Raw genomic sequence first — 70,261 nt, forward strand, 5'->3', positions numbered from 1 at the left:
GGCCAGCCGCGCTGCGCTCCGCCCCGGGTTTTCCAGGCCGCTCGAAGCCGCGCCTGCGTCGGGCGACGCGGCTGGGTCGTGCGGCGCTCGGCCGGCGTGCCTCGCCATTGGCTGGCGCGGGTAGCCCCACTGGCGTGCGTCGCCCCCATAGGCGGGCGCGGCCGTCCGTCCGCGGGCCCGGCGCCGCTCGAGCGCGCCGCGCGTGTCCCGCCCCTCGCCGCCGCTCGTCGCTCGCCGGCCGGCGGCCTCGCTGGGCCTCAGCTCCGTGGCGGCGGCGGCGGAAGGCGCCGGGCCGCGCAGGCCCATGGCGGCGGCCGCGGCGCTCCCGGGCGCGGGCGGGCCTCCCGCGGGCGGCGGGGCCGGCGGCGGCGCGGGCGGCGGGTCCCCGCCGGGCGGCTGGGCCGTGGCGCGCCTCGAGGGCCGCGAGTTCGAGTACCTGATGAAGAAGCGCTCGGTGACCATCGGCCGCAACTCGTCGCAGGGCTCGGTGGACGTGAGCATGGGCCACTCGAGCTTCATCTCTCGGCGCCACCTGGAGATTTTCACGCCCCCGGGCGGCGGCCATGGCGGGGCGGCCCCCGAGCCCTCGGCGCAGCCTGGGCCCGACGCCGGCGGCGACTTCTACCTGCGCTGCCTGGGCAAGAACGGCGTGTTCGTGGACGGCGTGTTCCAGAGGCGCGGGGCGCCGCCGCTGCAGCTGCCGCGCGTGTGAGTGGGCCCGCGGCCGGCACCCCGCCCCGCCCCGCGCGCCCCCGGTCCCCGCGCCGCCCCGCCCGCCCCCGACGCCCGGCCCGGGTCTCGCCCTGCGGCGGACACTGATCGGGACCGGCCCCGGCCTCGTGCCGCCGGCCCACGCGCGGGCCCACGCGCGGGCCCCCGCCCTCCCCTCCCGCGGCGGGCGCGCTCGGCTCCTCGGCACGTGGGCCGGCTGTGGGCCCCCGGCGCCCCGCGCGTCCGCACGGTTGTCACGCCAGCGCGCGGGCAGCGGGCAGCGCGGCGCCGGAACTGCCCCAGCGAGCGCCTGTCGTTTGCGGGCGGAGGACGGCCGCGCGCGTCCCTTTGTCCCGCGCGTTTCCGAGAGCCGTGCGGGAGCGCGTCTCCTGAGTCCGGGCGGGCGCCGTTGGCCCGTCCTGCGCTCGGCGGCCGAAAGCAGGGCGGCCCTTCAGTCTCTGCCCGGACCTCAAAGTTGGGGGGAAGCTGGACGCTGCGAACGCGTCCGTAGCTTTAGAGTCGGGGTCGCTTAGAGGTCATCGTGCAGCTTGTGCTGTTAACCGAGCCCCCCTCGCGCGGTGCCCGTCCCGCTCCGGAGCGTTCCGCTGCTGCTTTGGTTTTACGAAGCTGTCGTCGTGCTTAAAAAGCGGCTTGCTCGCCGGGAAACGCTGATGACTCCTCGGGTGCGCCTTTCCCATCGTTGCGAGTCGCGCCTTTGTCGCAAGCTGGGATTTCTACGTGCTTTTGTGGGAAGTGCAGGCTGGAGCTGTTGCTTTTCGTAATTCCCTGATTTCCGTACGTGTGTGTTGCGCCGCCTCCCAGGCGGCTTGGGACGCGTGCTCCCCGAGCCGTGATGGCAGCGTCAGTGCAGAACGCGCTGCGGTGCGTTTGTGCTCCGGGCCGCGTGACACCGACGGGGGCCTGTCAGTACGACAGTTGGTTGTTTGCAAGTAACTGATGTCACAGCGAACGTTGTATCTTACCTCTGAGCATTCGGAGGTTCTTAAAGAAAATTCTCATTGCCATTCAGCCCGAACCATTTGTGTTCACGTGGTAAGCGTGGAAGTAACTTGACCTCCTGGCGAGGAGCGGAATCCAGACTTTGTGCGCGGCGCTGCGGGCCTGGCAGAAGTGATGAGCGAGACAGGCAGTGGGGTGCAGGTGGCCTCTGGCGGGGAAGAGGCCGGGCTCGAGGCCGGGCCTGGAACCTCTGCCCGAACTGGCAGACGGGACTGGTGCTTTCCACAAAGGGAGTTTTACTTTGTTACAGCGTAAAATAAGTGGGACTTTGCAGCGCCTCTGTGTTTGTAAGGCATCATTTCCAAGTTTCTAGTGTAGTGGATACCAGGTACAGGTAAGCAGAATAAACGGTAAAGACAGTTGGTACTAGCGAAATGTAGACGGATTGTTTTCAAAATCTTTTTCTGGAAATTAAATTCAGCTTTATGTTACACGTTCTTTTTAAGTTAAAAAAATCAAACTCTAAGTTTAAAAAAAGCGCATGTAATATAGAGCAATTAGGCAGAGGTTGAAATATTGCTTATTCACATTTGCCTGTTGAATTGAAAATAACTGTAGAGTCAAAAAATGACAACCCATGGTTTGTTATTTGAATGACAATCATTTTATTCCAGTTCCAATTTAAGATGAATGTACGTTTTGTAGTTAATATTAAAATTTTACAATGACTGCAGAGCCTGGAGGGGCCGGCCCGGTGGCTCAGGCGGTTAGAGCTTCGTGCTCCTAACTCCGAAGGCTGCAGGTTCGATTCCTACATGGGCCAGTGGGCTCTCAAAAAAAAACACCAAAAACCTTATATCATACAGAGCCTGGAAAAGCTATGGCTGTTGTTAATGAGTAACATCAGTATGTTGGTCTTTTTATATAAACACACACGCACACACACACACACCGGGAGTGCCAAAAAATGTGTACAAGTGGACACTTTGGCCAATGTTGCTCAAGCAGTAGTTCACCACAATCAGAAGTGTCTGGACGCTGATGGGAACCCCTTTGAGCACCTCTTGTAATTGCAAAAGTCAAACGTGACTTTTATATTCATCTTTTGTTATCGGTATATATTGAGTATTACAATTTTAATACAGTTTTCCTTTCTTAAAATGTATATGCATTTTTTTGACACCCTCTGTGTGTGTGTGAAGATATATATATATATATATATATATATATATAATTATATAATACATAATTGTATATGTATAATTTGAATTTTTGGAAACTAGCTGTGCTGTCAACTTTGGAAAAAGTATCCCAGTTGTACTGTATTGGGTTGGCATTGTACAGAAATAAACACCCATACTGGTCTAGAATCGTTAGACATTTTTTCCATTTGCACAGGGGTAACACTGTATTAAATACGTAAGGTCTTATCTACATGGGTTTGATTACAGAAATTAATAAAGTATTCTCTAAATAATGAAAAAAATTTTCAGAGCATTTGGAAGTGTACATAAGTAGTCCAGGCTTAAAGTACGGTTCATTGTTTTATTAAAATACTAAATAATGTATTAATTAGGGGGAATAGAGATAGACGAGGACTGTGCCCCTGTAGTCATGAGTATTTTATGGTTTGGGTGAGATCTGAATACAGCGCCTTTTGCACAGTGGTTGGAGAGCCATGCCCAGTGTGGACCAGCGTGTGTAGGGTTGGGAGTGCTGAAGTGTGTATGAGGGCCAGGCGTGTGGTTTTCTAGAAAACAAGTGACTTCCACAAATCCTTGGTGTTTGGCCAAGTATGCAGGGCTGTGTGTACAGAAATGCAACTTTCTTCTCTAGAAAGAGCGTCTGACTTGGCTGGAGGTGCCGGTGTTATTGGGACTGGGGGTGGTATGTAGGGTGGGCTGCATGGGAGAGCCCAGAGCCACCTGGGCGGGGCTTCTGGAAGGGGGAGGTTGAGGCGCCTTGCAGGTGTGGCTGGGCTGGCAGCCTGGCGCTAGAGAAGTTGGAATTGGGGCTGGAAGGGACCTTGGGGTGAGCTGTGCGAGTTGCCTGGGCCTGTTAGGGGGAGCGTGTCACAGCCCTCAACGACAGACTGAAGAATGCCCTCTTTGAGGACCTGGTCTGGGGTCTGGGTGAGTAGCCAAGTGTGTTAGCAAGGCTGTTGGGCGAGAATGCCTGGGTGTGTCGCTGCTCTTGTTGCCACGGTAGCAAACAGTATAATTTACAAATAAAAATAAGCAACTCCTTAACAGTTGTTTACACCTTGAGCTATCAAGTGAATTTGACAACATTTTTGATCAATAAGATCCTGTGATATCTAACAGCCAAACAAAAGCAGAACAAGTTGAATTCATTATTGCCCTAAACTAAACGTGCAAAAGTGTAGCTGTGTTGGTTTAGAAAAGTGGCCCGGTTCTGTGCTGAACTAACTGCCTGTCAGTCGGTGACACAGCAACACCTCCTTTCTTTGTGGGATGTTTTAACTTGCAGGTTAAGTTTGGTGATGTCACATTTGAAGACTCATGAAGTTAGATAGCATCCTCTAAGGTGAGGACTGGAGAGCCAGCACACAGTGGCTTCTGGAGCTTTCCAGGTGGAGACTCCCAAGAGACGTGAACTCAGACGTGGGGGTGGGGCAACGCCGAGGTTCCCGGAGAATAGCAGTACCAGAAAGGGAGACAATAAGCTGGGGCTGCCAAGAGAGGAGCTGGCCTGGAGAAGAAGACAGTGACCTGAGGACATTTTGGAGGATGAGAAAGGCTGGGGAGTGGGATGGAGGTGGGGTATGTATGAAGTGTTTGTGGGTGGGGTGGGTGTGGTAAGGAGGGCAGAGGAGGGCAGACCTCAGGATTACCAGGGGAGGTGGGTGTAGGAACCACTGAGTGATGCAGCCGAGGCCAGTCGGCCTGAAGAGTGGGCACACACGAGGTGTGGAGGGGACAGTTCCCAGTAGAAGGTAAAATGGGCTATCTTGTTTGAAGGCCCGAGCAGAGCCACTAGTGAGGCCTTAGCGTGTTTTCTTTTACTTTTTTCATTCACTTTAAACATTTTACCCACCCTCCCACCCCCTCCCTCTCGGCTGCTATCAGCTTGTTCTCTGTGTCTATGGCGTGGTTTCTTGTTCCAGGGCGGTAGGATTGGCTGAAATGCCTTCATTCTTATGACCTGAGACTGGGATGCGCTTGTAAGCAGAGCTGAGGGTCAGGATCCCTGATGGCAGGACCCTAGGACCCAGGAGTGGGCAACGTGCCAGGCAGGTGCTCAAAGCCCAGGGGCAGAGGTGCTTTGTGCTTTGAAAAGTGCTTAGTGTACAAATTAATCGCTTTTCATGACCACTGTGTACTTTTCTTTAAAAGCTACAATATGCATTCATGCAGCAAATTGAGATACATTTTTATCATTGACTTGTAGACATTGGAAACAGTGCAGCTGTTTTAGCATAATCATTACTGTACTGTGTTAAAAATCACCTCGTGTTCAGTAGTTCTTCCAGTGGTAAAACTCAGTTTGCTCCTTGGCTTAGATTTAAAATAAGTTGAACTTCTAACACATTTTGAGAAACAAGTCTACGTGACGGGACTTGTCACCTGTGGGATCACTTGTATGCTTACTAACTGTCACGAGATGGCGAGGAGGGTTCTGGAGTCGAACAGACCGGGGCCAAATGCCAGCTCTGCTGCTTAACCTGCCTGAGTTTTAGTTCCCTCGTTTCTGACACGGGGATAACAACTGACGTCGTGTGACAATTAGCACCACACCTGCCCCTGCTAGACATCTGGGGCCATCTGTGTCCTGGTGGGGAGGGGCCCATAAGGATGTGATGTGACAGTAAATGTGACATGAGGGTAGAAATGTCCCCTTGCTCATAACTCCACGTGCACAGATGCGTGCAGTAAATTGATCGAGGGCCTCTTGGAGTACTGGGCAAAGTCTGAGCTTCCTTCTGCCGGGGAAGGTTGCCCTCCCCCAGCAGGACCTAAGGCTAAAGACTGGCCTTGGGACATGGTCGGTATCGTCCAGCAGGCCGATCCTGGACAGGTCCATCTGGGGGTACCCCTCCCTCCCTTCCAAAGGTTCCTTTCCAACGTGTCAGTTTCACCACATTCTGCTTCAGAGGAAAAGGGAAAGGGCCCCTGCCTTGGGCGATCAGGAAAGGTTCTGATTTGAAGGATACTTGTTCATTGATGCCATCAGTCAAAGAACTGTGCGATTGACCATGTGCTGGTTTTCTTTCCAAACTGCTTTTCACTGAAGTGTAATGAGCCACACCATGAGGTCGGATGATTAAGGTCGCAAACTCACCCTAGAAAAAGTGCTCCACACCTCATTGCTGAGTATCACTCCGGTCACCTTCGAAGGACTCCCCTGGGGAAGCTATGCACTGACGCCAGCGCCTAGTCCACCCTTCAAAGCCATTTTGGAACTCTTTTTCTGGAATGGCCATCAGAGCTGTCGTCATGTTACCGTTGATGTCCTGAATGTCATCAAAATGTCTTCCTTTCAATATTTCCTGTATCTTTGGGTAAAGAAAGATGTCATTGGGGGCCAGATCCGGTGAGTAGGGAAGGTGTTCCAATACAGGTATTTGTTTCCTGGCTAAAAACTCCCTCACAGACAGTGCCGTGTGAGCTGGTGCATTGTCGTGATGCAAGAGCCAGGAATTGTTGGCGAAAAGTTCAGGTCTAACTTTTTCATGCAACCTTTTTACCACTTCCAAATAGTAAACATGTCCAATTGGTACAAATTTGTAATGAATAATCCCTCTGATATCAAAAAAAAGGTCAGCAACATTATTACAATGAGTTTCCGAACTTAATTGTCAGACCTTAATTGAAATGGGTCATGGTTTCCTTCTGAGAGGCAGTGAGGACCTGAAGCTGGGGTCCCCTGCAGGCCTGCAGGTGAGCGTGGGTGCTCAGGGCCCCTAGAGTGGAGGTCACAGCCGTTCTGGGGACCAGTCTGTTCTCAGCCGCTTCTGCTGTCAGGCTCAAGAAGGTAGGTCACTCCCTCTTCCTGGTCTCGTGCAGTAACTCATCTTGTCTCTGCTCCTCCAGGGGGACCAGGTCCTCTGTATATCTGTGCCACCCAGAAATGGCACAGAGACATCATCACTTGGTACATGTCCAGAATGTGTGCGCCAGGTGACTGGTTTACAACGGTACTGGTACCTGGGTGTCTCACGTGCTGAGTCTAGTCAGATGTGGCTCCCCTATTTATGCCCCCCACTTACCAGCAAGTCCCATCTAGTTGCAGAAGCACAGCATAGTTTCATGTGTAATTGGTGGAAATATTCCAGAAGGTGAGGCTGTTATAGTAACAGCATATTTTTCCATTGTGACATTGCAACAATTCTTGCTTTGCTGAGGATAAAGGTGTGGTTTTTTTTATTTTGGAAAATGAAGAAAAGGGTTTCTAAAATAAGGAAGCTTTGAATGAAAGCAGTTATCATTTTGGATAGTATTCTTAATCTGTTTTAACATTTTTGTGTGGCTCCTGTTTTCTTTCATGTCTGGGTTTTGGAGTAGTTTACAATATCTTAATGATAACATAGGAAGCCTACTCCCACACTTCCAGTCCCAGTTCCTAATGAGGATTTTTTGAATTTGTTAATGAAACCTAACACACCAGCATGTTTAATGCACACATTGTCACTTCTGTGATTTGAAGCAGTGTGAGCCCCGCGACAAGGAAGTGGCCGTGGGGACATGAGGCTGGGCTTTCAGAAACTCACACGCATCAGTTTCTAGGGTGTGTGTTTGGTCCTGGGCACCCCACTCCTTGGCTGGGCACCGGGAAGGAGCTCTGCTGAGACTTCCACAAAGAGTTTAGACATTTGGTTTTGCTGCAGTTTGTCATTTGGGACAAAATGCTGTGTGTCTTCTCCAGTGAGAGGTATCAGAGCGTAGCAGGTCCTCAAATGATACCATTTCCATGTAACATTGATGAGTTGCCCTGGGAGCTTAACTCTCACATCACTTAGCCTGGGGTACAGTTGGTTTAGTTATCGTTTCGCTCAAAGTCGCAGAACGTATTCACGACGTTAAGTGAGGACTAACTGCAGAACAGTGGTTCTCACTGGGGCTCCCTCTCCCTTCCAGCGACATTTGGCCATACCTGGAGACACGTTAGGTTGGCTCAACAGGGGGAGGTACTTCTGGCGTCTAGTGGGCCAGGGACGCTGCTAAATACCCTCCAATGCACAGGACAGCCCCCCAAGAGTGAAGGGTCCAGCCCCCAGTTCCGTGGCGGGGTGCTAGAGACCTGTGCAATAGAGTGTGATCTAGCAGTTGGTAACAGTTGGACATCACTCTTAGCCAGATGCTTGGTCCTTGATTAGGACCTTTAAGCGACCAAAGCATTTGCTGCGAAGCCCGTGGTGGGCACCTTTCTGACACGGCCCGAGGTGGAGAGACCTGTTTGGGGGCCACGCCTCTGCATCCTCATGAGACCCAGAATGCGGTCCTAAATCTTCCCTGAGTTGTAAGCTGGTTGGTCTCAGCACTGTAAGGAGTAGCCTATGTTCTCTCCCTTGGAATATGTATGTCCACTGGCTTTAGTGGGCATGTCCACTGGCTTTAGTGAGGCTGGTAAAATTACTCTGAAAACACCTATGATTAATGGGAAAAAGACATTGAGTTGTTCTAGTGGACTTCCAGTTTTTTGTGGTCTTGGTTTCCTTGGAAAATAATTGACGATGTGAGGGAGTGTGACATTACTGTCACCGCAACCACACTGTGAAAGACTGCTGCTGCCAGATGTTGTTTTCTCGCAGTATTTGTCACTAATACAGTCATGCATCACATAGCATTTCAGTCAGTCACAGGCCACATGTGGCATGTACGACAGTGGTCCCGTAGGTTACAATGGAGCTGAAGATTCCTGTGGCCTAGTGACATTGTGGCCGGCATGACATCACAGCGCACTCCCCATGCATTTGTGGGGACGCTGGTGTCAACAGACCCCTGCGCTGCCAGTCATGTAAAAGTCAGCACATAATGATTGTGTGCAGTGCACAATGCTTGATGGTAAACGACCATATCACTGGTTTATGTTTTACTGTACTTTTATCATTATTTGATAGTGTACTCTTTATGCTTGTTAAAAAAATGTTGTAAACCAGTATGTCATCTTAACACTGGCATTACATCTCGTGTTTAATGTGTTTCTCTTGATTGTACCGTGTTCCCTTGTGTTTGATTTAATCTGGTGTTTTGTTCATCACGGCCCCTCAGTGTACAGAACCACTGCTATGTTGCCAGGAAAAGGCCACGTCCAGTGACTGACCTAGAAATGAAATTAACAGTGATTAAGGGCTGTGAAGGTGGGACATCAGTGATGGCTTTACTTGCCAGCCAGGACTGTCCCATCCCATCATGGCTACGATCGTGAAGAATAAGAACAAAGTGACAGCTGTTAAAGGATCTGCTTCCTTGGAGGCAACGAGATGAGTAAAAGTGTGAGAAGGGCCTAAAATCAGACGTGGAGAGACTTCTACTGACCTGAACTGAAGGCCAGGCACAGAGCGTGTCCCTCTTAGCACCATGACCAAAGCAAAAAGTTAGTTTGCAACGTTGAAAGAAAAGGCTGGACCCAACTACAGTGTTGAACTGACTGCCTGCCCTGGGTGGTGTAAACGATTCAGGAATCCTCATTCATTCCATGACGTGGAAGTGAGTGGTCAGACTGTGACTGCTGATGTGAAGGCAGGCGAAGAAGTTTGGGAAACTCTGGATCAGCTGATTGTGGAGGAAAATTACTCGCCAGAGCAAATATTCAATCTGGATGAAAACTCCCTGTTCTGGAAACGGACCCTGAAAAGACATTTCATCCAGAAGGAGGCCAAGTCAGTGCCAGGTTTCGGGGCTTTTATGGACCGGATGACAGTCTTGCTTGGGGGCAGTGTTGCAGGCTGCAAACTGAGACCCTTTGTGGTCTGAGAACCGCAGGGCCTTCAAGCATGTCAGACAGCACCCAGTGCCAGTCAGGAGGCACGGACGGCACACAGCTCCGCTTCCAGGCAGCCCTCCCGAATTGCTGCTACACCAGCGAATGGAGAAGTGCTGTGAGGACAATAACGTGCATTTCAAACATTTGCTTCTTGTTGGTAATGCTCCCGGACACCCTCCTTTTATGGGTGACCTTGTTCCCAATGTCACAGTTGTGTTTCTCCCTCCAGACACCACCTCTGACCAACCAGGGGGTCGGGAATTATAGCAGCTTTTAAGGCCACTGCGCGGCCAGGCTGTTGCTGCCCCTGAGAAGGACACTGAAAGGACACAGATGCAGTTCTGGAAGGACCACAACCTCTCTGACGGCATCGAGAGCCCTGCTCGGGCTCTTGGGGCGACGTCACCAAGGACTGTAGGAGTGGCTTCTGGAAGAAGACATCAAGAGACTCATCCATGATTTCAAAGGGTTTGCCAAGGAGGAGGAGGCTGCAAACGTCCCCAGGGCTGTGGCAGAGATGGCAAACGACTTGACCTGGTGTGGATGAGGGTGGCATCGGGGAGCTCCTAGGGGGGTCCCTGAGGAGACGTCTAACCAGGGGTTGGTGGAACGGGAACAGGGCCGCACACCTGACGGAGGCAGGAGAAGAGGAAACTGCAGGAGAAGAGAAAGAAGACGAACCCCCAAGAACACTCACAGTGAGGGTTTAGTAGACGCTTTGTAGACCTCAACAAGCTCCTTAAAAAGTCCGAAAATGTGGCCCCAACACTGAAAGGTTTTCATCATAGAGAGGACCGTTCATGGTGTGTTATCGCTTACAAGCAAATCTACAATGCCAAAGGAAAATAAAAAGGAGAAAAAGAAAGAGAAGAAACCCAGCAAACCATTCTGGACATATTTCTAAAAAGAGCAACATCTCCTCAAAGAGTCTCAGGCAGGCCCTTCGGGGGTGTTCCCGAAGAAGGCAGTATTGTCACAGGAGACGACAGCTGCATACGTGTCATCGCCCCTGAGACCTTCCAGTGCAACAGGATGTGGGTGTGGGGACAGTGGTACTGATGGCCCGGACCCTGAGGAGGCCTGGGCTAAGGTATTTCTGTGTCGTAGTTTTCAACAACAAAAATTAAAAAGTAAAAAAAAGTAAATTTTAAAGTAGAAAAAAGCTTATAGAATTAGGATATAAAGAAAATATTTTTGTGCAGCTGTACAACGTGTTTTAAGCTAAGTGTTATTACAAAAGAAAGTTTGAAAATTTTTTGAAGTTTATAAAGTAAAAAAGTTACAGTAAGCTAAGGTTAATTTATTGAAGAAAGAAATTTTTTTCATAAATTCGTGGAGGCCGATCGCAGTGTGTAAGGTGCACGCCCGTGGGCAGCCCCTCCGCGCTCCCTGACTCAGAGCGCCGTCCCGTCCTGCAGGCTCCTCGGGAAGTGTCCTGCACACACAGGCGGACCGTTTCTTACCTGTCATCCGTGTTCTCACGCCACCTCTTCTATGTTTAGGTATCTCCAGACGCACAAGCACTCACCACTGTGTGACAGGTGCCGACAGTACTCAGTACAGTGACGTGCTGGACAGGCTGGTAGCCCAGGAGCCTCGGGCTGTGCCTTCCAGCCCAGGGGGGGCAGTGGGCGGCACCGTCCAGGTGTGACGTGCCCCGGATGACGAAATCGCCTAATGCCACATTTCTCAGGGGGAATCCCTGTCGTTGATTGACGCATGACTGTAATCGGCAGTATGAAACTCATCTTTTGACTCTCAAACAGATGGGATACAGAAAACCCTAAACAAGTAAATTGGAGACTTACTGTTGTGTTTTCAGAATATAATAGCGTTTTGAGTGCATACGTGGTGTTTTAAAGAGGCCCATTGCTGTCCCACAGAAGGGTGGCCAGAGGCAGCAGGATCTAAAACTTGCCCACCCTCCATGGCCCCTCTTCCCAATTCAGCACCTGCTGATTGCAGACTTCAGACTGCTTTGCAGAGTTTTCACAAATTGGTTCTGACAGTTTCTGCTTGTTTTCCATGGTTTGGGGTGGGGGTGGTGGGGTGAGGCAATGAGAGGAGCTTGGCGCTTCCTACTGGGCCGCCTGGCTTATGTCACTCCCAATGACCAGTTCTTTTGAGTGAAAATTGTAATTCTTTCAATTCTTATTTTTTCATTGCGTATGAAATAGCAGCAGTTCTTTTTCTTGGATTTAGTGATGTGACAACATTTGAATAAAATCAAATTTATTGTCTCGTTTTTTAAAAAGAGTATGAAAATATTTCTAAATTATCTCGAGTGTAAAATAACATGAAAGTCACACGCTTTCATTCTCAATGAGTCTCTCTTGGCTATTCTTAGTCATGTGTTAGGGTCTATACTTAGAGTCAGGAAATATGAAATTCTTCAGTGGTCTTACACTGTGTGAAGTGTTGATTTCATTTTCTTTAAAATCCCTCAGGAGAAAGCCAGACCATAATAGTGATTTTGTTAAAGAAATGTTTCCTCATACCTGCAGTCTTAGGAAGGATGTTTACTTTACCGTAAAGTAAGAAATAATTTCCTGGTAAGTTATTACAGGGTGTTTTAAAATGTTGCCATGGTCCGGCTCCCCAGCGGGGTGGGTGGACTTCTTCCTGCAGGAGGTGGGGGGACAGCAGCTGTCACGTGAGGGGACGCAGGCCGGCCCAGCTCCTGCTCCTGCTCGCACGTCCCTGTGCATGCCATTGGATTGATTCTGGCCCCTGTTCTAGGGGAGAGTTGAGGCTTGGAGGGTGTTGATCCAAAGGGTCAGAGCCTGGAAACGGTAGGGCTGAGATTTGAGTCCACGCCCAGCTTCCTTGCCAGTGTTTTTAACCACTAAGCTCTATTCAAGGCCAAGAAAAAGCCATCAATTGGAGGTGGGGAAAATCTGCATGTCAAACTAAAACAGGCTTTTTAATTGCACTAATTAGTCTATTTCGGCATTTAGATTATGTAAATTACGCTGTGGTCAAGGACATACCATATAGCCACTCAAGTGTATTTATCCACATAGAATGAAGTTTCCATATTTAGCAGGAAAAGTTAAAAGAACGGTGTGTGCAGCGTGATTTGCTGATTAGAGGTGTGTGTGTGTTGTGCCGGCTGCATGTCTGCATTTCAGACACCACCACGCGGGGAAGAGGCTTCTCTGTCTGTACATGAGCGTTGTGGGCTGACGTTTCTGTTTTCCTTTGTTAAAAAATTTCTGTAATGAGCATATATTTCTGTGTGATGAGAAAACGTTCCATCCTGAAGTTGACGGCTATTCTCTCGGCATATTAGTGACTCATGTTCTGTAGCAAGTGAAGCCACTTCCCCGGCAGCCTTCGTTCGTTACACAGAATGGCTGAAGAGCTATGATGCTATAGGTGGGTGTTTTCTTCGAGTTATGCTTTTGACACCAAAGAACATTTAATCTTGCCTTGAAATGCTGTGTCTTGTTCCTAGAATAGGCAGTGGCCACATGTCGTGGCAACTGTGCCCATCAGTAGATAACGTCACTACTCTCCACTCTCAGGAATGAGTATTAGAAACATAATCTCCAATTCTCAAAAATCTGAGGATTGCTCTTCTGCTCTAAAGGGGGAATAAGAAGTAACATGGAATCAGCTGTTGGTGCAAATGCATCCCGGCCCCCACGTGCGAGATGTCTGTTCTGTCTGAGCTACCCTTACAGGGCAGTCTGAGGGGCACTTGATTCTGTAGTTCTCTGCCTGGGCCTGGCAGTTTGGGACCAGACAGAGAAACCAGCAAGGGCTTAGATGGAAGGAGTGCGCAGACTCCAGAGACAGAGATGTTTTGGCGTCCTGAGTGCTCTGAGATTGTAGGAGGGTGACATCAGCTGAAAGCATAGCATTTCGGGTGTAAACCCCGGCCAGGAGCAGGTGAGGTGCTGGCGGAAGCTGAGCTGGCCTCTCAGGCTGCCGGGGCGTTGTCAGTGTGCCTCTGCCCCGGGGTCGGGGTCGGGGTCGCGTGTGTCAGCGCCCCCTTTGCCAGGAAGAGGGCAAGGCGCAGGATTGCATCTGCCTCGCCCTGCCTTGCTGGCTTCATTACTGTCCCTGTGGTGACATATGGCCCTGCTTCTGGGTGCTCAGACCCCTACTAAGCCCTGCTCTGAGCATGAGGTCTAGTGGGGCCAGGCGGTGTCCTGCTGCGCTCAGCCCCTCACTAGGGTGGGTTCATTCTTTCCAACCCTTGGTTCTTAACTGGGGATGGGCGTCTTTTAAACACAACCTGTGCTTAGACCGCCCTCCCCCTTCAAAGACTGGTGAACTGGAGGAGGGAGCTGGGGGGGACGCGGGTGTGTGTGGGCACACGTGGGTGGCATGTAGGGGTTGTGCTTGGTTTGCTATGTGTGGTTTATTTTTCTTTCTTCCTTTTTCAGCTGTCTTTGGCCACTCTAGGTTTACCTGAGAAGATGAGGGATCTGTTAAACGTGAGCAGTTAAGAGACATAATGTTACCAGTGTGGAAGTGCCCCTGAGCTCTGGGCACCTGGTCTGGCTTCGGGGAGGCCTCCTTGGCTTGTTCTCTGGAGGGGCATTTCCCATGTCGGGGTTCAGTATTTTCTAAATCTACTTCCCTGAACTATTTGGAAATGCTAGCTAAATAAAACAACATGCTATCAGAATAATATTTTGAAATTCATATATATTTTTTGGTAATCGACTTTATTCTTAGAGCAGTTTTAGGTTCACAGCAAAACTGAGGGGAGGTACAGAGAGTTCCCGTACCCTCCCCCACTATCAACACCCCCACCAGATGGCACGTGGACCGACACTGACACGCCATCCCCCAGGGTCTGTAGCTGACATTGGGGTCATTCTCTGTGTTGTACATCCTATGGGTTTGGACAAACGGAGAGTGACACGTACCCCCACTACAGCGTCATGGGGGGTATTTTCACTGCTCTGGAAGTGTACCCCCCTCCATTAATCCCTCCCCCCCAGGCCGACAACCCCTGATCCTTTTACTGTCTCCTTAGTTGTGTCTGTGCTACAATGTCATCGGGTGGAAATCACCCAGTATGCAGCTTCTCAGCTGGGCTTCTTTCACTCAGTCATACGCACCTAAGGTTCCTCCCTGTCTTTTCACGCTTTTCCTTTTAGTGCCAGGTAACGTCCCACTGTCTGGGGGGACCACTCTATATTCATCCGTCACCTACTAAGGGCACCTCAGCTGCTTCCACGTTTGGGCAGTTATTGAATAAAGCTGCTATAAACGTCCACGTGCAGGTTTTCTGTGGATATAAGTTTTCAACTCCTTTGGATAAATACCAAGGAGCGTGGTTATTGGATCATTTGGTAAGACTGTGTTTTTCATTCTGTAAGAAACTGACAACTGTCTTTTGAAGTGGCTGCGCCATCTGCATCCCACCAGGAATGAGTGAGCTCCTGTGGCTCCACGTCCTCAGCAGCATTTGGTGATGTCAGTGCCACAAATTGTGGCCCGTTCTAGCAGGCGTGTAGTAGTACCTCATTGTCTTCATTGGCATTTTCCCGATGACAGATGATGTGAGCCTCTTTTCATAGGCTTGTTTGGTGAGATGTGTGTTCAGAACTTTGGCTCATTTTTAAATCGTTGTTTTCTTCTTGAGCTTTAAGAGTTCTTAGGTACATTCTTTATTGAGTGTGTCTTTTGCAAGTGTTTCCTCTCAGTCTGACTTTTCTTCTCATTCTCTTGATGAAATGTCTTTAAACAAAAAAGCTAACATTTAGTGTTTGCTATGTGCCAGACATAATTGTAAGTGCTGGTTAGATTTTTTGTTATTGTGGTAAAATACACGTAGCATTTACCATGTGAACCATTTTTAAGAGCACAGTCCAGTGGCATTAAGCACTCCTGTGTTGTCAGCTGTCACCACCATCATCTCCAGAACTTTCCATGTTTCCAAACTGAAACTGCATGCCTATTAAACAACTCCCCACCTCCCTCCCCCAGCCCCTGGCAGCCGCCATCTACTGTCTGTCTCTCTGGATTTGATTCCTCTAGGCACCATGTGGAATCATACAGGATCTGTCCTTTTGTGTGTGGCTTACTTCACTTTGCATTATGTCCTCCAGATTCATCCATGTTGTGGCCTGTGCCACAATTTCCTGATGAAATGTATTAGGAAAAAAACAAACCACATTGTGGGGCTGGCCCGGTGGCTCAGGTGTTTGGAGCGCCGTGCTCCCAAAGCCGAGGTCGCTGGTTCGATTCCCACAGGGGCCAGTGAGCTGTGCCCTCTACAGCTAAGATTGTGAACAACGGCTCTCCCTGGAGCTGGGCTGCCGTGGGCTACAGTGTGCTACCGTGAGTGGCCGGCAGCCATCGTGAGCGCCTGGCAGCTGGTGAGAGCTGCCGTGAGCTGCCGTGAGCTGCTGTGAGCGGCCGAGCGACGACCAGCGACCAACTGCCTCAGCCGGATGGGTGGGGGCAGTGCAAGGCTCCTAATACCAGCCTGGGCCGGGGAGCTGTGTCCTACACAACTAGACTGAGAAACAACGGCTTGAACTGGAGGGGCCGGGGGAGGGAGAGGGAACAAAATAAAAAACACATCGTGGGGTGGCTGGTTAGCTCAGTTGGTTAGTGTGGTGCTGATAACACCAAGGTTGCTGGTTGGATCCCTGCTGGACCACTGAGCTGTGCCCTCCTTTTGAAAGAAAAAAAATTGCAGTTTGGTCGTTAATGGAGTCTGATCAAGTTATTGAGGATCAAACATGATCCACATGTGGGATGTACTTCCCGAGGAGGCAGGTGACATGCAGACATGAATGTTAGTCTTCAGGTCTTTGTGCCTCGCTCCGTGGGGGCGGGGCTTTGGGTGAGTCCGTGAGCGGAGAAATGGCGGGGAGCAGAGGCAGGCACTGCCTGTCTGCCGGGAGCCCAGGGCCTGCCTTTGGAGGCAGGCTCTCTCCTTATTTACTTGTTTACTTGAATAGTTCTGGGGTCCCCTTTGAGACCTGTCATTGGAAACTAGAGCAGTGTGGATGCCAGAGAAGGGAGGAGTTTTGCTGTTTCTGTTCTTTGATGGCTTTGCATTTTAATGCTGCGTGCTTTTATTACTTGTTGAGAACAACAGCACTAATAGATGTCTTCTGGACAGTAGCTGAATGGATTTGTTCTTTTTGAGGGAAGCCATGTAACTTCCCTGAAACAGAATTTCTGGAGAAATTCGTAGGAAGAGGCACCGTGCGTGGCCCAGCAGGTTTCACAGAAACACAAGGAGCGAGAGGTGTTTGAGGACATTGGAAAAGTAGGGCAGTGTGTGCATGTAACTGCACAGTAGCATTTCTGTCGCTGGCCGGCCGCATGCATAGTCTAAGTGGGATAGTTAGGCTATAATTAGCTGCTCCTCAGTTCAGGTCAGAACTGGCTGCCAGCCCATTCCAGGCCAGGCTTTTTGGAGCTGTTTGGAAATTGTGACCAAGGAATTGTGGACCAGTCTGAGGCATAGAGGCTCCTCCGAGGCAAGTCATTGTGGCAGGGAGAGTAGGGTGTGGGCAGGTGGCTGCACTTGGCAGCTTTGAAGCCTCCCGCTCCAAGGCTGCAGTGCCGCTCTGTCTGTCTGTCTGTCTGTCTGTCTGCCATAGCTGTCCCTCCTCCTGTGAGCTGCTGCTCATCGGGACTGGGGGTTCCCTGTCCTGTGTACCCTGCGTCTCTGAATTCGTGGAACTGTGTATGTCCTGTCATTCCCCTTGAACTTTTCTCATGCCTGTCCCTGGCCCTCCTTCTGAGGCATAGCTTGCCAGCTCTTCTGGAGTCATTTCTCAGTTGGTATCTAGCCATGCCACTCTCCATAGTTGTTTTTGTTTTTAGTGTAATCTATACTCAGAAAAACTCCCAGATCCTAAATTTAAAGCTTAATGAGAACCCACGGTATATCCTGCTCCCAGTAAAGAGCCATTGAATTGTCAGCACCCCAGAAGCTGCCATGTGCCCTCCCAGCCCCAGAAACACCGTCCTGAATTCTAGACCATGGGTGGTTTTGTTTGCTTTGAGCTTCGTACACATGGACTCCCACAGAACGTCAGGGGTGGTGTTAGCTTCCCACTGAATATGCCCATGGTTTTGTACCTGCTGTGGGTCATTCATTCTCTCTGCTGTCAAGGACTGATTTCAGTAACACAACTGTCCCACATCTTAATAGTCTGCTGCAGGTGGACATGTGGGTAGTTTTGGGGGCTGTGACAATGGGTAAAGCGAGTATTTGACAGGCATGTTTTCAGCTGGAAGACTTTCCCACTGGAAGCTTCATCGAGGTGCCTGCAGCAGTGCTGTTGTGTATGCGCGTGACTGCCGCTCATGGGACTGGAGCGTCAGCTTCATGGGTGCAGCCCCGTGGGACACACTGCAGAGGGCCCGCCCCGCCGTCTGCACCAAGGCTGTGGCTGTGGTGCTTTGTGATCCAGATGGGGGCGCTGGTGGCATTATTTCTCACAACTAGTGGGTGTCTTCGTTAGTCCAGATGGTTCCTGAATGATTGAAAATTACAGCAGGTGGTACCACGCTTTATAAGTCTTCTGGGAGCACAGCGTGGCCACACTCATGTGCAGTGCTGCCCTCTTCCCCAGCCTGGCATCAGGATCTGAAATGGATGTGCCCTTCTGAGTGGGCCTTGCCCCCAGCAGCAAAAGGCCACATAGAGGGGTAGACGAGGCAGTGCTTTCCAGCACCTTCATTAACGGGACTTGCAGCACAGCAGATGGGGCGGGGGACAACATACAAAATTCTTCTCCAAGCCAAAGAAAAACGCAGAAGCACTGGGCAGCCACTCATGAAGCTGCCGGTCAGGAGGGTTTCTGGAATCGAGGCTTTCTGGTGTGGGGACAGACACATATGGAAGGGCACCGTTTCTTAATATCCAGTATCTTAGGGTGCAGGGCCCGCTCCATCATACGTGGGGGCCAGTGTAAACTGGAAGTGCAGATTAAGAAAGCAGGAGGAGGGTTTTTCATGCCTTCTGTGCCCTCTCAGCCTGCCATGCTGCTTTTGTTACTTGATGTCAAGCTTTCTTAGCTGGAGGCCAGTGCACACCCTCCCACACACCCCAGGGGCCCCTGTCCAGGCCCCAGCGGGACACGGCTTCGGGGGCAAGGTGTGTGAGCCGCGTCCCCAGGCCCTGGGTTAGGCACCATTGTCCCGTTGGACATCACTCACAAAACACAAATTCAGAGGTGAAATTCGGCGGTTTCAAGATGGGGCGATAGAGCGGTGAAGTTCACCGTGGGCCCTTCCGCTTCCTGTGTGTGAGAGCTTCATTTCACCAACTGTCGTTTCTGAGTCCCTTCGAAACAGGACACGCGGTAAAAGTGTCTCCGCACTCAGAGACTAGAGTCCCAGCTGGTGCTGGAGCCCGAGCTGCAGGCATCTTCCCAAGACAGGCTTTCCAGGCTCACCAGAAGGGGGGCGCAAAATCTGAGGAAAACCACAGCCAAGGCGCGCTTCCGTAGCCGCACGGTGCAGCCTGCGTTGGCATAGAAACCCGCCTTCAACGTTGTGCAGGTGGGTAGGAGGTGCAAGCCGAGGCGATCCCTGTGCCTTAATGTCCATTGCTGAGGGTGACAGAAGGAAAGGACGGACTGTTCAGGGTTTCTGACTTCTTTCCCAGTCTGTGTGTCATTGTCCGAAAATGTCTTAAACTCGGTCACGCTCTCTGAACCTCGTGAGCTTAAAGTCACCACTGGTCTCTCTAAGCTGCCACCCCGGAGGGGCAGTGCAGCCCCTCCCTGAGCGGGCACAGCTGTCCCCTTGCTGACTCCCATCGTGAGCGAGGCTGCGCCCGCCAGGCCCTGGGCCAGTTCACACTGATGATGGCGGTAGCTCGCCTTGGTGTGGCATGTCACTCCTGCTTCTAGCACAGCGGAAATGGCACGTGGTGTGGGAGAGTCACTCAGGACTCACTGACACGCTTGGCCAGGTAAGGCCGCTGGTCAGGCCAGGCTGTCTTACGTTTCCGTCTTTCTTTCATAAATTAGAGGACACGAGGAGAGAATGATGCAAGTGCGTGTAGAGGCCCATTTAAAATGCCTCTGGCTTCAGTTCTTCTCAGGGTTTGGAAAGAAGAACAGTTTGGCTCCCATTTTTGCAGAAGATAAAAAGGGAAGCGGGTTCGCCATCGTGACTGAATGGGGCCTGGAGCCCAGTTTGAAGTCACCTGTCATGTTCCTTCATGGGGATGCTGGCTGAGTTTCCCAGGTTCCTCCTCTTCCTTGAGTGGCATGGGACCGTCTCTACGCTGAGGACACCGAGGTGTGTCCCCATCCAGGCTCACTAATGGCCACTTGGTGTCCCCTGGGGTGGTGGGTAACAGGCACCTCATGTGTCACATGTCCCCATAGCCATTGCACCCTGGGCGTGTTCCTCAGCCACCCATTCATCTGCGTCTCCTGTCACATGGGCCAGACCATGGAGCTGGTCATTCTGTGTCTTCCCTCCTGGTCATTCTGTGTCTTCCCTCCGCGCCCACACAGCAGGGCTCAGACCAGCCGAACCCCACCTGTTCTCCGTCCCCCACCCCCATCCCCACACCTGCGCCCTGGGCTCCACTCTCCCAGGTCACTGCACTGAGTTGCCGCCGTACTGCCCTTCCACTTGTGCCATGCCGCGGCCTTCCGTGACGTTGACAGTTTTGAGGAGGACAGGCCAGTGTTTTGTAGAACACCCTCAATTTAATGTGTCTGCCGTTCCTTCTTAGTAAGATCCGGGTTATTTTAGCAGGACACCCAGAAGTGAGCTGTGTTGTCTCTGCGCCCCACGGTGGGGACACGCCTGCAGGGCTCTCCTCTTCCCGTACCGCGGTTACCGGGTTCCTCCTGAGTGGTCTCCTCGGACGCAAGGCACCCAGCCCAGTGGGTGCTGTGTGGGTCACTGAATTAGGTCAAGCAACAAACTGAAGAGTTTGTTCAGTTTTCTGAAATACTCAAACACTGAGCAACTCCAGAATGACCCTGATGACTGGCTGGCATTCCAGTGTGCTTTCTTGAGTAGGTGGAGATGGAGCCCATGCGGGAGAATTTTCCAGCTCGGGGAGTGTGTGTGTCTGAGTACGTGCAGCAGAGGATATGAGGAATCTGGGGCACAGGGCGCCATCCCACCTGGGCCTGTGGTTCCTGTGGCTGCCAGGGCGCTCACCTTGCAGAGTGGCACTGTGGGGCCACACCTGCCATCGCTGCCATATTAGCTCCTGACCCGGGAGCCGACCAAACCTCTGAGGAGGCCCGATGGGACAGCGGGTGGCTTGTCACCCAGGTTCCCAGTAGACATTCCTTGATGCCTCGGGATCTGTGTCCCTGTTGATGGAACGAGGGGTCTGCATTCCTGAGGCCGGGGTGGCGAGGCTCAGACTCGCCTCTGGGCCTCAGGGAAGGGCACCCCCCTGGGAAGGGCTCCCCGGAGCTCGTGCAGTCTGTCCCCGGAGAGGGCCCTCGTCCCGTCCTGTCGTCCTGTCGTCCTGTCGTCGGGTTGTGTGCAGGTTGTGGTTGGCACGGGGAGCGTGCTGGGCGGTCGGGCGGCCGTTGTGTGGCTGGGGACGGGTGGGGGGCCCGTGCGGGGGGTGAGCGGACGTGACGCCGGAGGAAAGATGGCGCCCGGGGAGCCCGTGGGGGCCGGGGTTGGGCGCGCGGGCGGGAGGCGCGGGCTGACCTCGCCCTGAGCCGAGCTGTGTCTTCCGGCGCCGGTGCGACTCGTGCGGTTTCAGACCCACTCGGGCTCCTGGGGGAGGGCGGGGCGTCTCCCGTGGGTGGTCCGCGCGCAGGCGGGGACGTCGTCCGGCCTGGCCTCTGCCCACGCGCGGGGGGCGCGCCGCTGTGGTCCGGCCGCCTGTCTCTAGACCCTGCAGGGGCAGATGCAGGTGGCCGTGTGGGAACCAGTGGTGGGGGCTGCGGACAGCGCGGTTTCCGCGCTACCTTCTTCGTGCACTGCTTTCCTGCGTGGGTCTCCGTGATCTTGGGACATGTCACTTGTACAGGTTCCAGGATCCCCGGGGACGGCCGCTGGGGCCACATTCCCCTCCCTCCCCCAGCCCCTGGCCACCACTTGTCTGTGGTTTTGTTTTTTCGGGAATGGTGCATAAATGAGATCACATGTAACTTTGGGGACCGGCCCTGCACGGTGGCTGCTCCTTTTACGACCGGGTTGTATCTGAGGCGAGTGAGTCAGTCTGACGCAGCACTGCCCACCCAGGGGTGGGGGACAGGGGCGTCCTTTCCGGGTGGGCGACGAACAGCTGCTGTGGACACTCATGTGTGGCCACTGGGTGACCGCGAGTGTTCACTTCTCCTGGGAAACACCCAGAGTGTAATTGCTTGGTTGTTTGCTATGTGTGTTTCACTTCACGAGAAACTGCAGACTGCTTTCCTGGGGGCCGCACCTTTTCCCTCACCACCAGCAGCGTGGGGGTCTGTCCCATCCTCACCGCACTTTACCCGTTCTCGTAGGTATTTAGTGGCATCTCATGGTGCTTTGCTTTGCATTGCCCGAGTGGCAGGTGATATTGGACATCTTTTCTCGTGTTTATTTGCCATCTGTGTATCTTTGCTGAAGTGTTTTTTCCACATCTTTTGCCCACTTTATTGTTTGTTTTCTTACTGTCATTTCCAGATAGGTCTTCTTTACCATCTGGACCCGAGTCCTCTGTTGGGCATGGGATTTGTAAAGGTTTTCTCTTAGAAGGCGAACACACACGAGATGTGTGTGGCTTGTGTTTTCAGTATCTTAGTAGCGTCTCTGGCAGAGCAGACGTTTTCACTTCTGATGATGGGGTACGTTTTGAAAGTGAGAGCTGACGGATGTGTGACGGAAAGTGAGAGCTTAGCAGCTGAGTTGGATGAAACCTGCGTTTCTGGCCTGAGCAGTGGCTGATGCTGTCCGCCACGTGGGGGGCACGGGAGGAGCCGGTGTGGGACTCGTTAGAGATGCCCATGTGGGTGCATGTGGGAAGGCAGGGCAGACAGGTACAGAGCGCAGGAAATGGGGGGTTTGGAGTCATTTGGATCATGTGGAATTGAAGGTCCCAGGCCTGCCTGCGTGAGATGGAGAAACTCAGAAGCTGGGGTCGTGGTCTGGGTCATTGGTCATTGGGAGTGGAGAAGGAGTGCCTGGTACGGGATTGAGAGCGAACCCTGAGAGGCAGGGATGGGACACCAGGAAGGAGGTGGTCGGCACATCAGGTTCTGCTCTGTCCACCGAGCCTTGGGGGGACTGACCTCACGAGGGAAGTAAAGGGGCAGAGAACCAGATGGCAGTGACTTCAAAGGGGGTCGTGTGCGGGGAGGAAGGCAGGCAGTGAGTCCATCCCTGCCAAGTGACATCCTTTCCTGCCCCCACTAAAGCGTTGGGAAGTATGGACTTGAAATTGTCACTGGAAGTGGGAGGGATGTGAGATCTCCACGTGCTGGCCCCTTCTCTGGCAGGTGCCCAAGTAGGACAGGGTGGTGGGTACAGCTGGCTGAGCACCGTGGGCTGGCCATGTGGCCATTTAGAGGGAGTACCGGAAGCAGATGCCGTGTAACTGGGTGTGAAGGTGGAGCTATTTTTAACTTTTAGTCTGTGAAGTTGTTTGGCTTGCGTTACTTTTTTTAAAAAATTAAACATAGCTTGAGTCACGGCAAGAAAGCTATTTTGAAGGTGACCAGAGTATTCAATTGTAAACCTTTCTCCGTAGTTTAATAGGTCTGACTTGTTATCTCAGTGAAAAAGTTGATGCTTATTTTTTAAAAGGAATGACCGTTCTTTTGAAGGAGAAATAGTTACAAAACTGTCTGTTTCTGCTGCATGACCCTGGTGTACCTTTACATTTATGATGAAAGGACCACGCACGCCAAATGGTGGTTCTTCGCTAAGAGTCTGCTATGGGACCTGAAACACACCAGTGCATTTCTCTCAGAGGCGTAGTCAGATGAGGGGATGTCTGAGTCTTTTTTGAGTCTCTTCTCCTGTGTTTTCCTGTTTGGCGGGTCTAAGTGACCTTTGTGTTCGTTAGTGTTTAAAGTCACGAAATGCCTCGGTTTTGTCCTAAGCTGAGTGAACTCGGAGGTGCGTTGGAAGCGGGCTTCTTGGGGCTCCCGCACGTCAGGCCGCGGCTCCAGGTCCTTCAGCCCAGCAGGACGGATGCTGACGCTGGGTGTTGTTTTTCAGGTGCACGTTCCGCTTCCCGAGCACGAACATCAAGATAACATTCACTGCCCTGTCCAGCGACCAGAGGGAGAAGCAGGAGGCGCCCGAGTCCCCGGAGAAGCCTGTGCAGGCCCACATCTCGCCCCTGACCATCAACATTCCAGACACCATGGCCCACCTCATCAGCCCCCTCCCCTCCCCCACGGGAACCATCAGGTACCACAGCTCCCACGGCGAGCTGGTAGGGAGCCGCCATGTCTGTGACCATGTCTGCATTTCAGTCCTCTTGCTTTGGGACCTTCAGGCGCCGTGTGACTCACGGTGACACATGTGGAAGGAGATGACACACGTGTGGGGGTGACACGTGGGGGAGGTGACACATGGAGAGGGAGGTGTTGGGACGCTGAAAACCCTGGTTCATTTCTGAACGCTTTTTGCTCAGTCCTGTCCTAGATTCCAAATGGTCCTGGTTTACTTAGGAATCCTTTTATTCTAGTGCAAGTTGAAGGGGCGGGTGACCTGTCCTGTTGGTCTGAAGTCTGAGATAGGTTTTCTTTTGTATTTTGAGTTTTTGTAGTTTGTCAGAAGTTCATGTAGATTCTGGTGACTCGCACTTTGGATCGATGACTTTGACACGGTGAAGTGACATTTGTGTTCTTCATGATGTCTGAAGAGAGACTGGGCTCCCTGGGAAGCGGACGACAGCGGCTTCAGGGCACACTGTCCGCGGAGGGCTGAGGGTCAGGACGGCAGCCTGCGGTGGGAGCAGAGCTCCGCGTGGTCAGCGGGGCCCAGGGCAGCTGGGCCTCCTGGCTCCTGCTGTCTTGTAGGTGTGCAGCTATGTACTTGGGCATCCGCTTAGCTGTGGGTGGTGTTGGACTTGGGTGTGAAAGGAACACACGTGCCTCTCTCTGGAGCCAGGCTCCTGCCGTGCAGGACTGCCCCCTGGGGAAGGGCTGTCTGGCCACGTGTGCAGGCCCTGCGTGTGGCAGGGCTCATGAGTGCACAGGGACCTGGCAGCCCCCCGGGTGACACCTGTGGTTGAGGGCCCAGCTCTTCCCACAAACGCAGCGTCAGTGGTCGGCCTCTGGAGCGCGTTTGCTCTGGCGCCTGGTGGGTCGGCTCGGCTGCCCCAGTGCCTCGGCCGCTCCCACCTGCTTGACCTTTGCACATGTCCTCATGTGGCCGAACGGACCGAGCAGTGGGTGTACCGGCGGGCAGGCGGAGAGGAGAGAGCCCGTGGGCACGGGCCGCGCAGGGAAGCCAGGTGGTCGGAGACCTTGACCAGCCTCTCCACACCCCCTGCTCCGTCCCCTCCCCAGGACCTGGGTCACGCCCTCTCCCGCACTGACCAGCCCCCTTTGTGCTGGGTGACACGGCGGGCGGAGCAAACCCGCCTTTTCCAGACCCCTGTCCAGCCCTAGGCCCTTTGTAGCCCCCGGGCCCACACCTCTTAAGAACCCGCTGGTTTGGAGTCACTAGAGCTGTTGGTGGCGCCCAGGAAATGCCCCTGACCGTGGAGGTGCGCCCTGCCTGTGCGCATGCGCCGGCTGGGCGGGCCCGACCCCTCCCCCCTTCCTCCCTCCTTCCCAATTCAGTTTTCTGATGGTAACTTCGTTCATTAAGTACCTTTTACAGAAATTTTCTTTACGTTTGCAGTGCTTGTCTTTCCCACCCTGATACAAATGAGAGCTAACCATACGCTCTTCCGTACCATAATGGATCCCTAAGCCGACCTTCCCTTGGTGTCCTTGTTGCCATAGCGTGTTCTCTATAAAGTGTAGTACTGCGCCAAAAAGCCGGCACAACTCGGTGACTTACACAAACGAACACGGCCTTGAGTCAGCGCAGAGATCGCGAGGCGACACCCCTGTGCCCAGCCCCACCTGTGAAAGAAACGAGCGTTTCACAGCTGGGTTCCTAGTTCTGTTTCCTGGGTGTGCTCCCAGGGCCCGTATTGGCCTGCATGTGTGTCTGTGCCCACAACCTTGTCCCCTTCTGAGCCACTCTGTCCTCAGCCTGGCTGCCCTCCCCCTCCCCTGGCTCCCCAGTGGGGAGGGCCCAGCGGGGCCTGTGCTGTGTCCCTCTGCCAGGCTGGAGTCCCGGAGCTGGCACTTTTGGCTCTGTTTCGGGTAAGTTCCGGAACCATCCTGAGCTTCAGTTTCCTCATGGGTGAGGTGGGCCACCACCTCTTGTGAGCGTTTTATGATGACGTGAGATGTCATGTGTGGAAGCACATACCTGATTTCCACCTGTTTCTTGGGGTGATTGTCAATTTCACTGAGAATTAATGAGTTCATTTTCCCATCAGAAATGCTGATCCTCTCTTGTGCAGTTTGTTTTCCCTGCATTCAGAGGCAGTCACTGGAGCACAGTGCGCTGTCTGCTCTGTAACGCACTCATAGAAACAACCTTCTCTCTTCCGCAGTGCTGCGAACTCTTGCCCATCCAGCCCCCGGGGAGCAGGGTCTTCAGGGTACAAAGTGGGCCGTGTGATACCATCTGACCTCAATTTAATAGCTGACAGCTCACAGCCAGAAAATGAGAAGGAAGCTTCAGGTGGAGACAGCCCAAAGGTAAATGTTTCATAGCCTTGAGATGGAGCCAGGGGTCATCGTGTGGCTAGCTGTCCTCAGCCCGTCACCTGCATGTCTACTGACATCCGCACCGGGGCCGTCAGGAAATGCGTCTGCCGTGTATCGGTGACATGCCCGTCTGAGTGGCTGTGGGGTCCCTGCGATCATCTCGGTAGTTTGGGGACTTACACACGCGTTCGCTCGGGTGCTCAGCAATGGCTTCTCCCCAGGGGCCACTGAGGGCCCAGGTGCTGAGAGCGCAGCAGACAGTGGGGACAGAGAGCCCTTCGGTCCTTGTGGGCTGACGTCCATTGGGCCCCAGGAAACCAGTCCTGGGGTGCAGTCCTGCCCAGACGCTGAAGGTGAGCACGCACAGACTTCTGAACACACATGCACACGTATGCACACACACCTGGGGAGGCTCTATCCGTCCCTTTTGGTCAGTGACTGGATGGTCACTCCGACCCTACGTGCTGTCATTCTGTGACCCAGTAATTCCCCTTTTGGACTTTGTCTAAGAGAAAAGAACCAAAGTCACAAACAGAAGATTCTAAAACAGCACGTGGAAAGCAAGCGATGTGTCCCATAAGGAGAGTGATCGAGTAAGGGACTGTCCTGGGACGTGTTCACTGGTAGGGGAGCGTTCTCTTTATGCTGCTAAGCGGAGGAGAGCACAGATGTCTGCGCAGTGTGGCTGGGATGACCTACTTACGCAGTGTGCGCTTGCGGACCCGCACTAGGGCCTGGCAGGAAGTGTGTTTCTCAGGTTTTTCATTTTTGCCATTTGGACTTATTCCTACAGTGGTTTTAATAGCCTTTTTTACGCTGCTGTACATGTGTTCACTCACTTCCTCCAAATATCACAAATGCTTTCCAAATTACATTACTTTTACAGTAAAGAGAATTAAGTATTGTCACTGAAACGCTGCAAAACACAAGAATCCTGAATTAACTTCAGTACTCTTTTTTTTTTTTTTAACTTCAATGCAGGATGACTCAAAGCCACCTTATTCCTATGCACAGTTAATCGTACAGGCAATTACGATGGCTCCTGATAAACAGCTCACCCTCAATGGGATTTATACGCACATCACTAAAAACTACCCGTACTACAGGACTGCGGACAAGGGCTGGCAGGTAAGGCCATTTCAGTTTGTTACTAAGCATTTCTGTCACATGCCTGTCGATGCTGACTGACAGCTGGCAGGAAAGCTGAGCTGCTGTTCTACTGAACACGGGCACATGTGCAGACGGCAGGATGAGAGGCGTGACATTTTCTTGCTCAGAGGCCCGCTATTGCCACACTCTTTCTGACCTCCTTAGTGCAGAGCAGAAGATTCTAGAAGAAAAATCTTAATCTATGTATTTTACTGCCACGGTCCCCTCAGGTGGGCAGGCATGGTTTGTTGCAGATGTGTGTCCACCAGTGCGGCTCATTTCATGTCTGAGATGAGGCATTATAAACCAGTCTATCCTTCATGCTGGTGTTCTTCTCTCTTTCTTACCTGTGTCGGCTGATGTACACGGCTTTTTAAAGTTTGCCCAGAGGTGGTTCTCAAACTGTTTTACCAAGGAACCCTTTCTTCGGAAGACATTGTCTCCAGTTGGCCAGCACGTAACAGGTGAAGGCCGCGCCTCCCTGTGTAAGGTGGGGGCCCAGCTGCTTGTCCCCTGTGCTTCCGGTCCAGGCCTCGGGTGTTGAACCTGGACCTCGTCAGAGGACACTCTGAGATCAGTGCATGTTTCCATTGCTTAGCTTTTTAATTGAGTTTAATTTTTAAGCCTTTACACTGCATATTTTTTTTCTTGTTCTGTGTATCTATTGTGTGTGGCCATTTACTGGACATACAGTAGGACTTCACTAATTCAGACACTGGGAAAGGGTAAGTTTGACACAGAATATTAAAATCATGCAGAGAAGAAATGTACATTTATAATTTCTTTGTTTTTGTTTTGTTTTTAACAGTAGAACATGAATTTATTATTTCAAATAGGGTATATTAAATTATAAGATATTCAAATAAAATTGATTTAGTACATTTATAATTTTTTTTTAAATTTATTGGGGTGACAATTGCTAGTGAAATTACATAGATTTCAGGTGTACAATTCTGTATTACATCATCTATAAATCCCATTGTGTGTTCACCACCCAGAGTCAGTTCTCCTTCCATCACCGTATATTTGAACATTTATAATTTTTAAGTTTATTAAGTAACCAGGAATGGCTGCAGAATTTCTTTGAGGCTTAATGAGTAAATGATCCTTTGAAAAATGAATGTGTCTATCGGACCGTAACCAAGGGACGTGAGGGGGCGGGGCCCACTGCTTTCCCTTTAGTGGAGGGTACAGACTTGGCTCTTTACCTGTAGAAGTGGAAGCGTGTTTTCATAAAAGTAGTCTACCAACCAAGTCCCAACTCTTTCCTTCCTAAGGGATCTGAGTCCTGTCCTGTGGAGGGAACGGGGTCACCTGGTGTCCCATCTGGGCCTGGGACGCATGGCGCCGTGAGGCACCTGGCACCGTGAAGTGCAGCGCGCTACAGGCCTGATGATCGAACTCCACTTGGCTGGGCCTCGTGGGGAGTGTTTCTCAGAAGCCCGGCCAGCCTTGGACCTGCCCCTGGCTCCCAACACCCCTTTGAGTGACAACTGCTCCCTGTACCGGAGGTACCCTCGCCCCGAGGCTGAGCGGCCCTACTGGCTGCCCCTGGTTCCCAACACCTCTTTGAGTGACCACTGCCCGCTGGCTCCCAGACGGGCCTTCGCAGTCCCCGTGGAGCGGGTCACGATATAATTAATGCGAGTGAGGCCCCTCTACTGAACTGTCGTTGGCGCCTGTTCGTATTGAAACATCGGCTTTTCTGTCCAGGGAGGGTCCCTCAGGGCCCCTGCCCGTGTGTAGGGCTGCTCCTGGGACATGTCACACCTCCTGGCCCCAGCTGTCCTAGGACTGCGTCTCCTTGAATTGATGGACACGCACTGTCAGTTTCTCCTTTCCCCAGCGGTCCTTTTCTATCCGCAAGACTAAGCCACGTGTGCTCTCTTCTGTCCTGAGATCCTTGAGCAGCTCTTCCCAAAGCTTTGACTGCACTTGAAGTCTCTGTGTAAGACCTTATCCCCATTGCCCACCTCCTGTTTCAGAAGAGCCAGATCCTTTTCTTTTGAGAAGAAAACAGCTGTCAACCAAAACAGCCCATTTGTAAAATGTAGATTTCCAGACTGCATCCTGCCCTCCCTGGGGTGGAGTGGCATCACCCTGCAATCAGCAGGGCCCAGGGGGCTTGAGGCCCAGGCTCTGTTGGTCTCTGAGAGGACACGTGTTGACACTTCCCGCGACGCCCACCCGGAGTGCTCAGTGGGCTCCACAGCTGCCTTCAGACTTGCTTTTGGGGTGTAGTTTTGTGTCCCCATGACAGAGGAGAGTCTAGGATCAAACCCCACGTGGGGGACCGTGTGTGTGGAGATGGTGTGTTGCTCTCTTTGCGTATTATGCCTCGGGGTTTTCTCAGGATTTGTGATTATAACTGCACCCAGCACAGACTTGGGGTATTTGTTGTGACTGAAAATTTTGAGAACCCTGGAGCGCGTGTCCTCTGGCAGGACTGGTGCTGCGTCCTTACGGGCAGGCGTTCTGATGATAGACGTCCCTTCTGGAGCGCACGCCGTGCTTCCTGTCTTCGGTTTCTTCGCAGGATACACTGCAGAGTGCTCAGTGCTGAGCGGGACTGGTTGGCAGGCAGTAGCTGCCCGGGAAGTGCCAAGGGGAGGGTGGGGCTGCCCGGGGAGGACAGCCCCAGTAAGCATGCGTGACCCGCTCCGGCCCGCATCTTCTCACAGAGGAGACTGAGCTGCAGTCTTCAGGGCCAGCAGAGGCGGGTCCCTGCAGGCGTCCGCAGTTAGGGGATGGTGGGGGCGCAGTGCCTAGCAGTGCCGACTCTCTCTTCATGTTTAGCCCTGAAGAGTCCCCACCTTTTCTGAGCCCTCATGATAGTCCCGACCCATTGGAGGCAGTCAGTGTGGCTCTGAGTATGTGGCTGGGCTGACCCGGACACAGAGTCCTGCAGGCCCTAGACGTGTGCTGTGTGTCTGCAAGAGCCGTCTCAGTGCCTCCTCATGTTTCCGAGGCTCGTTGGCTGGACAGTCACAGCTGACCGTTTATCAGTGGGGCCTTGTTTGCCCGTAGGGTTGTTGTTAGGGTGGAGGGGGGCTTGTACCCTCTTCTGATGGGGTAGCCTGGGTTCTGTTACGTTTCCACACAGAAAACAGCCGCCCCCTTCCTTCACAGGTGGTCAGGGGTGGAGGGTGATGGAACAGCAGCGTTGCCGAGCCTGGCCTTGCCACCGGTGCTAACCCTGGCGCCCCGTTCCCTGCACGAGCACTTCCGACCCCCGCCCCGACGGCACTCACTTCCCTTGCTCCTGACATGCTCAGTGGCCTGTTCCCATCATCAGTGCATGTCCCGTCTGGTTTGGGGGCTCACCACCTCCCTTTCAGACATCATTCAGCACTGTGGTTTGGCAGTCACGTCTGAGGTCCCGCCCGGGTAGCCAGGCCCTCCCTGTACAGACAGGCAGTCAGGACCCCCCCAACGCAGCTGTGAGGAGGATTGTCTTGCTCACAGTGAAGTGCTGTCGTATGTCACCCTCTGGCTTTGCTTTCCTCAGTCCACAGTCTTAAAATCTGCCTTCTCCTCCAAACTTCACAAGGCCTGAGTGCAGCGGGAGGGCTGTCGTCTGTCTGGTGGCAGCCGATTTGGTTTTCTGGAGGAATTGATAGAAAGCTGTAGGTTGGTTACCAGCTAAACCCTGTGCTAGAACAGCACAGCACATACCTGTGGTCGTGGAAGGTCCTCAGTGGCGTATAGTAGTTTGCTTATAAACAGTTTCATGAGCCCTTCACGTTGCCCAGAGCCGCTGACACCCTCAGGCGGTAGCTGTCCATTGCGGCCTGTGGCTGGCGTGCTGCTTGAACAGTCACTTAGTAGGTGGCCTGTCAGCTTGTGCTTGATGGGTTAGATCCCTGAGGCACTTGAGGCGTGGCTGGCAGTGCTCCGCGAAGGCCACTGCGGGGTTTTTGGTCATTACCAGTTAGAAACTAGCATCGTTCCGCTTGCCAATTTTAAGTGCACACATTTGGGTGAGTGCATGAGACAGCCCGCATGCAGGACTCACCCGGCTTTTCCTGACCTTTCGGAGATTTTAGGGTCAAGTTTGCTGCCAGCAGTTGTCCAGGTTCCGGGGGGGAGCTTTCCTCAAATCCTCTGTAAACTGAGCTTTTTGGAGTAGAAAGAAGGGAGCAGGGGTTGAAAGAGAAATCTTCTCTCCGTGCCCTGCTTCCCAAGACTGCTGAGGGACAAATGAGCTGTGTACGGAAGTGCTTTGCCAGATTGGTGACTAGAAGGTGGTGTCAGCACTCGGCCTCCGGCTCCCTTCTCTCTCTTCCTGATTTGCCGGGTGCTCCATCCTGCATTAATTCACCTTAAATGGCTGTGACAGCTTCTGTAAGGAAACTATTTTAAAGCATTGGCTTCTCTGGGCTCTGCGTCTCCAAACGGAGAGGGTGGCAGGAAAGGTTCAGTGTCAGCAGTGATGGTCCTTGGTTTCCTACCTGGAAAAAAGATGAAAGCTGACGGTTTCCCATTGAAAATGGCCTGTTTCCTTGTGGTGTGGCCTCAGGCACCTCAGCTCCTCTGTCACTTATGGGAGGGGCCAGCTCCTTCCAGCAGCTTCCCACCGTCTCTGCCCTCTGCAGGAGCCCAGCGCCCAGGGGTCTGCTTTGCAGGGCACTAAAATGAAGCACATTTTTATTTCTCGGAAAGGAAGTATATGAATTCTACGTATTTTTTTATGTTTCATAGAATTCAATTCGCCACAATCTCTCTCTGAATCGTTATTTCATCAAAGTACCACGTTCCCAGGAAGAACCAGGCAAAGGCTCATTCTGGAGGATAGACCCTGCCTCTGAAAGCAGATTAATAGAGCAGGCTTTTAGGAAAAGACGGCCTAGGGGCGTGCCTTGCTTTAGAACCCCTGTGGGACCGCTCTCGTCTAGGTAAGGATAAGGCAAGCAGACCTCACCTGTGGTCATACCTTCACCTGCCGTACGTGGGAAAAGGAAGGAACTACCAGATGCATTACGATTCCATTCTGGGGTGGGGGTTGGGGGTGGGGGAGAATTGGGTGCCATGTTTCTGTTTCTCGTGGTCCGAGACAGTTCAGATGGTTTGTATAGTTTTACTTGAGCTCCCTTCCCATGGAGTAGCGGCTGCCTCATTGAACCCATCGCACACTGTAGTGTGGTGACTCAGTGTCATGGTCATGGCAGTGTCCCTCTCCCTTGGCATGTGACGAGCCCTCAGAAAGCTGCCTGGGAGCCGCTTAAATTCAAGGCTGATTTGCACAGCGTTCATTGCCTGATTTTACAGCCACCCATTTTTAGCTTGATTACTGGATACTGTTTTTAAACAAAAACCAAATGACTGTGACCTGAATCTTAAGCCCCCGCTGCCCGCTCGCACATGGCCAGCTCCCGCTGCCTGACTGTGGACAGGCTGTGTAGAGGGCACCAGCCAGCCCGGCCTGCGCTGGGCGTGTGACAGTGGCACCCGGCACACGGTGGCCCCCGCCCGGCCCAGCGAGGCTCGCTGAGTGTCCGTCCATAGCAGCTGTTCATAGAGAAAGTAAGACTTATGCACATGGAGTTGGTTGGCAGAAGACAAATGACACCCCTTTTTGCAAAATACACTTACTAAAACGAAAAGGCTGCGTTACAGCTGCTTTACCTTTAAAAACCCACTGTCTTCTCTTTGGTAACGCAGAAGTGCCCCTGCCTCTCCTAATCACGCCGGAGTGCTGTCCGCTCACTCCAGTGGCGCCCAGACCCCTGAGAGCCTGTCGAGGGAAGGTTCCCCGGCCCCCTTGGAGCCCGATCCTGGCACCTCACAGCCCAAACTCGCTGTCATCCAGGAGGCGCGCTTTGCCCAGAGCGCACCAGGTGAGCCGGGCAGGTGTGTCGGGAGGGCCGCTCACCAGGAGTCCTCGGGTCCTCTGTGCCTCGTATGTGAGACCTGTCCCGCCCCTGACGTTACGTTATAGGCTCTGAAAACTGGTAGCACTGAGAGTTTTAAAACATCACTGAACATTTTCTTGTGTGAACCGTGTGTAGGTGCCTGAAGTCATTTAGAATTAACCTGTTTCTGTTAGTTGCTTCATTGTGCACAAATCTATGAAAAAGATTTACCCCAGGAGGAAGTAACATCAGTCAGACAAACTGGACTCTGATTGGCAGCAAAAGTGTCCTTTAATGAATAGGTGAGCATTTTGCAGTTGGAAGTCGCAGTGCACAATAGAAACGTGGGCCCTGAAACCATGTGCAGTGTGGAACTGCGCACACTGATTCTGTGATGGCTCCCAGGGGGCACATGTCTGCTTCTACACAGTGTCATTCCAGGCCACGCTGCTGACACCCACCTGCCTGTCCAGCTGCTGTCATCCGTGTCGTCTCCTTCCTTTCACTCCCAACCAGGAAGCGCACGGGGGGTCTGTGGGGCTTCTCAGGGCCCCACTCTGTCTGAATATCCCAGTCTCCTCGCCCCCGCTGGACGGTGCAGACGTTATCCCCAGGGCCTCCGTGGTAGTTTCCTCCTAGTGCTGCCGACGTTTCTTTTTCATGAGGAAAAAGCTGTGGGAAGAGCTGTTGTAAGAAACCTGAGTACAGCAGAGCTTGTGCTTTTGGTATTTGTGTAAACAAGTGGGACACCTCCATTAAAATACTGTGTTTCTCTCTTCACGAGCGGATGCACTGCAACAAGCTGAAGGGGCCGCGCCTGTCACTGACCCATCTGCGTCCCTAGGGAGTGGCCGCGGTCAGTGGGTGTGGGGCAGCTGGTGGGAGGCACACGTAAGCCTCACGCCTGCCCCGTGTGCTCTGCAGGCTCACCTCTGTCCAGTCAGCCCGTTTTAATCACTGTGCAGCGGCAGCTGCCCCCGACCATCAAGCCCGTTACTTACACTGTCGCTGCCCCCGTGACCACCTCGACCTCCCAGCAGCCCGTCGTGCAGACGGTTCACGTCGTCCACCAGATCCCAGCAGTGTCCGTTACCAGCGTGGCCGGGCAGGCTGTGGTCACTCAAGCAGCCGTGCTGGCCCCCCCAAAGGCAGAGCCCCAAGAAAATGGAGAGCACCGCGAAGTGAAAGGTAAGCAGTGGAGGCCTCCTGGCTGCACCCGGGGCTCCCCAGGGGCTGCCTGTCCAGCGTTTCTGATGTGCGCTCGCTGTAAACTAGTGAGATTTCCACAGCTTTGCAGTGATATTAGAGGCTGTCATTTCTCTTTTCTTTTCATTTTAGTGAAAGTAGAGCCCATTCCTGCGATTAGCCATGCCACTCTAGGCGCCGCCAGCCGGATCATTCAGACGTCACAGACCACCCCTGTCCAGACGGTCACCATTGTGCAACAGGCACCTCTAGGACAGCACCAGCTGCCAATAAAAACTGTAACACAAAATGGGACGCACGTGGTGCCAGTCCCCACCGCTGCCCACGGCCAGGTGAACAGCGGTAAGCAGCTCGTTCCAACTCTTACAATGTTAACTTTTTCTCCTTGGGGGGGCACCAAACAGCACTGCGGGACACCTGGTCACGATTTCATTGCTTGTTGGTCGTTCTGTACCTTCTTTGGAGAAACGTCTAAGTCTGCCCAGTTTTTCATTGGGTTGTTTATCTTTTTGTTATTGAGTTGTAGGAGCTCTTTATATATTCTGGAACTGGCTCCTGATCAGAAATAGGATTTGCAAATGTGTTCTCCCCTTCAGTGGGTTTGTCTTTTCACTTTCTTGATAGTGTCTTTAATGCACAAAAGTTTAACTTTGATGAAATTCAATCTATCTGTTTCCCCTTTTGCTTCTTGTGCTTTGGAGTCGTATCCATTGCCAAGTCCAAAGTCCTGAAGACTTACTCTGTTCTCTTCTACTGAGAGTTCTATAGTTTGAGCTCTTACATTTAGGTCCTTGATCCATTTTGAGTTAATTTCTGTGTATGGTGTGAGGTAAGGGTCCCCAACTTAATCCGTTGGCGTGTGGATGCCCAGTCATCCCAGCACCATTTGTTGAAAGGACTGTTCTTTCCCCACTGAGTGGTCTCGGCGCCCTTGCTGACAGTCAGTTGACCTCAGAAATGGGGGTTTATTTCTGTCAGCTCTGTTTCACTGATCTTCATATCTGTCCTTATGCAGGGACCACACTGCAGCTTTGTAGAAAGTTAAAATCAGGACGTGTGAGTCCTCCAGCCTTGCTCTTCTTTTTTTCACTTTTAGATACCTTGCAATTCCCTGTGACTTTCAGGATGGGTTTTTCTGTTTCTGTTTAAAAATAAATAAATAAACAAACAAACATCGGGGGGTTGCATTGAATCTGTACATTTCTTTGGGTAGTAATGACATCTCAATACTACATCTTCCTACCCATGAATGGGGCATGTGTTTCCATTTATTTAGGTCTTCTTTAGTTTCCTTTGAGCAATGTTTTGTCATTTTCAGTATAAGTCTCGTAGTATTTAAGTTTTGGTTGAATTTCTTCCTATTTTATTCCTTTAGATGTTTACCCAAATGGAGTTGCTTTCTTAATTTCTTTTATAAATTGTTCATTGCTACTGTAGAGAAATACAACTGATTTTTGCAAGTTGATCTTGGATTTTCTACATATTGGAGACATGTTCTCTACACAGAGATGCTTCACTTCCTTTCCCGTTTGGATGCCCTTTATTCCCTTTTCCTGTCCAGCTGCTCTGGCAAAACTCCCAGTCGTGTTTCAGAGTAATGGCAGAGCGGGCGTGCTTGTCTTGCTCCTGGTCTCAGGGCACAGCCCCCAGTGTGTCACCGAGGCTGATGTCAGCGTGGGCTTGTCCTCTACTTGCTTCTGTTCAGGAACATGCACCCTAGTCCTGGTTTGCCGCGGAGTTGGTTATGGAAGGGTGTTGTGTTTCGTCCAGTGCCTATGCTGGGCTAAGATGATCGCATGGGATTTTTCCTTTGTTCCTGTGTCGCTGGGGTAGCTGCCCCTTTCATATGTTGAGTTCTGCTTGCTAACAGTTTGTTGAGGATATTTGTGTCATGTCCATCAGCAGTGTTGGTTTGTAGTTCTCTTGGTTTGTTGTGTCTCTGTCTGGCTTTGGTATCAGGGTAATGCTGGCCTCATGGAAACAATTGGAATGTCAGGCCCCGGGCCAGCACACGGTGAATCCTCTCCTGGCAGATGCTGGGGCTGCTTGCACTGCTCCCCAGAAAACCCAACGTGCTCAGGCCATTCCTCGGGCTCTCAGCCCCACTGGGCTGTGCTTCTGGTCACAGGTTCAGTCACTGTTTGCCAGGGCTCTTGGGGGACAGCAGGGGTCAGAAGGAAAGGTCGCAAAAAAAAAAAAAAAAAGGTCGCCTCACCTTGCTGACAGTGTCCTCCTATTACCCCCAAAGAGAAGTCCCAGCCAGACCAATGTCTCACCTCCCATCCTCATAGGTCTCGTCCCTTCTGCTCAGAAAATGGCCCCAACCCTCCAGTCCCTGCTGCGCTGGGATCCAGGCAGGGCTCTCGCTGTCACCCTGCTCGTCCAGGCCCTTGCCTGCTGTGAGGGAGGTTGGGGGTGGCCCACGTCTTCATATTAGCTCAGCCTTCCAGGGACTGCGTGCAGAGCCCTAGTTGGAACGAGCAGGCATCCGCTGGACCACCCGGCCCTGTGTGTCCCCGCCACATGTGCAGGGAGGAGCTGCTCAGAACCCCCAGGGGTGTGACAGGCAGAGCCGCCTCCCCTGTCAGCATCATTCTGCCGCTGTCCATCTGAGGCTGACGAGAGCGGGATGCTGGGGGCGGGGACATCCCACAGGTGGCCTTGGTGTTTGCAGGATTCACCTGCTCACCGCAGCATTTGTGCTCCCCCCCCCCCCCACCGGCTCGCTCATGGCTCTGGCCTTGGCCACACTGCAGTTCTGGGGACGAGCAGGGCCGAGCCCTTCCCGTCCTGCCCCTCTGTCCACATGGATCCTTTCTGTTGTGTGTTGGGGCCATGACATTCAGGTGTTGTCCTTTTGCTGTTGACGGACCCCCAGCACAGTGCTCATAGGGCCTCGTGTTCCAGGCAGAGGCTGGTAGGCCCCCTGGAGAGAATGTGGGTGTTGGAGAGCTGCCGCCAGGCAGGTCTGAGCTGGGTGTTACGGAACCAGAGTAGATGCAGCAAGTTTTCGAGCCACAAACACACAGCCAAAAGGGATGTGTTGATTCATGGTGATGGCGGGTCCTGTTTGCCCTGGGACGGCGGCTCAGTGCCTGCTCACCGGGTCTGCCTGGTCCACTGGGTTCTAGGCACCGAGTTCTTCACATCTGTGTCAAGCACATCTTAGTAGGTGGTGCTGGGCTTGAGCAAGGAATGTGGCTGTGTGGATGGCGCCCGGCGTCCCTTGGAAGGTGACAAGTTGTCTGCCCGCTGTGGTACTGTGTGACCGAGGGCTGAGCGTCCTGATGGTAAACACGATGCCCGCTTCCTGCTTCCACAGTGGCCTGGATGGCCTCCCCAGCGGGGTTGTGTGGCTTCTTAGAGGGTGCAGGCTGGCCTCCCGCAGAGATGGCCCCCCACAGCCGCCTCTCACCTTCAGCACAGGAAGCTTGTCACCCCAGCACGTGGCTGGTGTTGTGGTAGGCATGGCCACTTCTGTCCAAAAGTACAGAAAGGAAAGTCAGGTGGTTTTGGTAACACCCCTACGGCCCTTGGCCCCAGTGCTCAGTGGGCGTGCAGAAGTGGCACGATCCAGGGGGGGTGGGCACTCGGCGTGGGCTTCTAGTCACAGGTCCATCGGCTTCCCATTTCCAAGCGCCCTCTGCACATCTGGGCCAGTAGCAGGGCTCTGCTTCCTGCCGTTTGACAGGCCTGAGAGTTGTGGGCTGATGCCATGTCCATGGCCCTCACTGTTCGTTGCTTTCGCCTTTCTGGGGGTTTGCTTGTCACCGGTAGCGGCAGGCCCCGCCCGCTCTCAGCGTGGCTGGGGAGCCCAGCGATGCCCTGTGTGGAAATCTGGTACCCTGTCCCCGGATCCCTCCCTCCTGGTAGCTGGCCGTCACTGTCTCTTAGAGCATTCCCAGGCTTTGCTCACTTTCCCACACGACCGTCAGCTCCCATTCTGCTAATGGTGCCACAGCTGCTCCTCCCGGAGTGCCAGTCATTCAACCAGACGGCCCAGTGGCCAAGTGCAGCTGGGGCTGTGGTGTGTCCGCCTGCCCTGGCCACCACAGGCGGCTGCACAGCTCTAGGTGACGGGCAAACTCACAGTGGAAGTGGGTCAGGGGCCCCCACCTCTGGCCTCCCTGTCCCTGAAGGCATGGCCTCAGCAGAGCTGCACCCCAGCGTGCTGTGGGGCTCGGGGACCTGTGCCTTCCCAGGCCGTGGGCTTTTGGTACTTGGGAGGTCCTTGCCGGCATCCTTCGTTGGCTGTCGGCCTCCAAAGCCCCTTGGGGCCCTGCTGCCCTGTGTCACTTGAAGCCAGTGCTGGCACATGCTGCTCCTTGTCCCCGAGGTGGCCAGGGCTGAGGGTCTTGGCTGTCCTTGGCTGGTCCAGTGAGACTCAAGCAGGCTGGCATTGTCCCGTGAGCATGTACCCGGCAGTGGCCCCGGTAGGTCCTGTGAGGGTGAGAAAGCACTTCTTTCAGCCCAGTCCCGCCCTGTCGCTGAGCAGAGGCTGAGCGGCCCTGCTTTTGTCCGCCTCCTGGAGTTGGCCTTGTGGCCACATCACTGCATGGGAGGGAAGTGGCTCTTGTCCCACGTGGCCTGTGAGGAGAAGAGGGGGCAGGGCGTGGTGCCAGAGCCCGGGCCACACCCCTCCTCGCGCCTGTGGGGTCAGTGCGACAGCCCAGCCAGCTGCTGTCTGTCCCACCTTTGACCTCAGTGTCCCCAGGGATGTCAGGACACCACCCTCTCTGAAGTGATAAAAAAGATGCCAGCTGTTAATAACCAGCCCCCGCCCCGCAGTGACGTGCTGCAGGCCCCTGTGCCCATGGCCACCTCGGTGTGGAGCCCACGGGAGAAGCTGAGCCTGGGGTCTGACGCCCTGTGTCTTTGCAGCGGCCGCGAGTCCTCTGCACATGCTGGCGACACACGCGTCGGCCTCGGCCTCCCTGCCCACCAAGCGCCAGAACGGCGATCCATTGGAGCAGCCGGAGCTGAAGCGGCTCAAGACCGAGGACAGTGACAGCATCGTCATCGCCTTGAGCGTGGACACGGCACCGACGGCCGGGAGGGAGAAGGGCGTCCAGAACTAGCGCCCGGACAGCTTTTCTTACGTCACTGTCAACTCTGTGGTGCCAAAAGGAGACACTGCGTGTCACCGACGCTCGGAGCGCACCCTGCGGTTGGACTTCACTCAGCACTGAAAACACAAACCCAGGTGGCCTTACCGCTCCTTCCTGTAGAGACAGGCCTCACCTGACCCAGCCACCGCCGGCTGCTCAGGCAGCATCTCCCGCCCAGCGCCATCTTTTCCCCGCTCAGGGGCTGCTGCCGCCCTCAGGACCCGCGGGACTGGCGCCGGTGAACGAGTCGACATCTGTTGTTCTCACGTGGAGTTAGACTATTGTGAGGTGAACTTTCTTTCTTTACAGAACAGTGGGGTCTTTGACATTTCAGATCACTCCATTTCTACCCTGGGAACTCGGAATCACACTGGACCTGTGGTGTGGAATTCTTTTGGAGAAAAGAAACCGTAGTTTTGTTTGTTTTCAGTGTTTGTTTCGGCCTCTGGAATGATTTACTCTTCAGGTGGGGCTGACAGCTGCACAGCTCCCGGGACAGTGGCTGCATTTCAGCGTGTAGGACGACAGGCAGCCAGATGCCCAGGCACGTGGATGGACTGCGGGACTCGGGCTGCACTTCTCTTTCTTGCTCCTTTCTGTTGTTTGTTTCTCTGTGTTGGCTTTGTCCCTGGCATAACTTCCCACTCTAAAACGGTCTCCTAAGTATGCTGTATGTTTAAAACGACAGAACTGTCACTACTCATTTGGCAAACAGATTCAGTCTTTTATCACCCTTTCAAATAAATGTCACAGATCTCTCTGTGGCACGTTTGCTATTCGAGGTGCCGTCCGCCGGCTGTGTGCCCTCCTGCGGGGGTGTCTCGGGAACTCTGCGTGACCACGAGGGGCTTGGAAGCAAGCACATGGCGTTGTGCATGGGACACATCAAGGTCATTTTCTGAGCTGTAGGAAATTCCCTTCGACCTTCCAGAACTGAATCCACTACTAAGGCTGACTTCTCTCCTACAAAAAATCAAATCGAGAGGAAAGGAAACAGGTGAGAGAATGACAAGTAGGAGTCCACCACGGCCTCGGCCCCACCCCACCGGGAGAAAAGCCCTCGCCCTTCCAGAGTGTTCGGGGAGCCGGGCCGAACAGCCATGCAGATAGAAAGATGGCTTTGGCCTTATTGTGAATTTTTAAATGTCATCACCATAACGTTATTTATTTAAATGTAGTTATTTTGGTATTTAAATTTTTTTTTTCTTTTTTTTTAAAGAGAGGAAAAAACCCTGTATTTTCCTGGTGGAATGAAATGGCTCAGAATGGTATATTTAGGCGATTTTAAAACATTTATTATTTACCTAAAGACCAAATATGATGAATCTGTTCAAAGTATTGTGTGTCAATCCACAGTATGGAGCTGTCACAATGTTACTGCAGATAATGCATATTAAAAATTATGAAATTACTGCACAGTAGCTGGATTTATAACTCAGCCATTTAAAAAATAAAACGAAACCATCATGTGAATGAGACCGTGTGTGCGACAGTGGAAAACTGAACTTGCAGACTGAAGCACGATGGGGGCTGCAGGGCAGCAGTGTGTGTCTCCCCGGCATTTTTATTTGTCTTTTTACCTAGAAGGTTTGCAGTTTGCAAAATAATTTGGACGGCGCTGTGTCCTATGTGTGGGGTCAGGCCACTCTCCCAAGTGGTCCAGACCCGTCTGCACGGCTCCTGAAGCCCCCCAGCTGGGAGCTCTAGGTGGGCGAATGGAGAAGACCACCCCAGTGGGACCTGGGCTCAGCCAGTGCTCAGCTGCCCTGTACCTCCTCCTGCAGCTGTGGCCACACAGCGTCCCTGTCACCCCCAGACACACATGGGCAGGTCTTTCCCCATGAGCCTGGGCCATCAGTGGCTTATTTCTGAGCCTAAAACACAGACTTTATGGTCTGGAGGGATTTCTCCTGGGATTAAGATCAGTGCCCAGTTCTGCAATTTTACAGAAGAGAACGCTCTGCTGTACAGCAGCTGGAGTGTATCTGTTCCAGGCCGACGGCATTCTCTTTCCTTTTTCCTTCTCGCTACCTTATTCAGGTGGTTCACGATTGGCACGTAGAAATTTTAAGGATAACAAGGAGAGGGCAGGAAAAACCATGGATCAGCAAACTACCGTGTTCCAGGCACTTGGAAATTTTTTTCAGTTCAGCTCTGAATTCCCAAGAGCCCTCACACAACAGAGGTCATGGAACTCGTGTCCTTGCCACCACGTCAACTGACTGGTTGCACTCCACTCCTTCCCAGCTATCCACTGGCAGTTCCTAAATGTCTTCTTTCAAGAGGTTTCTGCTTTGACCTTTGCCAAACTTCTGAGCTCCCTGAGGAACGTCATTTCAGCAGCGTTGCCCTGAATTGAACAAAAACACAAAAGGGAAACTCACATGATCCACGTGGCAGGGTGCATTCCAGTGAGTGGAGTTTGGGGTTGGGCTTCTCTGCGTCGGTAGAGCCCCCACGTGGATAGCTGAGCTCCTTTACAATACATCACCCCACGTCGTCTGCTAGAACAAAGTAGATGGGAGTCAAGGTCAGAAGAGGTGGGGCAGTAGCAGGACTTGGGATTGCTATACTCTGTGACACAAGGAGATATGTGACAATCTTCAAGTCCTAACCTCCACTAGTCTAGAAAGTATAGTGGTGATTTGTGTGCAAAGATTTGAAATTTTAAAAGTACCAAGTTCCTGAAATCCAATAAAATATTTTTATTAATTTTAATTGAATGCAGAGTATCATTGTCATTTTGATAAACTTAAGTAGGCGTTTCTTCTTCTTTCACTTTATGGTCTTTTCTGAGCATGTCAAAGGCCTAGAGCCGGAGCCACGGTGAGGCAACAGAGGGGTCCCCACTCGTCGGGGCACCGGCTGTGTGCATGTGAGAGCGGTGAGGGTCGTCAGCAGTGGTAACAGTCCGGAACCGAGATCACTGCCTGGCACCAGGGGAAATCTTGTCTGAAGGGTCACGTGGCCAGCGAGTCCCAACACGCACGCTGACACCCAGCTCCTACAGAAAGTGCGACGGGTTTGCTGGAGCGTTTCCGTGCCAACCCCTGGGCTAAGGACTTTCTCCTAAGGAAAGGAAGCACTCATAATTGGTCTTTCAGATCTGTTGTGCATGTTGTGTTAACAGATGCTTTAAAATGCGTGACGAGCTTAACTCCCCATCTCAGGAAAAGCAAGTTTGGTGATTAACCTGGGTCCCCTCGAGGAAGTCACACTGAGTCAGAGGTGGCAGCTGTCCTGGAGGGTAACAGCCGCTACCCAAGACAAAGGTGTGGCGTGGAGGAGGTTACCACCTTTCATGTCACCGCAGCCCGGGTTACTATAGGGAGGCCACATTCATCCGTAACAAGACATCGGGCACATGACGAACCTCTATAAGGCGCCACGTGGTGAGTTCAGGCCTGCACGGAGAGGCAGGAGAACTACAGGGAACATGGCCCACTGGCCGGTGCTCCCTGGCTTCCGTGGAAACGACGAAGACTGACAGACACGGTACTGCCCCACTCTGCACTGGTGTTCACAACAATACAGAACTCGATTTGCACATGGGCCTCTGGTGACTGCTGTGACTACACTTGGCCCGAGTGTCGCTCAGAGTCCCCAGTGGTCACGGCTAAAAAACCAGTGACAGAATAAATGAGCAACCATCTCAGGCCTCTGAAAAAGAAACACTAGCAGGCAGATTGGGGCAGGGGATATAGAAATGGAGAGCAACCACGTGACTGCTTTCCTGGATTTTCTTCCTCTTGTATCTTCCGGCACAGACGACGTGAACACCGGCATACCCAGAAAGGTACTCACCCCCCTCGTCTGGCCAGAGTCCCAGGAAAAGTCCCCTGTTGGACAGATACTGCCGGGGGGGGGGGGTGTGGGGTCACGAAACTGTCAGCTGAAATGCTGGGGACTCCGAGAAACCCCTTTTCTTGAGAAGAGGAATAGGAAAGGGGGAGTCTGTAGTCAAAGGGGTGGGCACAGGGAAGACTCCGTTACTTTTCTCTTTTTGTCTCCCACTCTTGGCCCCATGCTCGACCCAGTCATACGGAATGGGCAACATCAAAGGAAATTACCTGAGCATTTTAGCCAGAGGACCAGGAAAAGGGGTGCCTGGGAGATGGGAAGTGTGGGGTGGTCATGAAAAAGCAAGTTAGAGGAAGAACCGCTAAAATTGTAGATGGCATCCGGGGTTCACCCTGAGCTGCACACACCTGCAACTGACCTGAGGAAGCAGAAAATTCATTAACTAACTGCCTTACAAATTGGCCCCGGTGGTGTCCACTGGTGGGGCCCAAAGAGCACTGCACAGGGTTGGAGAAAACTGACACCAGAACCACAACCAAAAAGGACAGGTCAGCACATGCAGTCTGAACCGAGCCAGACTATTTGCCTGCTTAAGAAAAAGCACAATACAAAACATTCTCTAGACGATTTTACTAGGACTCAGAGTATCATAATGTGCAAAATGTCCAGAATACAATCCAAAACGAGTCAGCATAAAGGTCCCAGGAAAATCTCTAAAGGAAAACGAAAAGAAACAGATGGCAACTTAAATGTGCTGCATACTCTGAGAAATACATTAGAGCTTTCTACAGCATAGCTCTATTATAACCGTAATTCATCAAGTATAGGCAAATGCTCTTGGGCCAAAAAAAAAAAATAGAACTTATAAATGAAAAGTTTAGTGGATGAACAGAAACGTGTTTGGAAATAGAAACAAACCAAACCTCAGGATTTTGGGACAATATAAAAAGATGTGAGTTGATGGATTCCCAGAAAAGAGAAAACAATGGTTGAAAATGTCCCAAATTTGGTGAGACATAGATTTAAAGACTCACAAAGTTCAATGAACCCCAAATAGGATAAACTCAAAGGAAACAATCTGAAGACACACCTTTGACTACTAGAACTGATGAGTTTTTCGTGAAGACAGCCAAGGTGTCATTGTAAACAGAGCAACAATTTGAATACCTAGATTTCTTACCAGAAACCACCGAGGCCATTTCACTGGAAAATTTGAAAGGCTGAGAGTAACCGTCACTCTAGAGTACTATATCCGTAGACAATATCAGGCATGCAGAGGGAATAAAGATAGACAGGTGAAGGAAAACAGAATTCTTAATCGGTAAAGCTGCTCAAAAAGAAATGCTAAAGGAAGTTCTTGAGGCGAAAAGTAAATAATAGAAACTTGGAACTTCAGGAATGAAGAAAGAGATCAAAGAAATGGTAAATATCTGGGCAAATATAATAAACTAGTTCTTCCTCTTAAGTTCTTCAACATGTCTTGACTTTTCAATGTAAAAGTTTTAACATTGCCCTGCAGGTTCTCAGTGCATAAAAATGTAACGTTGACAAATACACAATACAAGGAGGAAGGTCAAGGTGTGTGAGGTTTCTATATTTCACATGAAATGGCAAAACATTAATTCTGAAGTCGACAGAAAAGTTAGCCTTGGAGACTCTAATCACTAACAATACCTAACAAAGATCAAGTAAAAAGCCATTTTCAAATGCCAGGACCTCAGAGACATTATAGGTTCATTTTCAGGCCCCTGCAATAAAGCAAATAGCACAATTGAGCGAACCACATGAAGTTTTGGTTTCTGAGTGCATATAAAACATTGACACTATGCTATGGTCCATTAAGTGTGCTAAAATAAGTGTCTAAAAAAGAACGGACATATCGTAAATGCTTTGTCCTGCAAAAAATCAAACCGTGACCTGAGCCTTCAGTGAGTCGTAAACTTTTTGCCTCGAAAATGCAGAACCTGCCAAGTATAGTAAAGTGAAACACAATAACCAAGCTATGACTGCAACTCAACAGAAGGCAGGGAACAGGGAGCCGAAGGGGAGGGGAGAAGGAAAGGAGCACAAACCTCACAGATAAGCAGGAAAGCGCCCGGTCGGTTTGATGAGGAGGGTTGTCTGGCCAGGGGCCTTTGTTTGTGCGAGTGGAACCTGCCGTTCGGCCATCCCAGGCCTTCCCAGCTGACCTGACTGTCCGGCAGCATGTAATACTGACCCCTAAGGTCAGGCCTTATACCACACCCCACCAGCTGAAAGGATAATAAAGGAATCCTATGTAAAACTAAACTTGACAACTCCGATGGAATAGACTAATTCCTTGAAATACATAAACTATCAACACTTCCTAAAGAATAATCAGATAACCGAATAAGCTTAGTTATGAAAGAAATTGAATTTCTAATTCAAAAGCTCCCGACACAGGAAACGTAAGGAATGATGTCATGGCAGATGGCAGAGCAGAGCTCCAGGTATTGGTCCCCCCACCAAACCAACCAGTGAGCTGCAGAAACTGTCTGAATGAACTATTGGAACTACGGAGTCTGCTCAAACACTGGAACATCCAGGGCAGTGTGTGACAGAGGCCAGTGAATTTCAGTGAATTCTGGCCTTTCAGGTAGTGGCTACCATGTCCCATCATTCAGCCCAGAGCAGGGAGCCGTGGGGACAGCCTCTCACGTTCCTGGTGCAACTTGCTGAAGCCAGGGTGGACAACAGGGACTTTTCCATCCAAAAGTTGGAGTTGTGTGTTTGAATCTTCCTGGTGGTTTGCTGAGGGGCCGGTTCAGAAGCTGCTCATTATGTCATTCCCCACAATTCAAGCAGCTTCCCTGGCAGCGTGGGTTAAGGGGGTGTAAAAAGGCTTTCTTTTAAGGCTATTAAAAATAAAAAACGTAGTGGATCCAGGAATTAAAGGAAATCTCAAACAAATCAGACACAAACTAAAGAAACAGTTCCGTGACAACACATGACAAGATATGTAGTCTTTGCAAAATAGTTTGGAAAGTCACTGAACAAATGCACACCACCACCCTTCCTCAAGCAACAACGGCAGTCGTTGGTAGAGGAAGAGAACCTGATTTCCAGAGTCAACTACTCTACCACATTCAAAATGTCTAGTTGTCAACAAAATTACAAAACATAGAAAGGAACAGAAAATCATGGGCTATTCACATTTTTTAAAAAGTGACAGAAACCAGATGTGAGGAAACCCAGTAAATGAACTTACTAGACAAAGACTTTAATTGTGTAAAATATGCTCAAAGAACTGATGGAAACTATGGCCAAAGAATGGAAAGAAATCAGAACCATGTATGAACAAGTACGGAAATCAAAAAAGAGAAATTATTAAAAGGAATCAAATAGAAAATTTGGCGCTGAAAAGTACAATAGCTGAAAAAACAAATTCACTGCGGGGGTTCCACAGCAGATTTGAGCAGGCAGCAGAAAGAATCAGTGAACTCGAAGATAGAGTAACTGAAATGACCCAATCTAATCAGAAGAAAAAAGAATTTAAAAACATGAACAACACATAAGGGACCTATGGGATGCCATCTAGTATACCAACATGTGTTCTATGAGAACTCCAGAAGGAAAAAGAGAGAAATGGGTACATTTCACACAGCCACCAAAAGTGGAACCAACCCAGTGCCCAGCGGCAGGTGAGTGGTCACCAAATACGGTCTGTCTGCACAATGGGGGTGACTCAGCTGCAGAGAAGAACGAAGCTCGGACGCGCCACAGCCTGGGTGAGTCCTGGAACGTCGTGCTAAATGGAAGACGCCAGATACAGAAGGTCACATGTGTGATTAGTTCCATTTGACATCTCGAACAGGAAATCCAGAACAAAAGCAGGTGAGTGGTTACAAGGTGCGGAGATGGGGGAAATGGGGATGATTTCTTAACAGGTCCTGGGTATTCTGGGGGGTGAGGAAGTCCTGAAACTAGAGACAGGTGGCAGCTGCCCAACATTGTGAATATCCTAAATGCCACTGACTATACACTTTACAATGGTTAATTGCATGTTGAGTTTCACCTCAATAAAAAGAAAGAAAACTCCAGGCCTAGATATCACTAGCAAATTCTACCCTACGTGAAAGGAAATACTTTCCTGAGTTGCAAGTTGCGCAGGTGCCGCTGCAGAGGACCTGCCCTGTGGCCTCAGGGAACGGCAGGCACCTGAGCCCCTGGGCAGTTTGTACAAAGTGACTCCTTTGAGCAGTCTCACTCTTGACAATCTGTCCAGAACAATGATGACGTACGTTCACCCACAAACCTCTGTCGAATGTTTAGAGCAGCGTTACTCACCATCTCCCACGTCTGGGAATACTCCGTGTCCTTTGGCGACTGTAGGGGTTGAACACAGTGCCACCACTGGCCGCGGCAGGAATGACGAGTGACACACACGCAGCACAGGTGAATCCAAGGCCACTCCGGAGGCTTCTGCTCTATGTTATGGCGAAATGTGTCCCCCAAATATGTGCCGTCCTAGCCCTGGACCTGGGACATGCATCGTGGCAGATGTGATCCAGGCAAGACGACATCACCAGGGTGAGCTCTAGGGCAGTGTCTGTCCCTGTGACAGGAGGGGAGACAGTGTGACAATGGAGCCAGAGGTTGGAATGACCCATCTCCACTCCAGGAACTGCTGGCAACCCAGCAGCTAGAACAGAGGCCTGGGACATGCTGTCCCCAAGGGCCCAGGGGAACCCACCGCGCCATCCCCGACTGGACTTGCGTGGGCAGAGCCGTAGAGAATACTTCCAGATGTCTTAAGTAGCCATTTGTGCTAATTTGTTTCAAGAGCCCTAGGAAACTGATACACTGTGAGATTTCATTCATGACTTTCCGGAAAAAGTCAAAAATCTAGAGACTCCCAACGTTTTAATCTCTAAAATTCAAAGACCTACAAATCAATAAGAAAAAGAAACACTGCAATAGAAAAATGGGCAAAAACATGAGCAGTCACTTCACAGGGGAAAATCCAAACGCTGTTAACTTCACTGATCATGAAAATTAAAAGTATAATCAGACAGTAGTATTCACAACCTAGAATGGCCAAAAGTTTTTAAAAAGTGAGATCAAATGTTGGTGAGGACTCGGAACAACTGGAATTCTCCTGCACTGCTGGTGGGAGTGAATTTGTAGTCATTTTAGAAACATCCGCTAAAGCTGAATGTCGTATGCGCAGTGAACCAGAAGTTCCGCTCCTCCGTGAAACCCAACAGAAATTTCTACATGTGTGCACCAAACGATACGTACAAGAGCGTTTAGGGTGGGATGACATGATGGCCTGGCACGTAAGTAGCAGCCCGTGGGGACACACTCAGGAAACAGCGGGGTTGGCAGGGCAGCCGGGGGCGTGCGTGGAGCCGAGGGTTAAAGGAAACCGCGCTGGACCGCGGTGTGGGGTGGGCCGGGGCCGGATGGAGGCCCCACGGCGCTCCACGGGGACGGCCAAGGAGGGCACAGCCGAGCACTTACGTGAACCAGCGGCTTCCCCAAACCCTGCGAAGTGCGCCGCTCAGGGACGTCTCACAACGAAACAGTCTCGCTTAGGAAACGGGAAACCGAGGCCCAGGGCCGGCGGTGGCTTGCCCAGGGTCACCCAGCCGGAGACGGCGAGTCGGGATTGCACCTCAGGTGTGCCTTTCCTTCCCTCCGACCGCAGGGCCTGCAGAACCAAGATCTGGGGCTCGCCAGGTGGTTCGGGTAGTCGGGACACTACCCATCGGTGACCGGAAGGCGCATTCCGCCTGCGCCACCACCGGCTTCCCTACGGGTGGCCGGTTCTCCGACATCTGGAGGGGCCGCCTTAGCAGGAGCCCTTTCTGTCCTCACGACGCACGTGTCCCACGGGGCGCCTGCCGCCCCCTCCGGGCTTCCCACAGCCGTTGCGGTCTCTTCCTGGGGGCTGGGGGCCATCTCTTCCCAGCGCCCCGCGCCTCGCCGGCTTCACCCGCCCTGAGCCCTAACCGGAGGCTCGGTGGGCCCGAAAGGCCAGGGCGGTGAGAGCGCCCGGCACACCCCCCAGGCCCCGGGAGCCCTCCGTCTGCCGGCCACCTGCCCCGCGGTCCGTCCCGCACGTCCCCACCCGCTGTCTGCTGCCTCCCCCACCAGGCGCCCAGCAGGGAGCCTGCCTCTCCGCTCGGCCTCTGACCGCCTAGGGGTCCGGGCTGGAGTCCAGGCCGGAAGACCGAGGGGCCCGTCCTGGCCGGGCTGCGCGCGCGCGGGCTTCCTTCCCAGCACCGAGGACTCGCGTGGCCCCGTTGGTTAAGGAGCACCTGCCTTCACGAGCTACCACTTTGGCCCAACACTTATTCTTATCCGCAGTCCATCTCCTTGAACGCAGAGCAACGGTGTCCAGTTCCCCGAGTCTGAGTTGACCGAGCCCCAGGCCTCCCCTTGACCTTCCCCATTCGGCGGGCCTGGTGTGAACTGTCCTGAGTGATGAACATGGGCTGTTGTCTGTGGGAGCCGAGAAGGGACAGCGCGGAAGCAGCACCAGCCCCGAGGTGGCCAGAGAAGGACGCTCGCCTTGGGGGTTCCGCACACCTGGGCCTGCAGAGCCTGAGGGCGGGACCTGAGGCAGCGCGGGGGTAGGGGCGTGGTCTAAGCACCGCATTGGGCGGGAGGGCCAGGGCGTGGGCGGGGCTCGGAAGGAGGTGGGCGGGGCGGGGCGGGGCGGGGCGGGGCGTAGTTCTGGCGTAAAACCTACGTTAAAAGGGTTTCCTGCGGTTCTTGTGCTTTCTCCAGCATCCATGAGGTTACAGTTTTGCTTAAAATAGGTTTTCTTTCTTCGGTGGAAGAACAACTGGCACCTTGGCTGTGAATGCTTGGTGAGTCATCAGCAAGTATATACCCAGTGTGAAACTGCTCAGCTGTTAGTTTCTATTTACTTCTTGACAGCAAGGGAAAGAAATAAAAAGAGTTAATTGGTGTGTGCAAGTGCCGGAGGCTTTGGAGAAAGTACAGTCAGTCCCTTTTTAGTTCCTCAGCCTATTTTTGTTTGAGTATCAGAAGAAGGAACTTAAGAAATGCTTTTACATAGTCAAGTGGGACATAAATTTCACATTATGTTAAGAGATTCCTGGTATATCACCCAGAGATGGAAGACATTCCTTCTCTCCTCCACCGTCCATAGTAGCTGCTTCAATGGTGCTTAGGCGAGAGACCACAATGCCACACAGAAACCAATTGCAGCGCCAATGGGGAATAAACCCTCAAACAGTTAACACAGTTACTGTACAACCCAGCAATTCCACTCCTGTAGACATACCCAAGAGAAGTAAAAACATGTCCACACAGGCCCTTGTACAGAGATGTTCATAACAACTCTGCATCACAGCCCGCAGTAGAAACAACCCAAATGCCCATCCACAGATGAGTGAATAAACAAAATGGGGTCTGTCCATATAATATTATTCAGCTTTAAAAAGGAAGGTCATTCTGAAACACGTTACAACATATATGAACACTGAAGACATGTTAACTGAAATCAGCCAGTCACAAAAGGATAAAGCCCTATGATCCAATATGTGGTACCTTGAGTAGCCAAATCCATAGGAACAGAAAATAGAATGGAGGTTGCCAGGGGCTGGCGGATGGGAAATGGGGAATTAAGTGTTTCATGGGGACAGTTTCCGCTTGGGGAAGATGACAAAGTTCTGGAAATGATGATGGTGATGGTTACACAACAATGTGAATGCCTGATGCCCGTGAATTTTACTTAAAATGGTAAAGTGTATGTTATGTATATTTTCCGCACAATTGAAAACTGTAAACCAAACCAAACCAGGGCTGCTATCCTTCCGCAATGGAAGCCCCTGGCAGGACCTCTGGCCGTCCTGTTTTCTCTGAGCCCACCCTTGCTCCAGTATCAGCAGGAAGAAACGATGCCCACCTCTCAGGATTGCTGTGAAGTTAAAGTGTGCAAACCGCAGATGCCCCAAAACTCTCTCATTGCCCATCCACCACAGGCCTGGAGCACTCTGGAGCCTCACCCCCAAGTCCTGTCCCTGTGACCCTCCTCTCTGCTACATGCACTGCCATGGCCAGACTCTCCTCTTCCCTCTCCCCAGGAGTACCATCCAACATCACAGGGCAGGGCCAGGTGGAAACAGAACAGTCACAATGGGGGGATGGGATCTGCCAGGGTGGAGGCCCGACATGTGGAAAACACGCCTGTTCTCACTTCCACATGAGGGGTTGCCACGTGGAAATCAAATATCTCTAAACCAGTGGTCCTCAACTGTGTGGGGAAGAGGGATCTTGCACCCCCTTCCCAGGTATATTTGGCAATTCTGAAGACATTTTTAGCAGTTACAACAGGTGGAGGGGTGCTACGTACTGGCAGCTAATGTGTAGGGGTCAGGGATACTGCTCAGAGCAGGCAATGCAGAGGACGGAGGAGGACCCGGCGCCAGCGTGGCGGCCTGAGTTGATAGACAGGCCGTTATGCACACGAGTGACCTTGCAGGGGCTTCTCATGGTCGTACATGTTTGTGAAATTTGCACAAGTCATATATGCCCACCCACAATTGGCTAAGAGCGCGGCAGCTTTCCACTCTGTCTTGTTCTCTGCTCCTAGTGCCAGGGGTGTAGGGTGTTTGGGTGATCTGCCCTTTGGGTGGGAGTTGGGTTTCCTGGAAAACGTTTGTCTGGTTCTCAGTCACTTCTGCGTCCAGAGAGTTGCCATCAGCCCTGGACTGGCTTCAGGAACCCTACCTGCCAGACTGCGAGGGGATACAAGCCAAGGGCGCCCCTGAGAGGATGGGCCCAGGGGTCTCGGCTCTGGAAGGCAGAGGACAAACAAGTCTGAGAGGGCTAGTGGGTAATTCTTGTCACCACATGGGTAAGGCCCAGGAGGACTTGGCTTCCTTTGGCTTCTGGACGGTGGGCAGCTGTTGTCAGTCAGGGGTACTTGCTAACCAGCATCTGTTACAAACACCGCTGAGTCTTGTGGGGACCGTGTACCTCGGGCCTGATCAAAATGCGTGGGTTTGTGAAGCACACATCTGCTCACAAATTTCAACCCACTGGGTCTTCTGGGAGGAACCCGACATCCTATATTGGAGTCTGGTGGTGGCAGACAAATTGGCAGGACACAAATCTCTCCTCCCTGGATAGATTATCACAAGAGCCTCACAGAGAGGCAATCGCACGTTATGCAGACAAAAAGTAAATAGACGTGGCACACCCAGTTACTGCCCTACGCATATGGGCGGCCGCCATCCGGGCGGCCACCCCTGCCTGGGGACAGCAGTGGGGCGTGCCCGCGCGGGCAGGCCTCTGGTCCGGACAGACCCCTCTCCACCCCAGGGTGAGGAAACCCAGGATGTCCTCACATGGTCCCCCAGGGCCTCGGTGACACTGACCCAGGGGTCGAGGCAGTCTCCACAGCCCTGAGCCTGCGAGCAGCTGCAGACATCCAACATCCCCCACGGTGAGTGTGAGCGGCGTGTGCCGGCCTCACGCACCCCACACACACCCCCGTGGGCTTGAGCTCTGCTCACCCTGTCGTCCTCCCACAACCAGCGGCAGGAAAAATAAACAGCCCAAGCACGTCACGGTTCTCCTCAAATCAAACGATTCTTGCTGTATTTTGACCCAAGAAGGAAGGAACATGTGACGATACGTAAGCGAGCGGGCATTGGCACGGGCAGGATTTTAATCAGACAGACGCCCCCCAGGTCAGACTCCCTGCACAGAAGGCCTAGCGCCCGCGGCTCCCTAGACAGGGAAGCCGGGGGCGGGAGGGGCCGCACCGTGTCCGGTCCCCAGCGCCCGCACACGCACGTGCACCGACGCACACGCGCAGCGGCAACACACGAGCACGTGCCCACGTACACAGGCGCACGTGCACCCACAGACTGCGTCGCTGTGGGACAAGGACGAGGTCCTGGAGGAGCCGCGGGGGACACCGCGAGCTCGCCCCGGATGGAGACCCCTGACTCCAGGCAAACTGGCCCGGGCGTCCCGGCCACCCGTCTGCCCACCAACCGGCCCTCGGCACCCCCCCGGCCCACGCAGCAGAGGAAACGCCAGGCCCGGCCCCTACTCGCCCGGCACCGCCTGGGCGGCGAGAGCAGCGTGCCCAGCCCTGCCTTCTCGGGCTCCGCGCCACCCCGCCCCCGGACTTCCATTGGCTGTGGCAGTAGCGTCACTGCTCTCGGTCCCGCCCCTGGCCCACCTCCCGTCCACCATAGGCTGCGGCCTTCGTATCCTCCGGGGACTGGCGGGTGAGCGTCAGCCAGGAGGTGGAGACGACAGCCAGATGGACGGGCAGCGCAGCCAATGAACACCCGCAGCCGCCCTAGCAACTGCGGAGCGCCAATGGCGCGGTGGGGCGGAGCCGCGTGCTGTCAGGCGGCGGGGGCGCGGGGCGGCGACGATCCCCGGACGGCAGGTTCGCGCGGCGGCTGAGTGCCCCGCGGTCGCCTCAGTGCGGTCCCGTCGGGCGGGCATGGGCGCGGCGCCGGCGGCGGCACCATGAGCGCCCTGGGCAGCCCGGTCCGCGCGTACGACTTTCTGCTCAAGTTCCTGCTGGTGGGCGACAGCGACGTGGGCAAGGGCGAGATCCTGGCGAGCCTGCAGGACGGCGCAGCCGAGTCACCGTACGGCCACCCGGCGGGTGAGCGCGGGGCCGGGGCCGGGGCCGGGGCCGGGAGGAGCGCCCGGGGGCAGCGGCCCTGCGGGGCTCGCGGCCGACCCGTCTCTGCCTGCGTCCGGCTGGCACTTCTCGGCGGCCGCAGCGGCAACCCCGTCTCGCACGTGCGGGACGCGGGCGGCTGCTGGGGGCCTGGGGTTGGCGCGGGGGCGCGTCCTCCAGCCTCGCGCCGCGGGCCGGGCGCGGGAGTCCTCCCGACCTGGCGACGACTGCGGGGCGGCCAGAGCGTGGGGACGACGCAGCCGGGGTTTGGGGACGTGGCCCCGCGGGGCGGCCCACGTGAGCACGACGCATTTGGAAAGAACGCGTGGGGGTTGCGGAGACCGCGGGAGCTGATCCGCGCGTGGGATCCCAGCGCAGCGGGCGCCCGCTCCCAGGAGGCGGCTCTTCGCGTGGGTGGGAGGGAGAGGAGACTCGCGAGCGCGAGTCGGGAGGCTTCGGCAGGGTTCCCGGCGTGTCCCACGTGCTCCCCGCCCTGGGAAGGCAAGGGACCACGTGACCCTGGAGAGGACGTGCAGGGGAGTGGGTTCCAGGTCGCGGAAGCCCAGAGCTCCCGGATCCGGGGCAGCGGGCGGCGCTGAGAGCCCCCGAGGCTGAGGTTTGAGAGCTGCAGCCTGGAGAGGGGGTGAAGGGCGGGAAGAGCGGAGAGGAACGCGCGGTGGGCGGGAACCTGGGCCGGGAGGCGGGCGGGGCGAGCCCTGGCCTTGACCAGCGCAGCTGCTGCAGGTTAGGTGGCCGTGCGTCGTGCGTGCTCGCCTTTCCGCTGTCACGCCGGGCGTGTGAACCACATTCCCACCACAGACCCTATCGCTCCGTGTCAGGCCGCCCTCTCTGTCTCCTGGGCCTGCAGTCTGATTCTGGGGAGCAGAGAAGGGCAGCCCAGGGAGTGGGGTGTCTTCCTTTTTAATTTGAAGATCTAATTGGCTTTGTCAAGCCCTCAGTGGGGCTCAGTAAGGCTGCAGGACGTCCCTGAAGGGCAAAGGCGGTGGCAGGACCGTGGGCGGGCTGTGTGGGGCTCAGGGGATGTGCAGATGGTCTGCAGAGTCAGGCGGAGGGAGCCTGAGCTGGGAAAACAGTGGGAGCACGGGAGACTCTTAGGGAGAGTGGCCTGGAGAGAGGGGAGTCAGCAGAGAGCTGGGGAGAGTTTGAGGTGATGGGCATGAGCTGATGATGAGAACCCGGGTTCATCCTCAAATCACAATGGACAGAAGAGCCACCTGGGGGGGGGGTGTCATGAAAATGCAGCAGGTTCTGCGTGGTCCACCATGATGCCATTAGCTTTACGTGGCTTTGTCAATTTGTGTTAAAATGAAACACAAAAGTTTATATTAGCTGCATTTCAAAGTGCTCAACAGGGATGTGTGGCGAGTGACCTACAGGAGAGCACAGACATTGGGCAGCAAGCACAGCCCTGGAGTTTAAGCTCCCAAAGGGCAGGGATGTTTCCTCCGCAGCTGAGTCCTGGGGGCTGGGGTCAGTGCATGGAGCAGCCACAGTGGAAGTGAAGGAACAAAACATCCACACACAAAGCATGGCACTTTCAAAGCTGTGTGTGTTTGGGGGAACAAGCTGCAGAACGCTTTGAATTCTATCGTGATGTGGGGCAAATAGGAATGTGCACAAAATGTTTGTAAGCCTTCCCTCTGCTTGGTTTGAACAAGGGCTTCGCGTGCTTCTGTTGCATTACTTCCTTTTTGTTACATGCTCAACTGAGGACTTCTCAAAAACAATGCTTTCTTCTAAAAGTTTCCCTTGACACAGAGGGAGGACTTCGGCTGAAGGACACTGTCCACAACACCTTATGTTGTCCACTTGGCTTGAGACACTACAGAAAAGAACCAGTGTCATCAGTGTGCCCCTCATGGGTTTTTGATTGACCGGAAGATTCTTCTAGGGTTAAGAAAAGAGATTATGAAAAACTGTAGGAGGCTGAAATTATTATTGTTATTATTGTTAATATTATTGTTTTAAAGACACATTTCACGTCAAAACAATATGAGTGCTTCTGGCTTTGAGAGGCGGGAACACTTTCAGCTTCATATTTTCATCCCCTCCACCTATGCAGCACCTGAGTTTTGTAGCCTGGGTGTTGTTTCCACATTGCCCAGGTTGAGAACACTCACTTCCGTGCTGTAGCTGCAATGGCCGTAATTGCTCAGAAAGAACTCACCATTTGAGATGCAGCACTCACACTGCCCGTTTACATTCTGTGTCTGTGAGCTCTTTATCTTGCTGTCCCTCTAATTAGCAATTTAATTTTCTGTTATTTTCCAGGAAGGGTCCATGAGTATTTTCTGGGTGTTTCCATGTTTGAGACTGTCTGCCCATTGCCTTTATCTTTGAACGATATCATGGCTGGGAATAATACTCTTAGGTTATGTTTTCATTCCCTCAGCACTTTGTACCTGTTGTCCCACTGTCCCCTGGTGTTGGATGTGCTGTGGTAAAGCCTGAAGTCAGCTGATACTTCCCCCATGTGGGTGATTCGCCTTTTCTTCCTGAATTTCTAAAGAATTCTTTCTTTTGCCTCATAGTTCACTAGTTCCGTAGTTTAACCAGACCACGTCTCAGAGTTGAATAATTAGTGTTGAACTTCTAGTATACTTTGTACTCTTTGAATTTGCACATTTCTTTTTTAGTTTCAGGGAATTTACTTTACATCCTTAAAACACCTTCTGTTACATTTGTTGGTGTTTTTACTTCAAGGACACCAACTGTATTAGCTTCTTACTGCTGCTGGACAAATTGCCACAAACTTAGTGGCTTAAAGCAGCACAATTTTATTAACTTACAATTCTGGACTCAAGTCAACACAGCCTCACTGGGCTAAAATCAAGGTGTGGGCAGGGCTGAGTTCCTTTCTAGAGGTGCTAGGGCTTTTTGTTTCCTTGACTTTTCCAAATGCAAGAATCTACTCACAGTGCTTAGTTTCTGGCTCCTTCTTCTTCCTTCAAAGCCAGCAATTGCCCCTTGAGTCCGTCTCATATCACATCACCCTGACACTGACTCTCTGCCTCCATCTTTACTTTTAAGAGCTCTTGTGATCAATTACATAGTGCCCATCTTGATAATCCAGGATAATCTCCCTATTTTAAGGTCAGCTGGTTCGCAAACTTTATTCCATCTACTACGTTCATCCCCCTTTTCCATGCTACCTAACATATTCACAAATTCTGGAGATTAGGACATGGGTACCTTTGGGGGGACATTATGCTGCCTACTGTACCAATTATCCTTATGTTGGATCATTTTTATTTGTCTTCCATATCCATTCAATTTGCTCTAATTGCTTTGCTCTTTTTTGTCTTTCTCTTCTGGATTTCTGTGATTATCTCACACCTTTCCTATTTCTTGGTAATTTCGATTTTAGTAAACCATTTCTAATTTATCATATTAGGTTGGTAACGATGTTTGGGTGTGCAATTTTTCCCCCCTTACTTTACAATTTCCCTTTTTTCAATTTTTAAAAATTTTTTTAGAAAATTCATTTCAATAAGAAAACTCTTCTTTGAACTCTTATTTTACCACCTTAATGTTTTTATTAAGCAGTTTTGTTGCGTGAATTGGGATGGATTTCTTTCTGTTCCTTGGCTCATGTTTTCTTTTAGGTTGGGTTGTCTCTTTTTCCTTTCTTTTATAACCTCTTCCTGAAGTATGAAATGCATATAGACAAAGGTACATGTTGTAATTGCATAGCCCCATGAATTCTCACAAACCGAACACGCTCACGTAGCCAGCACCAGATTAAGAAGCAATACGATCTGGAGCCCCAGGCTGTGCTCCATCACCACCCGGGCCTCAGCAGAGCCACGGTCCCAACATCTCACGGTGTGGTGTACTTTTGCCTGTATTCATCCTGCATAACAGTGAAGTCATACACTTACTGCCCCTCTTGCTCCGTGATGTGTGGGGCAGGCTTCGTGTCACGCGTGTCATAGCCCTGTGTGAATACAGCATGGTTTACTTATCCAGCCTGCTGGGGGTGGGTATTTGGTGCGTTCCAATCTCTGACCATTAGAGCTGTCTCTGCTCTGAAGGAATATTCCTGTTATGTGCCTTTGGGCGTCGGGAAGGAGTGTTCCTGTCGGAATAGACCTAAGGCTGAGTATCAGATACACATGTGTATGCAGATGTTCAGCTTTGGCAGGTACTCCCCAGGCGTTTCCAGTTTATACTACCTCCAGTAAAGAACGGGGGTTCTGCTGGCTCACAGCCCCACCCACACTTGGCTTGTGCTCTCTTTTGCATTCCAGCCGTTCTGGAAAGCGTGTAGTTGAATCTGCAATTTTCTGATGACTGATGAGATTGAACACCTTTTTATGTTTATTTGGATTTCCTCCTTTGTAAAATGTCTGAGCCTTTTGTTTGTTTTCCCTATTAGGAAACTATTAGGTGAAATTTTTAAATTTAAAATTTAACCTGTTAGGTTAAATTTTTTTTGTTGATTAGTAAGAGTGTTTTAAAAATACGTTCTGGCCACGAGTCCTTTGTCAGAAATATGTATTGTGGACACCCACTCTCACCTGTGTTTTGCCCTTTCACTCCTTTGACAGTGTTTCTGGATAAACAGAAGCCCTTCACTTTAACACAATCTAGTGGTCACTGTTTGTGGTTAGGACTGTCCTGGGTGGCAAGTCTCTGCCAGCACCTGGCTGATGAGGCTGCTCTCCCGAGAAAGCCCTCCTGTTACTGTTGTACCTTCCACAGTGATGGCTGCTTTCCGGCTGGAATTAGGGTTGAGGTCGGGGTCAAGACACACTTCTTTCCCAGTGGATATCCAGTTGAAGAGACTGGCTTTCCCTGCACTTTGCTGTCTCCGAGGCCACAGCCCGGGACCGCACCACCTCGGTCTGGCTCTGTGCCGTGGGCGAGCGGTCTGCCTGTGTGCCAAGCATACGTGGGCTCTCTGCTTTGCTGGTGGGTCTGCCCTGGGCTGGCCTTTTGGGATGCTGCATTTCCCTGCGTCTTGCTCACGCTGAGGCGGCTCCACCCGCCTGTGCTCCTGGCTCTGACACAGTCTGGTGAGGCTTGGCTTCTCCATCTTGGGCCCACAGCTGGAGGGAAGGGCCGCGGATGCCAGACTGTCCTACAACCTGAGCGCAGGGGAAGGAGCAGGAGGGCGTGTTCCAGTTCATTCCCTGGGGCTGTGGCCCCGCTGAGGTTGCACTGCCCTGGGAGAGGGTCTCCGTTCTTGCAGTGACATCTCACACTTTTGGTCCTGCCCCTTCCCTGCTGGCCCTGGAGCCTCACTTTGGTCTCCTCTTGAAGTTCTGCTTCTCCCAGGCAGAAGTGGAGAGAAAAAAAGGCCTCAGCAGCCAAGCTCTGGGGGAGTAGGCGGGGTCCGGGCCGCAGCTGGGCTGCCTGTCTGCCGGCCCGGGTCTCCTGCCTCCCCCTGGCTCCACTGGTGATGTCCCCGCCGCCTGCTCAGTGCCCTTCCCTTGGCTCATTGCTGATTTCATTAGTGATGGGGGGAGGGAAGTAGACCAAACTGACACTAAATGCTACAATCTCTCGCCTCCCATTTCCCCCCCCCCATGAGACTGTTTTCTCTGACTACATTCTCCTGGCTGGTTCTCCAACTCCCTTTCCCTGCAGGAAAATCCCATCTTTCTGTTTCATTGTTGCTGAGAGCTAATAATAACTCCCATTTATTGGGAATGAAGGGCCCAGTGAGGGTCACTCCCTCAAGATCACAGAGCGTGTCATAGCTGGAGTGTGGACGAGGGGCGAGCGTGGGGCCCCGCTGCTGATCACACCCTCTGCAGCCCCCCAGGTTCAGAAAAGGCTCAGAGAGGTGCTTTCCTTCCCGCAAAGCGGCAAGGCGCGTCAAAGCTATTTCCTTACAGTGCCCTGGTGTGGATTTTCTCCTTTCTCTCTGCCTCACACACAGGCCCCACCAGGAGCTGTGGGCTCTCTCCCCGCTCACTGCCTGTGTGACGGTGCCCACAAGGTGGGTTTGCTGGGTTTATAGCTGCTTTGCTGGTTTCCCTTGGCAACCACTTGAAGATAGATTTAAAGTGTGATTTATCAAGTCGTCTCTGTCCGGTCCTGCTTTACCATCTTCCGTCTTCGTGACGGAGTGACTCCTTGGAGAAGAGACGTTCTTCTCTTCACCTTCCCGGCAGCCTTGTGGCACTCCATAACTTGTTTTAATGCATTCGGTTTTTTAATTACGTTGTAAATGCTTCCACATTTTTGGAAATAACAAAATTGACTTTGTATCAGCCTTTCTGTTAGAAGCCTTTAGTTGAGCCCCGCCTCCTCTGTGCCCGGTGGGGTCCCCTCCCTGCAGTGGTCACCGCACCTTTAGTCCAACCTCCCCAGTGCAGGGCAAACCTGATTTCGGGTGAGGTACAGGGAGGGGTCAGAACCGGCCAGCCCAGGTTCCTCCCGGGCAGAGGGTCAGCTCCCAGGGCTGGAGGCCCACTCACCGCCCCCTGTTCTCTCATTGGCAGTGGGTACCACAGCCAGGTGCCCTACCTGCTGCTGCCTGGCTGCACGTGTCACTCCTCGCTAGCCCAGGAGCTCAGCTTTCCCAGCGCTGAGCCCTTTGGGGTAAAGAGAAGCAGCAAGGCATGTGGGAGGTGGCGGGGGCATCACCCAGCATTTGCAAGCCATGGACCACTGCATGTAAAGAGATTTTTTTTCCGGGGGGGGGGAACCTTTTTTTGCAACTTTCTCCCAAGGCTTCTTCAGCTTAATAGGCGGCAAAAGATCTGTGTATGAGCCAAAACTGGGAAGACCTGCGGTGACCACTGGGCTTGGACTTAAAACTATCAGAGGGCCGGCCTGGTGGCTCAGGCAGTTGGAGCTCCGTTCTCCTAACGCCAAAGGCTGCTGGTTCGATTCCCACATGGGCCAGTGGGCTCTCAACTATAAGGCTGCCGGTTCGACTCCTCAACTCCCTCAAGGGATGGTGGGCTGTGCCCCCTGCAACTAACGATGACAACTGGACCTGGAGCTGAGCTGCGCCCTCCACAACTAAGACTGAAAGGACAACAACTTGACTTGGAAAAAAGGCCTGGAAGTACACACTGTTCCCCAATAAAGTCCTGTTAAAAAAAACAAAAACAAAAACAAAACTATCAGAGATGTAGATTTTATTACATCCGAACAAACCATGTAAAAGCAGTCCTGTTCTGATAGCAGGTCCCAGGGGCTGGGCAGGGTTACCTCGTTCTGGGGGCCTGACCACATTCCCCACTAGTCCTGGAACGCTGTCCTGTCCACCCACACGTTGTCACAGGAGTTTCAGTGTCTCCAAAGCTGGCCCCACTGCACCATGCCGTCTACGGTGCCTCCAGCGTCTTGGTCAGCTGCCAGGCACCTGCATGGCCTGTGTGCCCTGCCTGCCCGAGACGCTGCTCTCCAGGTTCTTGAAGTGGGTCACTGCCCCTTGGTTGGTAAACAGAGTCACCTGTTTAGTTCCTGAGATACTGCTTGACGGGACTGGCATTTTGTCTGGTGGGGGGAAAAAGTGCAAACAAGTGTACAGAGGTAGAATCATAATCACACATATTAAACTCAGGCTGACCCTAATACATCCGGTTAAAAGTTGTCTCAATAGGAAAAAGGAATGGTTAGGTATGAAGAACATGAAACTCTCTTAGATGAAGAAACACCATCAGGAAGTTAAATTCGTTTCTTCTGGTTTACTGTGATGTACACGTTCCAGAAGATGGACCACTGCTGCATATTGTGGGTTTAAATAGTTTAAACCACATTGGCTTGCTGTCCGAGAGACGCAAAGCCAGCATCGTCAGACTCGGGGATCAGTTAGGGGACAGACGGGAGCCTGCCCTGGACCTTCCCTCTTTCTGGGTGTTGGCTGGCGGGGAGCGGGCGGTGGGAGGCGGGTGTTGAAGTGGCTGTTGGACGGTGTATGCATTTCCACAAATGGGGAGGCCAGCGGTCTGAGACCTGCAGAGGCTCCCGGGGACAGTCCCGGTCCAGCTCTGGTGTTGCCGGCGTCCTTGGCGGTCTTTGGCTTGTGCCAGCATCGAAATCTCTGCCGCCTTCACTGCATGGCCTTCTCCAAATCTCCCTGTCCTTATCAGGACACCAGGCATCGGATTAGGGCTCACTCTAGTTCGGTATGACCTCATTAAGCTTGATCACGTCTGCAAAGACCCTATTTCCAAAAACTGCCACATTCACAGGTTCCAGGTGGATGTGGATTTTGGGGGACGCTGTTCAGCCCAGGACTGATAGTGACACTGCCAAGATGCACTGTTTCCTTTTCATGAAGGAAGAACTGCGGACCTAGGCCCCCTGTGGGATCCCCTCTTCTCACAGCTTCTGCCCTGGAATTTCCTGCCCTTATCTGTTCTATTACCCGCCCATTGGCTGGGCGCTGTGGGGGCCATGTCCCGGGACCAGCCCGAGGTGGGCTGCATGTCCAAGTTTGTCCATGGGACCCCACGGGTGACACCAGGTCATCTTGCTAAGTCACCTCATTAAAAAGGAGCTGGGTGGATTGTGTGCAGAGAGCCGAGTAACTGCCTCCAGTGTGGGGTCCTCTCCTGAGGCACTTGTCAAATCCCCGGCTATTTAGAAACACCAGGGAGCCCCCGAGGGTGGGCGTACAGCGCCTGTAACGAAGCTGGGAGCCTCTCCCTGAGCCCCTGGACTGCCCTGTTTCTCCCACACAGAGCCCCAACATCCTGCCCTTGCCACCCCCCCTTTTGATCCGAGATGCCAGCCAGAGTTGGCTTCTGGGCAGGAGACCTATGTGCATATTTTGAGGTGAAAGTCACACTATGACACGAACCATTTTGAAGTGCATAGCCGAGTGACATGTGGCACGGTCATGTGTGCAGCCCCCACACTCCTAGTGGCAGAACATTCCTCACCCCCAAAGGAAGCCCCTGTCCCAGCCCCGGGCGCCGCTGATCTTTCAGCATAAGACGCATTTCTCAGAAGTCAGGCTCTCAGACGTGAATTGGGTTGTGAATGGCATTGAACCCACATTCACACCAGGAGTGGGTCTTCCTCTGTGACGGCTCGTGTGGCATCGGCTTGCTCACTGGTGGAATTAGGCAGGTCGGGGGACTGACCTGGGCCACCAGATTATTCACCATGTGGAGCTGAAAGTGTGCAGTGGCTTGGCAAATGACATGCCCTCTCTTTCCTTAAGAAGGCTAAACGTATATCTCTTCTTGCCTCTGTTATTCTGACTCACTCGAACATTCCAACAGACTTTGTTCTAGCAGTTTCATGTATTTTCATTTCATTTTTGATGGACAGAGTTATTGAGGAGTTAGCAAGGGCAGTGAATGTGAATTATACCCTGACGCTGTGACTGCCCAAATGATGGGTTCTCAGGAACCAAAACGTGAGGTCCCACATCACAGAAGCAGAGAAGAGGACATAAATATGAAAAGAGTAAACACATAAGTGGGAGAAAACATAAAAGAAAACATTGCAGAGAATAAAAGAGAATGGCCCAAAAATAAGTTTATGGAGAAAAGCAGTTCTTCTCACTGTGGGACCTTGAACCTGGCCGTGAAGGGATGTGATTTGGGAGTTTCTCTGTGGCAGGCACAGCTGTGTTAGAGGGTTTGTCTTCTGGGAACCAGAGGTCTGGGGAAGAATAGAGCTTTTGCTGGGCTGTCTGCTGCTGGTGGGAGGCACAAGACTTTATGTAGTTGTGGCAAGTGTGTTCTACCGGGTGGCAGGGGAAACTGAGGCACAGGGGAGCATGAGCAGGTGGCTGGTTGTCAGCACTGGGATTCGGTCCTGGGCACAGTCCTACATAGGGAAGCGATGGGCAACCCCAGTGCATTAGTCCAGCTCCGGGCTCACCTTTCCTGCCTGGTGAGAACAACCTGCATACCCAGTGGGGTGGCAGTGTTTTTTTCACACTTCATCTCCCACCCACTGCCCTGCTCTGCCCTGTCCCAGATTCTCAGTTACAGGGGTAAAGGGAGGTGCCATGTCTGAGAGGGGGTCGCACAGCTGGACAGATGGACTCAGAACAAGGTCGGGAGTCCCCGCCCCAGAGGAAACGGGGGCTGTGGAGGCCACATGGGCCTGCGCCGTTCCTACCACACGTGACCCTGCTGCCAGGGTTGTCTGCTGAGGGCAGGTTACTTCCTAGGGTTGTTCTGGAGGACTGCCACCTGATGATGGTTAATAATTAAGTCACTACTGTCCGTTAGATCTTTTTTTTTTAAAAAAAGGTTTTATTGGGGAAGGAGAACAGGACTTTATTGGGGAACAGTGTGTACTTCTAGGCCTTTTTTCCAAGTCAAGTTGTTGTCCTTTCAGTCTTAGTTGTGGAGGGCGCAGCTCAGCTCCAGGTCCTGTTGCTGTTTTCTAGTTGCAGGGGGCGCAGCCCACCATCCCTTGTGGGAGTCGAACCGGCAACCTTGTGGTTGAGAGGACGCGCTCCAACCAACTGAGCCATTTGGGAGGCAGCTCAGCTCAAGGTGCCGTGTTCAATCTTAGTTGCAGGGGGCACAGCCCACCATCCCTTGAGGGAGTCGAGGGGTTGAACTGGCAGCCTTGTGGTTGAGAGCCCACTGGCCCATGTAGGAACCGAACCGGCAGCCTTCGGAGTTAGGAGCATGGAGCTCTAACCGCCTGAGCCACCGGGCCGGCCCAGATTTTGTTTTTAAGTAGTTGTTTACTGTTAGTGAAGTTCAGGAATGTGGAGCTTATTGTACTTTGCTTTGGGAAGACGTTAAAATGCATCTTTTGTAGCTTTTCCCAGGATTCATGTGTCAGACATTCTCTGTCCCTTTCTCTAGTCATACTGCTTCCTGGGTTTTCTATCACACGGGGCATTTTTGGTGCAAATGAAAAACTCAGTTCAAAGTAGCTTAAGCTACTGTGTCTGCTGCCTCAGACACAGGAAGTTGGGTCCAGGCTCTGGCCATTCAGGAGTCTCTCTATTGTCCTTGCCCCTCCCTTCCAAGAGGAGGGTCCAGACCGTGTTCAGAGGAGCAAGCATCACCTTGACAGGTGACAGGCGTGTGACTTCTCAACTGGGACTGGGAGGCAGCCCCTAAGGGGACGATAGCTGCACGTTTCTGAAAGAGATTTATTTCCTACCTCAACTCTGTGCCCAGCCAAACGCAATGAAGAGTGAGGGCAGACCAGACATTTTCAGACATGCAACGTCTCAAAAACTATCTTCCATGCACCCTTCTTGGAAAACAAAAGAAGGAATAAGCCAAGAGGGGGAGACTGGGAGCCAGTGGTGGGAGGACGGGCTCAGGCCAGTGAGACTGCCGGTCCCCAGTCCCCGGGAAGCAGGACAGGCGCTGGGGAAGAGCCCCCAGGAGGGGAAACACCTGAATGTTTGGAAGGACTGAGGAGACTTAGATAACGGGTGAGAGTGTGTGGATGAATTACTGAGAAATGCACAGAAAACCAACCGAGTAAATAAAAGGACAACTTTTAACTCCAGTCAAAACAAAACGTTGTACATGAAGGAAAAATAAACACAAAGTCACACATGGTCCAGCTGTGGCTACTGTTGACTTGGTCATATTGATCGAAATTTGAATATTGATTTAACTAAATCAGAGAGGGGGGGGCAGCTAGCGATAGAGGCAGGGGGTGTCAATGAAAGAGAACTACATTTTCATCTTGAAGGCGGGAAGTCAATTAATGCCTAACACTGGAAAGCCAGGAGGTAGGAATATAACAATGTTGTTTACACAGTTGGAGATACACAGCAAAGGAAATGATTAGAAAAGATGAAAACGGGGAGCAGCACCCGGGGTGGGGGGGTGCTGCCATCTCCATGCCAGGTCTCAGGATGACTGATACTTGAAATTGCGGGTATCGGTGACTTTGATGGAAAGAAAAACCAAATGTAGTTTTAAAAACTCATGGTGTGCTGACAAAGACCATCAGGAATGAATTCTTTTATATTTATGAAGATTTTTAAAAAATTGTCTGGACCTAAAAAATAAGTAAATGAGGACACTTTCTAAATCAAGGTCAACCCCCCAGCCTGGCAGTGGGTTCCTGTCCTGATGGACAAACGTGAACCGCCTGCAGCCTGTGAAGGGTGGGGGTCCCCTCACTGTCTGGAAACACGCATGCCACAGCCAAAGTTCTTTCCAGATGCCAGACTGGATTCCCAAGTGTGCATGTTGCTTATAGACATGCAATCCTTCAGCATTCCAGGGGAAACAAAACATTTCCCAAAGTAACTTTGGTGTTGCTAGAATATGTATCTCCTTGAACAAGTATAGTTAATATTCTGCTTTTATTATGTACGAACGCTTTCTGTTTATTTATTATGCATACATGTTCCATTCACGTATTACATGCACACATACGTATTCTGTTTAGTATGTGTGTGCATGCGTGTGTATCTCGCACTACGCACACCCAGTGCTGGCCCCTCAAAGGGAAGGACGTGGGCATTTGAAGTTACCTTCTGGAGAGTGGGGGGAGTTTTCAAGGCCTGGGAGCCGTCCTTGGCCGTGGCTCCAAAGGGTAATCTCGCAGGGCCTGAAGCTACTGACCTAAAATTTTTGGAAAATCTGTGCTGTGCTTTCAAATATGAGGCCGCATGTGTTGTCACTCCCTCCAGGCACATGTCTGGCCCTCAACCACTTCAAAGACAGGAGACTTTATTAATCTGACATTCTTTTCCTTGGGCTTTTTCTGGGGGAGGCGGCACAGTCCAACATTCTGGATCTTTTCAGGGAGCGTGGCAAGACACCTCCTCTTGTGATGCACTTTGGAGGAGCCTGTGCTGTCGCACAGAGGTTTTCCTCTGAGAGGAGAGTGGCTAAGACCTGACACCCACACCAGGACTCCCCGGTCAGGCCCTCACAGAGCGCTTCTCTCTTCTGTCCCGGCTGCCTCCCTCCCGCCCGCCAGCGCTTTCCCCTCAGGTTTATAATCCCGAAGTCAGGTGTGCTTGTCCAAACATTCCGTCTGATAGCGTCCCAGGGTGTCTTCAGGCTGGTCTCCTGTGGGTCCGTGAGCTTTGAGGGTTGCTGTTGGGAGCTGAAGCCAGTCAAGGCCCCAAGCTCGGAGGCGGCGGGGTCCTGGCGCCTGGAAACTGCCCGGTGTCCACCTTCTGGAGGCGGACTCTCCTTTCGTGCTTTCTGTACTCACTTAATAGAAGTGCTCCTTCAATGGCTTCCCGCTCTCACGGGTCCCGCTGGGCTGTGAACACAGGAGGGCTTTCTCAGGGAAGCAGGAAATTGGCTCCTGGCGGAATGGGGAGGACATTTTCTCCTTTTGAAAAATGTTTATTGCTTTTTCTGTTTTTAGAAGAAATACATGCTCATTGAAGAATACTTGAAAATAGAGAAATGTTGAAATAAAAAGGTAGCCCAGAGATTTCTTTTTCTTTAAATTAAAGTCTATTGGGGCAACGATTGTTAGCAAAGTTACATAGGTTTCAGGTGTACAATTCTGTAATACATCATCCATATCTCACATCGTGTGTTCACCAAGCCCAGTAATGTCTAGTGACAATTTGGATCTGGTCCTCAGTTACCCCCTCTGCACATGCGTGCACACACACACACACACACACAAATGCACACCTAAGTTTTGTCTTTGTGTGGTTGAGATAATTCTTCATATCTAATTTCACATTCTACATCTTTTTACTTTACATTCTTAGTGTCATCCTTTGGGGGAAACCATCTCAGTGTTTTGGCCCCTTATGTGGGAGCAGTGCTGGGGCAGCTGGACGAGGGTGGGGGGCGGGGTGCAGGAGGAGGTTGGCAGTGACCAGAAGCGAGATGGGATATCTGCAGGCACCAGGGCTGCAGGACAGCTCATGGGGCTGAAGGCCAGGTCCTACCTCCTCCCTTGGACAGGGCCAGTGGGGCCGGTGGTGAGAGAGGAGAGGAGAGATGGAGGCCACTGTGTGGGGGCGGATCTGGGGCAACCCACAGCAGGGTCCAGCCCCACCCCCACCCCTGTAAATGATCTCGTGAATCTGCACAGTGAGAATCCTCCTGCCTTGTGAGAACTTCTTCCCCCATCCCTCATAACAGAGTCTGTGGAAATACTTGGCGACCAGCCGCATCTAAGCTGCAGACCCTCTTTCATAGGCATCGACTACAAGACCACCACCATCCTGCTGGACGGCCGGCGTGTGAAGCTGCAGCTCTGGTGAGTCAGGCTCATGGCCTCTGCGCAGGCCTAGCCCCAAGCCTACCACCTGCCTGCCCGAAGCTCCCCAGAGGAAGGGGTGATCCCGTTGTCTGGGCCTTGAAGCTTGAGCCCTGGTCCAGGGGACAGGAATCTGGGCTTTGCGGCCCTGGAGTCAGTCCAGAGCCCGTGGCCTCCTTGTGCCTCAGCCTCCCGAGCCCCAGGAGGGGCCACTTCCTGAGGCCCAACCCAGACCCAGGCGGGGTGGGGCCCGCCAGGCTTGCCTTCCCCTGGCTCAGGGCTGCGGCTCCTCCTTGGTCCCCCGTTGCCTGGCTGCCCTGGCTCTGAGCTTCGGGCCACACCCCTGCCCCTGCCCCTGCCCCTCCAGCTCCAGGCTTGGGGTGTAGGGGTTTCCCCGCTGTGGCTGATCCCTGGGTGGCTGCACCCCATGCAGCTTTCCTGGCCACTGTCGTCCCCTCTCCTGAGCCACCTGTATGGCTGTCTTCCCCACTTTGACTATGCTGGACAACTCCCCAAACCCCACACACCTCCAGTAGTGGGGACCCCCTCCTCCTCTGGCCCCCCAACCTGCCCCTTCCAAGGAGCAGTGGGGAAGCCTCTCTCCGGATGTCCCCTTAATGCCCGTCCCTTCCCACTGCCCAGCCTGGGGCCCACCCCCAGCAGCCTGGCTCGGCTCCCATACCCCCTCCCGCCCTGAGCACTGCAGGGCTTATTCTCCAGTCTGTCCTCCTCTCCCTTCTCCGGGACCACCGAAGACCTCCCCTCTGGGCCCAAACTTGCCCGATCAGAAGGTCAGAAGGCCTCTCACGGGTGATAGCTGCTCTGAGTTTCATCCTAAACATCCAAACCCCACCCCCCATCTAAAACCGGCGCTCAGCTCCCAATTTTTTTCTGGTCTGGGCGGCCCAGCTTAGTCAAAGCCCCACATCCCCCAGTGGATGTGGCCGAACCCTGGAGTCATCCTGGGCGCCCACGTGGGGCCTTCGGCCCAGGGCCAGGTGACTACGCCCCGGCGTCGAGCGCTCCCACTGGGCAGCAGCCGCAGGCCCCAGCGCACAGCTGGCAGAGCTCTCACAGGGCCGTCCTTGCCCACAGACTTTCCAGGAGCTTCCGCTGCAACTCCTGAGGCCCTGCTGGGGCTGATGGGGCATTCTGATCCATTCAGCACGTGAGGGTCCCTCCCGGCCTCTGCCACCCCCGTCCCCCAGCCCTGCTATCCTGCATCTGGGGGGAGGTCACCACCCACAGGTGACAGGAGAAGTGCTGGTCTCACTGCTCACTGGGCCCACAGACCCACCAGGCGTCCCCAAGGGGTCTCCCCTGGAAATGGGTTTGTTAAATGGCCCACACAGATGTGTGTTGGCATCACCCTCAGACGAGAAGCCACTCGAGATGCCGGGAAACGGCGTCTGCAGGTCCGAGAGCCACCGCTGTGAGCACCAGGACCCATTCTTGTCCCATCAAGGGAGCTCCTGGGTCAATCCCTTGTGTTGACAAACTTGGGGCCTGTGGCCGGCCCACTTCATGTGGCTGACTCACAGTTAAGTAGAGGTCGAGGGACCCCGCCAAATCCTCCTGCCTATTTCTCCCCCGTGTATATCCACACCCCTTACTACACAGCTTTATCTCCAAATGCCACAAAATTTTAAAAACTTAAATTAGATTTATTTAAATGTCAGAATTACAATGTTGAAACCTATCATTAGTTTTTCTGGTTTGACTTACAAAATGACGATTAGAAAAGAGAATGAACCTGTGTCCCTATCATCCAGGGGACAATGTGACCATTATGGTGGGTTCTTGGGCTTTAGGTGGCACAGCCACTGACTGACGACTGTAAAAGGCATTTTCTGTGGCTGCTGAGTGCAGTGACCTGTTGTGAGGGAGAAGCAGGGTGCCTTCTTACCGGTCTCCAACGCCTTTTCCTTCCAGGGACACGTCCGGGCAAGGGAGGTTTTGTACCATATTCCGCTCCTACTCGCGGGGCGCACAGGTAACGTCCCCGAGCGGGGAGGTCACACAGACATTCAGTGCTCCTTAGTGGCACTTAGAGGACAAGGCAGCTGA

At 52.6% G+C, this 70,261-nt stretch overlaps 2 protein-coding genes across 3 annotated transcripts in view; both read left to right on the forward strand.

Annotated features, from left to right (window-relative positions):
* Nucleotides 1-304: 304 nt before the first annotated feature.
* On the forward strand, nucleotides 305-41,097 carry FOXK2 (forkhead box K2; the record flags this gene model as incomplete). The annotated part of the gene is made up of 9 exons (XM_081030044.1): nucleotides 305-708; nucleotides 23,746-23,940; nucleotides 26,153-26,300; nucleotides 27,291-27,437; nucleotides 32,160-32,353; nucleotides 33,120-33,295; nucleotides 34,235-34,498; nucleotides 34,649-34,858; nucleotides 39,398-41,097. 9 exons carry the CDS (start codon nucleotides 305-307, stop codon nucleotides 39,592-39,594), a joined length of 1,935 nt encoding a protein of 644 aa, XP_080886170.1. The 3' UTR covers nucleotides 39,595-41,097.
* A 12,598-nt stretch (nucleotides 41,098-53,695) lies between these two features.
* Nucleotides 53,696-70,261, forward strand: part of RAB40B (RAB40B, member RAS oncogene family) — a 21,203-nt gene continuing 4,637 nt past the window's right edge. Inside the window, exons 1-3 of one of the 2 annotated variants that reach the window (XM_081028467.1) lie at nucleotides 53,696-54,058; nucleotides 68,134-68,194; nucleotides 70,127-70,187. In XM_081028467.1, the coding sequence (XP_080884593.1) occupies nucleotides 53,917-54,058; nucleotides 68,134-68,194; nucleotides 70,127-70,187 (264 nt within the window). In that variant the 5' untranslated portion in view covers nucleotides 53,696-53,916. Of the gene's footprint in view, nucleotides 54,059-68,076; nucleotides 68,195-70,126; nucleotides 70,188-70,261 lie in introns of both variants that reach the window. The other variant, XM_081028466.1, reaches the window with a different exon arrangement.

The sequence above is a fragment of the Rhinolophus hipposideros genome, assembly GCF_964194185.1.
Source record: "Rhinolophus hipposideros genome assembly, chromosome: 20".
In the NCBI taxonomy this organism is placed as follows: domain Eukaryota; kingdom Metazoa; phylum Chordata; class Mammalia; order Chiroptera; family Rhinolophidae; genus Rhinolophus; species Rhinolophus hipposideros.